Source organism: Chanodichthys erythropterus, chromosome 12 (genome assembly GCF_024489055.1).
Source record: "Chanodichthys erythropterus isolate Z2021 chromosome 12, ASM2448905v1, whole genome shotgun sequence".
Lineage (NCBI taxonomy): Eukaryota > Metazoa > Chordata > Actinopteri > Cypriniformes > Xenocyprididae > Chanodichthys > Chanodichthys erythropterus.
This window is the reverse complement of record NC_090232.1, coordinates 53,851,104-53,903,121: the sequence shown is the minus strand read 5'-3', so window position 1 is coordinate 53,903,121 and position 52,018 is coordinate 53,851,104. Positions and strand designations below refer to the sequence as shown.

General features: G+C 36.8%; 1 protein-coding gene and 1 long non-coding RNA gene across 2 annotated transcripts; both read left to right on the top strand.

Annotated features, from left to right (window-relative positions):
* Positions 1-11,286: 11,286 nt before the first annotated feature.
* Positions 11,287-35,064, top strand: LOC137032474 (deoxynucleoside triphosphate triphosphohydrolase SAMHD1-like). Its single transcript, XM_067404238.1, has 17 exons — positions 11,287-11,318; positions 15,750-15,916; positions 20,929-21,012; positions 27,185-27,279; positions 27,573-27,733; positions 29,865-29,980; positions 30,283-30,354; positions 30,555-30,586; positions 32,310-32,459; positions 32,551-32,651; positions 32,874-32,982; positions 33,179-33,270; positions 33,940-34,052; positions 34,147-34,283; positions 34,375-34,467; positions 34,598-34,702; positions 34,900-35,064. Exons 1-17 carry the CDS (start codon positions 11,287-11,289, stop codon positions 35,062-35,064), a joined length of 1,824 nt encoding a protein of 607 aa, XP_067260339.1.
* A 4,128-nt stretch (positions 35,065-39,192) lies between these two features.
* On the top strand, positions 39,193-40,212 carry LOC137031479 (uncharacterized). The gene is made up of 3 exons (XR_010896561.1): positions 39,193-39,293; positions 39,748-39,815; positions 40,149-40,212. It is a non-coding gene; the product is annotated as an uncharacterized lncRNA (long non-coding RNA).
* Positions 40,213-52,018: the final 11,806 nt, after the last annotated feature.

Genomic DNA, 52,018 nt, shown 5'->3' with positions numbered 1-52,018 from the left:
TGATGCACTCTAAAAAATAAACTTGTTCTGTTGATCAGCGTCATTTGCTGGTTTATTACGAGTTTAAGAGCACGAGCGCCCGGACTAGACACTTTGGATTTGCGTGTATGACATCATGTCGGGAGCTGAGTGTGCAAAATAGCTACTAAAAGCAAAGTCGTACACAAAGTCAAAAAAGAAAACACACTAGAGTTTTTTTTCTTTTTTATGTCCAAAAAAGTACCTCAGATGTATTTTTTAAATTTTGCTGCTGATTTGATTCCTGCTCTAACATAAAATTTCAGTTTAAATGAACTATAACTTATAATATAAAAATATTAAAGAGGGGAGAGGTGTTGTGAGGGGCCTCCAACAAATATTTTGCCTAGGGCCTCCAAATGTGTAGATCCAGCCCTGCATAAAATACAACTGGTACATATATAGTTATGTTTGTTTTGTATTTTATATATAAAGAGAGACACTGATCACCATAATGATGAGTTCAAACAAAAACATTTTAGGAAACTCAATTTATTTAAACATCAATTTATTAAAGGTGCCCTAGAATTGAAAATTTAAATTACCTCGGCATAGTTGAATAACAAGAGTTCAGTACATGGAAATGACATACAGTGAGTCTCAAACACCATTGTTTCCTCCTTCTTATATAAATTTAATTTGTGCAAAAGACCTCTGAAGAACAGGTGAATCTCAACATAACACCGACTGTGACGCAACAGTTGGGATCATTAATATGTACGCCCCCAATATTTGCATATGCCAGCCCATGTTCAAGCCATTAGACAAGCCAGTATTTACGTCTGGAGCAGCAAAGCCGAATCACCAGACTTTATGCAGGTAAGCAAGCAAGGACAACAGCGAAAAATGGCAGATGGAGCGATAATAACTGACATGATCCATGATATCATGATATTTTTAGTGATATTTGTAAACTGTCTTTCTAAATGTTTCGTTAGCATGCTGCTAATGTACTGTTAAATGAGGTTAAAGTTACCATCGTTTCTTACTGTATTCACGGAGACAAGAGCCGTCGTTATTTTCATTATTAAACACTTGCAGTCTGTATAATTCATAAACACAACTTCATTCTCTATAAATCTCTCCAACAGTGTGTAATGTTAGCTTTAGCCCCGTTAGCCGCAGCATAGACTACTGTCAAACTCATTCAGAATCAAATGTAAACATCCAAATAAATACTAATTATACTCACATGATCTGATATGCTGCGTGATGAACACTTTGTAAAGATCCATTTTGAGGGTTATATTAGCTGTGTGAACTTTGTTTATGCAATGTATTATAGAGTCACGAGCTTGGGGGCGGGGAGAGCGAGAATTAAAGGGGAAGCATGCTGAATCGCCGGATTTCTAATGATGCCCCAAAATAGGCATTTAAAAAATTAAATAATAAAAAATTGTAGGGAAAACACCCTAGGAAGTAAAATTAGCTCAAATGAATAAAGAGTTGTTTAGATTACGACCGAGCAACTGATTCGTCCAGCGTTCATTTGCTCGAGCCGTAATAAGCTCTTGTAACGGATATAAATATCCAACAATCGTGAAAACACTGATTAGAGCACGGTAACTTGAAATCGACAGTTTAAGACATTAAATCATAAAGCACATAATACAAGACACTTTCCTTTTAAAATCTACAAGAGATTTTATTTATTCTAACACAAACTAATCTAACACAAAGGCACGCACATACACACACACACATTCATACGCGTTGCAGTAAGAAGGAAATGAGAGAGAAAGAGTTTTGAAAGAGAGAGAGAGAGAGAGAGAGAGAGAGTGAGAGAGAGAGAGAGAGAGAGAGAATTAAGAATTGAAAAAAGCCCTTTATTACTTTAAATCACACTTCATTGTACACAGTTAACAAAAACACACAATTACCTTATGTAAGTACCAAAACAAAAACAAAAACCAAAGAAAAATACATAAAATTACACCAAAAGTGTAAAAAATAAATCCTCTTCAATAACAGTACATAATGCTCCATTACCACACCATTTCATTTCAAATGTTAAAAGATCCTTTGTAGACTTATAAAAACAAAAATCTATCAACACTCGTGATTTCACCAAATTTAAAAACAATATTACTACATCTTCACCAGAACATCTTTCAACCTTGTTTTTCCTGCTCAAATAAATAGCCAGTTTTGCCTGACCTAAAACAAAATTCAAAAGCTGACAAGTAAACCTTTTACGTCGGACAAACTTAAAACCAAAAATAAAATTCCTCATGGAAAACAATTCGCTAAAAGAAATAAAAACATTTTCCAACATTGAAAATAAAGGTTTTAGTCTGTCACATTCCATAAAAGCATGAAAAACTGTTGAAAAAGGAGTGTTAAACTCACCATGTCTATCCATCAGCAAATCTTTTTCTTCAATACTGACCAAAAGTTTCCAGTTCTTTAACATTTGCTTAACTGTCCGCAATGACCTGACCTTTAGACAAGAGGCCACATCTTCTATTCTTTCAAAATCCATTCCAGCTACACGAATCAAACGTCCAAACGTGAAGATCTGCGAATTCCGCAACAGTACATTAAGTCCATGAAAGGAGCAATTGTCATTTGTTAAATCAAAACGAGCTCCGTTTATTAGTGGCTCTTCCAAAAGCCAGTGAAGAGAAGGTGCTGTCTCATTTCTCTTTGATTCAAAGAGACTCCAAACCTTAAAAAGATTGCAATAAAACACAGGCAGTCCATTCATGTTCACTTTAAGGGGGTCCATTAGAAACAGGGATTTGTCCAACCCCAGTCCTTCAGTTCTCTGTAAAATGGAACATGTAACAGCCCGCCACCCATTCATTAAAGGTCCATACAGAAATCTCTGTAAAAATTGCAACCGAAAGGCTGCTATCCTACTTTTCAAATGCACCAAACCATGACCACCCTCCTCTTTAGGTAAATACAACACACTCTGTGGGACCCAGTGCAACTTATCCCAAAAAAAATCTACCAAAATCCCTTGAACTTTTACTAGAAGTTGCGCTGGAGGATCCAAACAAGCTAGCTTATGCCAAAGGCAAGAAGCTACTAAATTATTCACAATTAATGTCCTCCCTTTATATGACAATTTTGGTATTAACCATTTCCATCTATCAAGCCTGCCTTTTACCTTATCAGCTACCCCCTCCCAATTTTTCTGAATGAACATTTCATCTCCCAGATATACTCCTAAATACTTAAAACCCCCTGTTCTCCAGGTTAAACCATCAGGAAGAATTGGTTTCCCTTTTGACCAATTTCCAATTAAGAGTGCTTCACTCTTGTTCCAATTCACTTTTGCTGATGATAAATTTTTAAAATCTTCTAAAATTCTCATTAAAACCTGCACATCATTTTGTCCATTAATTAAAACCACCACATCATCAGCATAGGCCGATAAAGAAATGCTATTTTCACAAATAGGTAGATTCAAACCACAAATATTATCTCTTAATTTTTGCAACAAAGGTTCTATAGCAAGGGCATATAACATACCTGACAAAGAACAGCCCTGTCTAATACCCCTGCATACTTTAAAAGGAGCGCATAAGCCACCGTTTATCTTAAGTACACTCTCAACGTCACCATAGAGCACTTTCACTTTATCAATAAAATCCTGACAAAATCCAAATGCTTTTAAAGTTCTCCACAAATAAGAGTGTTCAACCCTATCAAAGGCCTTTTCTTGATCTAGTGAAATAAAACCAGTATCAATGTTAAGCAGCTTGGGGACATCAAAAATATCCCGTATAAGGGCAACATTGTCAAAAATTGATCTACCCAGGACACAATATGTCTGGTCTGGATGCACCACTTGATCTATTACGCTAGCTAACCTATTAGCTAAAACTTTTGAGAGCAATTTATAATCAGAGCAAAGGAGCGAAACGGGACGCCAATTTTTAATTTCTAAAAGATCTCCTTTTTTGGGGAGAAGAGTGATAACTGCTCTACGGCTACTCAAAGGCAACCGGCCTGAGCTCAAACTGTCATTAAGCACCTGCAAAAGGTCCTCCCCAACCTCTTTCCAAAAAAATTTGTAAAATTCAACTGGAAGGCCATCAATTCCTGGCACTTTCCCAGAATCCATGCCTTGAAGGGCCTTGTGCAACTCCCCTATGCTTAAAGCACCCGAGAGCTCTGCATTGGCCCCCTCCGACACTTGAGTCAAACTTTCAAAAAAAACACTCTCAGCATCCCATCCTAACCCCAACTCATTCTTGTATAAGTTTTCATAAAAAACACAAGCTCTTTTTCTTATTTTCGCATGACTAGATAAAATCACTCCTGCCTCAGAGCGCAAAGCGTGCAAAAAACGTTTTTGGCCATTCTTCTTTTCAAGGCTAAAAAAATATTTTGATGGTGCATCGAGAGCGAACCAAAGCTCCTTGTGTTTTTAACCCGAGTAGATCTGCTAACTGGGTTTTCTTGTACGAGATCATCTCTGTGTAATTTTGATTACTTGTTAAATCAGTTAAACCCTGTAATTGAATTATTTCTGCCTCCAAGGCCTTCATAGAACTATTTAAATCTTTGGTGACATTGAGGGTGTACTGTTGACAAAATTGTTTTATTTGGACCTTTCCAAAATCCCACCATTGCTGTAAATCTTGAAAAGAACCTTTCATTTTTTTAAACTCTTCCCAAAATACTTTAAATACATCCTTAAAATCATTACTACACAATAAGTTAGTATTGAAATGCCAGTATGCACTATGTGGTTTAATTTGATTTAAAAAGAAAAAACCCAATACCATATGATGATCAGAAAAACTGACCGGTGAAATGACACAACTTTTAAAAATACCCATCTGATGTTTAAAACCATAAAAACGATCTAATCTAGCAAGAGATAAAACATTGTCACGAACGTGAGCCCATGTATACTGTCTCTGTCCGTCATGAAAATGCCTCCAAACATCACATAAATCATTCACATTTATCATCTTAATGAGATGGTCACGTGATGCCATATGGGGCTCAATGTGATTTCTGTCAATAATATTTTCTGTACAATTAAAATCTCCTCCTAAAAATAAATATTCTTCAGAACTACATTTTTGTAACATGGTGCTAAGGGCATCTAAAAAACCCAATCTTTCCGCTGCTGCTGTTGGAGCATAGACACAAACAAAAACAAAAACATATTTTTCAAAAATAGCTCTTATTTTTAAAATTCTTCCTTTTATAACTTCATCAACTTGATAAGAGACTGGACAAAAACTCTTAGTAAATAAAATACCCACACCCCCACTAAGTGTGGTGTTGTGACTGAGGACAGAAATGCCATCCCACTCCTGCATCCAATCAGCAGTATTTTTAACATCACTGTGTGTTTCTTGGATAAAAATAATGTCTATTTTTTTCTGTTTAATAACTTCAAACAATTCAGCTCTTTTTTTACCATTTCTTGCACCATTCACATTTAATGATGCAATACACACTTCAGCCATACTCAAAAATAAAAATAAAATCAGACTATGATTCATATTCATTGATTTAAGCTTTTTCACTGCCATCATTTAACTCCAAATGGACTTTTCGCACTATTTTCTTTAACCTGTACACCTCTTTGTTTGAAAAACAGCCTTCAGCCATGAAATTCCTTGTTTTTTCCACAAACTGTCCAACATCTGGGAAGTACTCATTGACCAACACCCCTCTCTTGTTCTTCGTTGATTTGAGGAACAGTTTAATGTCATCTACATCATAATTACGGCTGGAACACTCACTTTGTGACAATGTAACACTTGAGTCAGATAACTCACTGTCACTCTCTGAATCAATCGGATCAACAACGTCCTCCAGATCTAATTTCTTTAATTGTCTAAAATCATTACCTTTATCTGACTTCTTCCTCTTTAAAGGCACTTTAAACAATCCTTGTTCTGAATCAATTTCATTAGGCCTACCGTCAACTTCCCGAACATCCCCCATAACCATTTCTGAATCTCTTTTACCGCTTGACTCACCTTTGTCTCCCTCGTTCTCAACATCATTAACACTTTCGATGTTTTCCCCCACTGAAACCAAAGCATCCTTCTCCGTCCCAGCGCTCTGAGCTCCATCATCGATCGCCTGCGCCACCGCACTCTCTGCCCCGGCTGAGTCTTCACCGGTCTCACCGGACTCCTCGGCCTCACCGGCCGGATGCACAATGCCGTTAGCTGCGCCTTCCGCGTCAGCCAAGCGATTGTCTTCTTCTTGTTTGCTGGGACAAGTTCGGACCAAATGGCCGACTTTACCACAGCCAAAGCATTTGATTTTGTCAGTGGTAATGAAAACCACATAATCAAAATCATCCACACGGAAAGTCAGGGAGAGATCTAAATCAGCGTCATTGTGTATAATCATATAAACGGATCGTCTGAAAGATACAACATGTTTCAGTAGGGGAGAAACACGGCCAATTGGAATTTTTTTAATCGAGGAGACTAGTTTTCCGTAACGAGACAAGGCTTGCGTTAAAACAACATCGCTAATAAATGGCGGGACGTTCGAGAGAGTAACTCTTTTAGACGGTAATGAAAGTGGAAGAACGGGGATAAGAACACCTTCTAAAATAATTCCCCTCTGAACTACTTCGTTTGCCTTTTCTACTGTACTCAAAAAAATTACAATAGCGCTATTCATCTTTGAGGCAGACAAAACATTCTCATGTCCCACAATTTCCCCTACAGCTAAACAGCAACTCTCCACACTCGCTGTCGCTGCCACTTTTACACCGTGACGACGCGTGAGTGAATCCAAACCATGAGCACCTGGAACCGCCATGTTCCCCCCACCCCCAAAAAACACTCACCCCCCTCCAAAAACAAAACAAAAAAACCCAAAAAACATGCCTAAAACACCAAAAACAACAACAACAAAAAAGATAGAAAAGTAAGAGAAAATACAACTCAAGCATGAGTCACCACTCACGCTCACACTCACACCGCACTCACTCCCAGCATTCACTCCGAAGAGAGAGAGAGAGAGAGAGAGATCTGATTAACCGAATTTCTATCAATGCATTTCAAAGACCAGAACGAACCATGAATCATTCATTTAAATGCACCAGTTCAGTTTTCATCTGGAGGTACTTGCTTGCGTTGACTTAAAGGTGAATTTCCCTCGTCGTGCAGAGGAGGGTTTCCCAAGTCGATGATTGGTCCAGATCAGGTCCGTGTGGAACAATGAAGGAAGTCTCTTTGTCGCTGGAGTTGAAGCTGCAAAAGACGTTGGTTGAACTTTGCGGCGAAACTTAGGGCACAAGACTTTCAGCGGTAAAGGAAAATTAAGTAAAGAAAAGAAAAGTGAGTAAAGGTTGGATGGCTTGAATGAGCGGCTTGTCTGTTCTTCTTGTCACTCCATTGTTCTTGGTACTTGTCTCGGCTTCTTTTCCAGAACAGAACCAACTCCTTTCTCGTTTACTAACCAACTTCTCCCGTTCACTATCTTGCAATATGATCATTTAAACTTAGTTGTTTGTCACCCCTCTGAGGAGTCCTGGCCAATCAGACATTGTCCTGTTTCAAGAGGGCCTTCCTCTGCCCCCCATAAAACATAAGTGTTACATCCTGTTTCTGCTTCAGCAGAGAGTGCCATTTTAACATAATTTCTATTAAATGGAATACAATACATTTTAAACAGATTTCATTCAAGTCAGGATATAGGAAAGGGGGAAAGAATCAAATTAAGTCCAAATAAGGCATACTTTCAGTCATTCAGTCAAGAGTTAACACATTTACATGAATTGTGAGTGTTCTAAAGCCTAACTGTTTACAGGTAGTACTTGTGGACACATAATGCAAAATGTATGTAGTTAAAAGATGTTTGATAAGTCCGTTAAAATTGTTGGAACAATTTTGAAGCAGTTTTATTTGTTCAACAGTCTCTTTGGCTTTCCTGTGAAGTAAGGAAACAAAAGGGTCTGGATTGTCTCTCTGTCTTCTTGGGTGACCTTTTGGTATGTCGCTTCTTCTACTATCAGGAAGCATGTGTCGTAAAAGTAATCAGCCTGGCTTTATCTGCAGACGGGCCGGAGCCGGAACCTCAATTCTGAATTAGAATTATGTTTTGAAAGAATCATCTGAATGATTCATTTGTCTGGTTCGTCCACAGTTCCTACATATCTCCCCTTGGTTCGGCGATGTGTTGAGATGAAGACATCGGCGGACACTGTAGAAAAATGGACAGAAGCAGACACACACAAAGCAACAACAAAACAACACCTCCATGATTGACCACTATACTGGTGCAGGGCATTAGATTATCTGAGTACTGATGGATTAAGTTCAATTTTGGGAGTGTTATTCTACATTGTCTCAGTATGTTAATGCTTGGATCAAATTGTGTGATTTAAATTGTTTGTTTCCTTCTCTTCTAAATTGTTCTAGGTTGTTCTGGTGACATCATTTGTGGTAAAAATGATGTGACCCATCATGCATTGAGCTCTCGGGCTCACATTCGAATTTTCAAATGGCTTTCAGACCTTAGGCGTGGTGCATCAATCCTAATGTCATGACCTTGACTCTTATGGGGCAGACAGGTATTTTACCTTATAAAGAAGAAGGGAAAGAGAGGAAGAGGAAAACAAAACAAAATAAAACAGTTAAGTGTTTCCTGGTATGGCTAACACTACTGCGTGCATCTAAGGTGTCATGTATCAGCTTAATGAAAGGTGTTCTACTTGTTGTGCAGATGGTTGTATGTTTCTTATGGTGAATGTAGCTAAGTCGATGTTGAGCTAGGTTCTGAAACTAATATCTGTCTGTAGGAAGAGCATGTTGGTGAGTATGTTAATGTAGTGTAGTGTAAAGTAATGTAGTGCAGTGTATGTATGGTCAGATCTGGTTCAGTCTGTCTTGCTCCCCCCTTTTCTTGAAGGGCTTAGATGAAGATTGGCTCTTTGCATCTTGGACTTGGGACGAGGGATCATCCCTAATTTGATGGGAGTCAGTCCAGTGAGGCAGGAAGTTCTTTGGCAGAAGGTGGGATGAAGTTTGACATGGCTATGTTGAGCTGTGGTGCAAAACTTTGTCTCCTACGTTGCATTCCTTTTGTTATGCCTTCTGGTTGTGACAGACTGTCTGACCTTCTGTGCTTACTGTTGTTACTGTTGCACAAGCATGGTTCTTGAGATGGGAACTCGTTGGGTTTATTGGTGGGTGATGAGTAACCAGAACTGTGTTCTCTGGTACTACTGAGTTTTCAGCGGTGTTTGGCTGCAAGAGACCGCTTCGTTCTGTGCTGTTGTAGAACAGGTGGCAGTCATCTCCATTTGGAAGGTGGATCAGATGATCACTGACCTTCCATTCCGTCTCTAGTCATAACAAGGGTGACTCATCCTTGTGATCGTCGCTGTTTATGTTGTTTGCAAAGAACGCTGTAATTTGTCTCATCAGTTGTTCCATGTCTTCTGAGGTGGAACTGTCTTGTTCTTGGACGTTCTTGTTCTCAGTGCTGTGTTTAACTGAGTGATGCAGAGGTGGGTTCCGCCGTCGCTTACCCACAGTGGATGCATTTGAATGTGTTGGTTGGTGGACTTTGGCTGTCCAGTTTGGATCCCAGATGTTTCTTTCTGGTGGGTTTCTTGAGAAGTGTGGCTGGTCCCATGACATTTTCCAGCTGTTGGTGTGGAAGCTGTCAGTGGCATGGGGGTCACGTTCTCTGTGTCCTTTATGACATGCTGTGGCGTTGTCATGCCACTGGGCGTCTCGCAGTGCACTGCTTGGATCTTGGCTGCCGGAGTTTGAAATTGTGGCTGTTTTCAAACCTTTCTTTGAGTTCATCTTCTGTTTGATGTAGGCCTTGTGTGTCAAGTCACGTAGCTGTTGGATTGACATTGTGCTTGGGCAGGCCATGACGCCAAGATGGTGACTTAGTCCAGGGTGCAGGTTTCTCAGGAAGAGGGTTTTGAAGTTCACATCCTCTTCAAGTTCAGGTTCGTGATGTGCACCTAAGTAGGCTTGTCGGAAACGGTTGTAGTAAGCTTGGGGAGTCTCTTGTCGACCTTGTTTGGTTTCCAAGGCGACTAGCAGTCCATGTTCAGACTCTGGGCCTGTAAATTCTTTGATCAGTGACTCACGCAATAGCTGGTAGTTGTGCTTAACGTGAAAAGGTTGTCGGTCTAAGAAGCTTCGTACCTCTGGGCTGGACGTGGACCTGAGGAGATACAACCTGTCTCTGTCAGTCACATTGGGTCTCACCTCTAGGTAGAAGTCAATATCTCGGAGGTAAGTCTGGATGTTGTGGTTCTCCATGGAGTTCGGGTTGAACTGTGTGATGTTCTTAGCCAGCTTGTTAAGGTCTTTAAGGGTCATCTCGTGTGCAACTTTGGGGTCTGCATGGATGAGCTCTCTTTGGTTGACAGGGAAGAATTCTGTAGTGAAGGCCGGTGATGTTGTGGGTTGTGGCCACTCACTTCTTCCGTTGCATGGCAGTTCTTGGATGGGGGACTCTGTTGTGCTCAGCAGTGGTGATGCTGAGGGAGGCCCCTCCCTTCTTGACTCTGGTTTCTGGGTGTGAACATGTTTAAGTTCATTTCTGACCATGTAGAGCTTGCCGTTGGCATCGTCTAATCGTTGGTTTAGATGGTCCATTTCAGTGCTGTACCATTTCAAATGGTCTTCCAGAGCATTGATTTTAAAGTTCTTATCTTTAATGTCAGAATTGGCATTTCCTAGTTGGTTTACCAGGTGACATTGGAAAGTCTTTAATTCTTGCTTGTCACGTTCCGCAACTGCAAGGGCTTCTTGGAGCTTGTCAACTTGTTCCTTTGTTTCTTGCTCCACAAGTTTGTCTTGAGCTTTCACCTTGTGCTGGTCTGTGCAGCGTTGGATGTGCATTAGCTCTCTCAGGAACTCAGTGGTCTGACGCTTGAAGTCATCCTGGACTTTCACTTCCAGCTGGTCTATGTGGCTCTGGGCACGTGTCAGCTCCTCCTGTAGGTGGGTGATGTGCTTGTCGCTTAGTTTCAGCTGGGCTGTGAAGGCAATGCTTAGAGAATTGGTTATCTTGCCTAGTTCAGTGTGGTCTTGGTTCTGGCTTGAATCATGTGTCGGGAATCTTCTCAGAATTAAGATTATTATTAAAAATAATAACAGTTCAATTGTCTTTGGAATGAGGCAGTTTGTAATGCCGCTGAGCCAGGCGTCCACATCTTGGGCAGTGGGGTTTTCCGTCTGCAACATGTTGGCACGCTGGGGAGAAGAGACTGACACAGATCTGTGTGGGGTGTAAGCCTATGTGGTGGAACAGCTAATTGTCGTTTCAGTGAATGTACACCAATCGTGAAGTGTGATGGCTACGTGTTGGTCTCAGAGTGTAGACAGGTAGGCTAGTGATGAGAAGGCTTTGTGACTCAACTGAGTAAGAGAGAGAAAGAGAAAAAGTTAAAACAAATTTCAATAGATGAAATATTTTCTATAAATATTTTCTATTAATGAAAAACTGTTTTCAACTCGTGATGTGAAGACTTTGTCACTCAACTGAGAAAGGGAAAAGAGAGAAAATGTTAAAACAAATTGTAAGGGTTTTTTTTTCAATTTAGAGAAATATTTATTTAAAATAAATATTTTCTATTAATGAAAAGCTGTTTCTAAAATAAAAGAAAAGAAAATATATATATTATTGTTTATGTTCGCAAGGACAATAAGACAATAATAATGCTGATACCTCTTTTCTTAGTTTGACAGGATTGACACCACACACCTTCAGTTGAACCGCTTACCAGGGATGCTGTGAAGGCAACGGTTGCTCAACACTTATCTCTGTTAAATGTTCTTGGAGGAAATGTCAAAATTTAAATTGCGTTTACAAATGCAGGGAGTATGGAGAACACAAAAGGGTTTGATTATAATCAAAAACCTAATGAATTGTTTCTTTGGAAAGATTGTGTTTCTCTTTCTTTAGAATTGATTGATGGTTCGTCCAAGCTTGATCCCTATAAATGTGAAGAATAGGATGGAAGAAAGCAGGAGAGAACAGGAAAGACGTGAGGAAAAGGAAAGGAGAAGGAAGGAGACCGGATCCACAAATGGCTCTGAAGCCTTTGTCTAATTACGAGTATAGAATTGGTAGTTGATGAACAACTAACACATGAGAATAAAATTTTAGTAAGAGAGTGTTGTCTCTGATTGGTTTGAAACTCGTAATAAGTTATCAATGTCTCCTAAAAAGGCTCAGGTGTGTCGTTCCTAAGCTAGAATACAAAGAGGAAAGGAAAAAGGTAAGAAAATGAAAGGATGAAATAAGGAAAAGGGAATTAAACAGAGGTGAATGAATAAATAAAATAGAGTGGCTAAGTGAATAACCAAGAAAGAAAAGAAAGATAACGCAATAAAACAATGAGCAAATGTGAGTCAAAATTAGGAAAAACTTTGGTGGAATAAGTTTGCTTAAACTTCTAAAGTTCAAGGCTTATTCATACCTAAAGTAATTCGATCTAAAATAGTATTTTAGATTTATGAAAATTATGAAATTAGAAATAATGGAAATTTGGAAATGTTGAGATCATTTAAAATTACTTTCTAGGAAAACGTAGGATTTCAATTTAAATTTAATTGGTTTTATTAAATTCAAATTTGACAATTAAAAATTGTAAACCAGTATTTCTTTTTCAAGTCAAATGCAGGTAAGGCAATTATTAATTGTAAACCAATATTTTCCCTTTCAAGTAAAATATAGGTAAAGTAATAAGTGAGAAAGTTAAAAGGGAAAGTATAAAGGAGAGACCAACAAGTGTACATAAAGTTAAAGTGTTTTAAGTGGTTAAATCACTTTATAGTTGCTAAAACAGACACTGCGTTCACACGATGTTAACTAGATTAGCTTTGAGGCTAAAGGCTTTAGCATACGAACTTCAATGTAAAAACTACAGAGGTTAACTTAGCAACACTGTGCGGTTTGTTTACAATGACGTTCTTCCGGAAGCGTTGGTTAAGACTTCCGTGCCACGACTGTAACTATGGCGACCAAACAAAATGATAGTGGCGAACATGTGAATTACATCAAATACATGTAACTGTACAAATGAAAGACACATGCACGTACAATCAAGCATTACGTGAAATGTCGGCGCATTTCAACTCTATAAATAAGAGACACCACTCGTAGCTGTTTTACGACGTGGGGCTTAAACTTAAAGTGATAGCTTCTGCTGTAATAGATGAAAAATCGCGACCTCGGCGGGTCTCTATGTGCACGCAAAATATAACAGGTTCAAAAGCTTCACTTGATCAGTTTCAAATCACTTCCCATTAAATTGTGCTCGTACACACGTAGTGTTACACGAGCTCAAACAAGCAAGCGTATAGCGTTTAGCAAGGGAGAATATAGCAGATTGAGTACAGTGGAACACGCACTATAATCAGTTTAGCTATAAATATAAAACAAGCAAGCGTATAGCGTTACTGGTTAACGAAGGGAAAATATAGCAGATTGAGTACAGTGGAACATGCACTATAATCAGTTTAGCTATATAAAACAAGCAAGCGTATAGCGTTACTGTTTAACAAAGGAGAAAATAGCAGATTGAGTACAGTGGAACACGCACTGACACTTTAGCTATAAATATATAGTTTTAGAAACAGATCGAGGAACACGCTCAATCTTGCCGTTCTGTGAGGAGAGTATTCGTCCTACACAGAGGTATCTTAACTATTGCAGTTTAGTTTCAATTCAGCTCTCTGATACACAATAACGTTATTATAGCTATTTGAATGACGCTGGAACACGCAGACATCAGGATAGCTATAAACAAGGCATTTTAGAATTTAAGGAACACGCTTAATTCTTACCTTATTGTGATATCATAGATCTGAAATTTACTGTGCAGACTGGAGTTTAGAGACAAGACAGCAGACTGGGGTTACAGCTCTCACTCATTCAGGCACTCGTTCAAACGGACCGCACCGCGCTGCATACGTCACACAAACACTGAGGGGTTTAATAATTTGCGTTGATAAAAAGAAAAATGACTTGATATGTGCTCCAAATTTAGATTAAACTGCCCGCATTCTCCACCATTACTGTAGGGAAAACACCCTAGGAAGTAAAATGAGCTCAAATGAATAAAGAGTTGTTTAGATTACGACCGAGCAACTGATTCGTCCAGCGTTCATTTGCTCGAGCCGTAATAAGCTCTTGTAACGGATATAAATATCCAACAATCGTGAAAACACTGATTAGAGCACGGTAACTTGAAATCGACAGTTTAAGACATTAAATCATAAAGCACATAATACAAGACACTTTCCTTTTAAAATCTACAAGAAATTTTATTTATTCTAACACAAACTAATCTAACACAAAGGCACGCACATACACACACACATTCATACGCGTTGCAGTAAGAAGGAAATGAGAGAGAAAGAGTTTTGAAAGAGAGAGAGAGAGAGAGAGATCTGATTAACCGAATTTCTATCAATGCATTTCAAAGACCAGAACGAACCATGAATCATTCATTTAAATGCACCAGTTCAGTTTTCATCTGGAGGTACTTGCTTGCGTTGACTTAAAGGTGAATTTCCCTCGTCGTGCAGAGAGGGGTTTCCCAAGTCGATGATTGGTCCAGATCAGGTCCGTGTGGAACAATGAAGGAAGTCTCTTTGTCGCTGGAGTTGAAGCGGCAAAAGTCGTTGGTTGAACTTTGTGGCGAAACTTAGGACACAAGACTTTCAGCGGTAAAGGAAAATTAAGTAAAGAAAAGAAAAGTGAGTAAAGGTTGGATGGCTTGAATGAGCGGCTTGTCTGTTCTTCTTGTCACTCCATTGTTTTTGGTACTTGTCTCGGCTTCTTTTCCAGAACAGAACCAACTCCTTTCTCGTTTACTAACCAACTTCTCCCGTTCACTATCTTGCAATATGATCATTTAAACTTAGTTGTTTGTCACCCCTCTGAGGAGTCCTGGCCAATCAGACATTGTCCTGTTTCAAGAGGGCCTTCCTCTGCCCCCCATAAAACATAAGTGTTACATCCTGTTTCTGCTTCAGCAGAGAGTGCCATTTTAACATAATTTCTATTAAATGGAATACAATACATTTTAAACAGATTTCATTCAAGTCAGGATATAGGAAAGGGGGAAAGAATCAAATTAAGTCCAAATAAGGGCATACTTTCAGTCATTCAGTCAAGAGTTAACACATTTACATGAATTGTGAGTGTTCTAAAGCCTAACTGTTTACAGGTAGTACTTGTGGACACATAATGCAAAATGTATGTAGTTAAAAGATGTTTGATAAGTCCGTTAAAATTGTTGGAACAATTTTGAAGCAGTTTTATTTGTTCAACAGTCTCTTTGGCTTTCCTGTGAAGTAAGGAAACAAAAGGGTCTGGATTGTCTCTCTGTCTTCTTGGGTGACCCTTTGGTATGTCGCTTCTTCTACTATCAGGAAGCATGTGTCGTAAAAGTAATCAGCCTGGCTTTATCTGCAGACGGGCCGGAGCCGGAACCTCAATTCTGAATTAGAATTATGTTTTGAAAGAATCATCTGAATGATTCATTTGTCTGGTTCGTCCACAGTTCCTACAAAATCTATGGGGTATTTTGAGCTGAAACTTCACAGACACGTTCAGGGGACACCTTAGACTTATATTACATCTTGTGAAAAAGGGTTCTAGGGCACCTTTAAGTGAGCTTATGAGATCTTCTCTCACATTTTTCAGTTGTATTGACAATTGTACATTTTGTCATGTGTTACATCTATTGAGAGTCCATTGGAAAAACGATCTATTGATATTTCTGACTGTTACTTCCACTTCAGTGACGTCTTCTGTCCGAAGAAGGCCTCCAAGCTGCCTCCCCATCGGCCATGGGACTGTGCCATAGATCTCATCCCCGGTGAGCCAGTTCCCAGAGGGACAATCTATTCCCTGTCCATCCCGGAGGAGAGGGCCATGGAAGAATACATCACTGAGGCTCTATCACAAGGTTACAACGCCTGTCTACTTCCCCTGCTGCGTCCAGCTTCTTCTTTGTTGCTAAGAAGGACAGAGGCTTGCAGCCTTGTATTGATTACAGATCACTCTACAAGATAACAGTCAAATTCAACTTCTGGTGTTTCCAAACAGCACAGCAGTAATGACTTTATGAACTTCTTTACTTGCAAGATTGATAATATTAGAGAAAAAATTATAACCATGCAACCGTCTACTACAGTATTGTGTCAGACAGTGCATTGTAGTGTCCCTGAAGAAAAAATCATTTCATTTACTGCTTTAGGAGAGGAAGAATTGTCTAAACTTGTTAAATCATCAAAATCAACAACATGTCTGTTAGACCCTATACCGACTAAGCTATTGAAAGAGATGCTTCCAGAGGTCATAGATCCTCTTCTTAATATTGTTAATTCATCTTTTCACTAGGATACATGCCAAAAACCTTTAAGCTGGCTGTTATTAAACCTCTTATTAAAAAACCACAACTTGATCCTAGAGAATTAGTCAATTACAGGCCGATTTCAAATTTAACTTTTCTGTCAAAAATACTAGAAAAGGCAGTTTCATCACAACTATGTTCCTTTTTAGAAAGAAATAGTATCTGTGAGGATTTCCAGTCAGGATTTAGACCGTACCATAGTACTGAGACTGCTCTCATTAGAGTTACTAATGATTTGCTCTTATCATCAGATCGTGGTTGTATATATATATATATATATACCCACTGAGCAAATTACATCCAGAAGACGTCTTTTTGAGGTCTTGTCTCAGGTTGAAAAGACGTCCACTGAGGGACCAGAATGAAAGTTTTTATGACGTCTTTTTTTGACGTCTTCTGGACACCTGTATAGACGAACACGCAGAATAACCAAAGGAGAAAAATCACAATTTTTAAGCCACCATCGTGGAGATGAGTGTTTGCTTTAGCTGGGCTCTTGACCCTTGCCTTATTAATATTAGAGTTTGTTTGGGCTGTTGTAACTGAGTCATAACAGCCAGTAAAGAGACATGATCAGGTGTTGATTATGGTCTCACATAATCATTATTTGATCTGAATCACTGAACTCCTTTAGAGCCCAATCTCTGAGTTAGATTTACATTATTGATTACAGCAGCACTGTGATTCTACAGCACAAGATCTGCTTTATCAATATAATATAAAGGATTTCACATGATAAAAAAATCTTTCTCTTAGGCACACACAGACATCAAGAATAAGCCTGTGAATCTCAATGACGGTGACAAGCAACATATTCTGATCAACAGATCAACTCTGAACATTAGAAAACAAGCTACTAAAAAGTCGCATAAACAGAACAAAATAAAATATGAGAATAAAGGAAATTACTAAGACAATTAAGCTCATAATTTATTCATACAGCAATGCATTATGGGAGCCATGGATGAATTTTGATTGGTGGCTCCCAGAATGCACTGCAACATGCTTTTTGATGGTCACCACTGTTGAGATTCACGGGCTGATTCTTGATGTCTGTGTGTGCCTAAAATGAATACTTCTTTTTTGTTCAACACACCTTTTCTGAAATCATTTGAATCATATTGTAAAAGTTGATCTTCTGCTGTAGAATCACAGTTCTGCTGTAATCAATAATGTAAATCTAACTCAGATATTGAGCTCTTCATGAGTTCAGTGATTCAGATCAAATAATGATTATGAGAAAACATAACCAACACCTGATCATTTGTCTTTACTTGTCTGGCTGTTATGACTGAGTCAACAGCCCAAACAAATTCTAATATTATAAGTCAAGGGACAAGAGCCCAACTAAAGCAAACACTCATCTCCACGATGGTGGCTTAAAAATTGTGATTTTTCTCCTTTGGTGATTCTGCGTGTTCGTCTATATCGGATGTCCAGAAGACGTCAAAAAAGACGTCATAAAAACTTTCATTCTGGCCCCTCAGTGGACGTCTTTTCAACCTGAGACAAGACCTCAAAAGACGTCTTCTGGACGTAATTTGCTCAGTGGGTAGGTTTGACACTATTGATCACAATATTCTATTAAATAGACTCGAAAACTATGTTGGCATTAGTGGAATTGCATTGGCATGGTTCAAATCATACTTATCTGACCGTTATCAGTTTGTAGTAGTAAATGATGAGAGGTCATATCAATCACAAGTTAAATATGGAGTACCGCAAGGCTCAGTACTAGGTCCGTTGCTTTTCACTCTGTACATGCTACCCTTGGGAGATATCATTAGGAAGCATGGCGTTAGTTTTCATTGTTACGCTGATGATACTCAGCTCTATATTTCTTCACGCCCTGATGAAACTTTCCAATTCGCTAAATTAACAGAATGTATAGCTGATATAAAAAATTGGATGACCAGTAATTTCCTAGCCTGGATGCCAGCCGAACTTAGCCCCGCCCACAACATTTTGAGGTCGGGGAGTTCGGTCTGGACTCGATCCGTAGAAGAGTAATTATGCCCTTTGCGAAAAGGTCAATTAGTTTACAACAATGATGGCTGTTGTTGAAGAACTGAGATGTGTAGATTCCGCCATCGCGTCCATTATAGAAGATATCGACAGCACATTAATTTTAAAAGAGGAACAGAGGACCGCGATCAAGGCATTTGTCGATGGGAAAGATGTCTTTGCCGTCCTTCCTACGGGATTCGGCAAAAGTTTGATTTATCAGCTGGCCCCGATGGTCGCTAAGAAGAGTTCTGTTGACAACTATGCGTCGCTCAACATACGTCACTTACTCTGTAGCTCTGATTGGTTGTAGGTCTATCCAATTGAGGTCTTTCCTGGATCGGTTGAAATACGCCCCCATAATAAAAGCCCAATGGAGCAGTATCAGACTCATATTCGAACTAGAATTGAGTATGACTACATCAGGCTAGTAATTTCCTACTACTATATTCAGAAAAAACAGAGATTCTACTTTTTGGACCGAAAACTACTTCATGTAATAACCTAGAATACTGTCTAACACTTGATGGCTGCTCTGTTAAGTCTTCGTCGTCAGCTAGAAACCTGGGTGTGCTCTTTGATACCAATCTTTCATTTGAAGGCCATGTTACTAGCATCTGCAAAACTGCATTCTTCCATCTTAAAAATATATCTAAACTACGACATATGTTCTCAATGAAAAATGCAGAACAGTTAGTTCATGCGTTCATGAACTCGAGGCTAGATTACTGTAACGCTCTACTGGGTAGTTGTTCCTCCCGCTTGATAAATAAACTACAGCTCGTACAAAATGCAGCAGCTAGAGTTCTTACTAGAACTAGGAAGTATGACCATATTAGCCCAGTTCTGTCAACACTGCACTGGCTTCCTGTTAAACATCGTATAGATTTTAAAATCTTGCTAATTACTTACAAAGCACTAAATGGTTTAGCTCCCCAGTACCTGAGCGAGCTCTTAAATCATTATAGTCCTTCACATTTATTGCGATCTCAGAATTCATGCCAGCTGATAATACCTAGAATATCAAAATCAACTGCAGGCGGTAGATCCTTCTCCTATTTGGCACCCAAACTCTGGAACAATCTTCCTAGCATTGTTCGGGATGCAGACACACTCTGTCAGTTTAAATCTAGACCAAAAACAGATCTCTTTAACCTGGCATACACATAACACATTATCAATTTATATTTTCAAATCCGTTAAAGGATTATTAGGCTGCATAAATTAGGTCAGCCGGAACCGGGAACACTTCCTATAACACCAGATGTACTCGTTACATCATAAAAAGAATGGCATCTATGCTAATATTAGTCTTTCTGTTTATCCCAAGGTTTACCGTAGTCAACCGGATCTGGGCCGTATCCAGCTGAGACCGAGGACCGGCACCTTGACACGACCACAACGCAGCCCTGAAGTATCAGCAGAGATCGAGTCGACTAGATCATCCATTGTGAAGACATCATCAACACGACAGCCAGTGCCACAGTTCCTCAACAGACCGTCCATACCGGCGTGATGAATACGATCCTCAACTGGATGGAACTTAAATAAATACTTTGATTGTTGCGATCCTATCAGACTTATGATAGCAACCTGATTCGTAACAAAGCACTGTTCGCCAGAGGAGAACTGGCCCCCCGACTAAGCCTGGTTTCTCCCAAGGTTTTTTTCTCCATTTTAACACCTGTTTGCCATCTGATGTCACCTGATGGAGTTTGGGTTCCTTGCCGCTGTTGCCTTTGGCTTGCTTAGTTGGGGACTTGACATTTGATATTCAACAGTGTTTTGATCTGCCTGCATTGACACTATTCTTGAAGAGCTGCTGACTTGACTTGCATTTCAGTTTGAACAACACAATACAAATTGTGTCAAAAAGGAGAACAAAAACTATGTGAGTGTAGAATGACTGCTTTTATTTTTTAAATTATATTGATTTAGTTAGGGCTAGGAATAACAATTCTGAATCAGACAGAAAGACCTGATGAATTGGATAGGTGTTGATGTTTTATTGGAAATGTTTAGTCACCATTATGGTGATCATTGTTTTATTTAGCTGGTCAGTTTGAGTTATTTTGTAACAGTGTTTGCAAGAACACATCATTTGTAGCAAAGATTATTGTAAAGAAAAAATGATAATCTCACACACTAGGGTTTCCAGAAAATAAGTCACATTGGTCAAAACTGCATTGTTGAACATGATGCATATTATTATTACATTCAGAAATAGTGTAAAATATCTGCAAATGAAATGTTTATAAGCATTGTTCTGTACTTCACTCATGTGTGAAAATCCATGTAAAACAGTATCTTCACATTTGAAAAAACACCGCGGTCATGCTGATCGACAGCCCTACAATTTAAAAGTGACCTGTGTTTAGTTGACTGTGTTTCAGTTTTATGATGAATAGGATGCAGGGTTGAGTTATCAATGCTAGAGTTGTCTGTGTTTGCCCAAGTTTTGCATGCTTGACGTTTAATCATAAAATCTTAATAAACGTGGGATTTAATGTGAGCATTGCATTATGTGAACTTTTACACAATGATGTTTGTATGTCTAACAGGAGGATGTCTAACAGCCAATGCAGCGGCAGCCGGAGAGCAGTTGGGGGTACGGTTCCTTGCTCAAGGGTCTCACCTCAGTCGTGGTATTGAGGGTGGAAAGAGCATTGGACATTCACTCCCCTCACCGACAATCCCTGCCAGACCTGAGACTCGAACCCATGACCTTTGGGTTACAAATCCGACTCTCTATCCATTAGGCCACACAACTGTTCTACTGTACAGTGTTAAATTAACACTTGTCATGTACAGTATAATTTATGTTGCAATATTAGTGTGAACATGCTTACTTTCCACTTCTGTAGTTTTATTACAAACCAAGTGAACGAGTAATTTGTCTTTTATAAATTGATTTTAACTTGTGCGCATATGTGTCATCTTCTCTGCATTACTGAAAACCCATGATTTTATTCCAGTGCTTACTTATGATTTAATAGAGTAAAAAAATGCAGCCAAAGTTAAAAAGAGTAAAAATACAACCTATTTGTCCTTGTTAAAGACAACTCAAATTTCACTGATGCCCGCACATATTGCTGTTTTAAAGTGTGTTTTTTAATGATTATTTTAAATATTATGATTGAACATTTTAAAATTAAATTTTCATGTATGTAAATGACATTCAAATACAGGTTGAGCTGTATATCCTGTAAATATGGCACAAAAGAGTAAATAAAATAATGTGTGATGTTTCTTGAAAATGAAGAAAGTGACACAGTCCACACACATGCATGACAAATACATTCAAATCTGGTTCTTCTGTGCAAAATTAGCCTCTACTGAAATTATGATTGATGTAACGATTTATCTCAGCAACATAAAGCGCTAGTTATCCATAAAGAGTTGAGCTGTGTGAAGCTGAGGTCTCTGTAGCACAAGTTCAAGAGGAAAAACCTGCATAATTCAGCTTCTTCAAAGATACTCACTTTCCACAAAGATAGTCATTTTATCTTCCACATTACAAATGTTTCTCAGCAGACACAAACAGCATATAAAATATTCACACATGCTCCTCTAAACCACAGGCACACACATTTGACACACACTTGACATTTGATATTCAACAGTGCTTTGATCTGCCTGCATTGACACTATTCTTTAAGAGCTGCTGTGCAGCAAAAATTATGTACCAGTTATCAATGTAAAGCTGCTTTGACACAATCTGCATTGTAAAAAGCGCTATAGAAATAAAGGTGACTTGACTTGACACATTTAGATGTCTTGTGGAATCTTTGGCTCCAGACAGCAGGAAACACACATAAAATGTGTTTGTTTAAAGAAGAAAGTGCACAATTTGTATGTGTATTGTATCACAAATTGAGCTTTAAAGCATATCTAATAATAGTAATAATTATTATTATTATTATTATTATTATTAATAATAATAATGTGAAACAACATGTAAGACATGTTTCTAAGGCCATCACTGGATTGTTTCAGAGCAGAGACTGGAGCAGATGCGTGACATGAGAGAATTCTGGAGGTCAGATGTGTCCAGCAGCTCATTTTTATATTTACATGTATAAACATGCATTTCCTTTAACACACAATTACAAACAGCAGTCATTCATCCTCAGGAGAATAAACATTTGATTAATAAATTAAATATTTGCATTGCATGCTCTCAGAAGTTTGACTGTCAAAGTTGTGGCTGCTCAGCAGGTCAATGTATGGAACTGTATTACTGTGTGAGGAAATCACATGCAAACACTGGACATTAGGTTTAGATCAGATACAAAGATCCTGTGAGGAAACTGCCCCAAGGACAAGATATATTTGAATTCATGCCCATTTGTCCTGATGTGTGGAAGATTATCTCTCCTCTTGATCTTTCTCTCACTTTCAGTTCTGAACACAAAGGCTTTGAAAAGCAATCAATGAACCATTCTTACACTGTGAAACATTTTAGTGTGGAATTACAGTATACTCCAGGTTAATAATTGCATTACATTCACAGTAATTTCACAGTAGGACTTATATTGTATCTATATCTGCACTCTTGGACATTTCTTGTAAAAACATTACAGTACTTTACTGCCAATTTCAGTTAAGTTTATAATATTGTACTGTAAAAGTGAGCTTACAGTATTGAAAAAAAATATTGTTTTCTACAGTGCATATGTACTATGAAGGTACCCAGCATGCAGTGCGGCATGAATAGATGATGCTGTGGAGTTTCTTGATTCTTCTTGGTTTTATCTGTGCTGCTCAACTTACTTTTGGTTCACTTTTAGCCGTTTGTGTAGTTTATTTTGTAATGTTCAGAACTGATCTGTTTTATTATTATCATTTATTAAGTGTCATCATTGTTGTGTTTTGTATGTCGAGGTGTTATTTGATGGTAGAAATAAATCTTGTGTTGTAGGATGATGTCAAACCTTTTTTAACATTAAATCTCAGCATCTGCTTAATATCATGAAATATCCATCTACAAACAATTATGAATTTGAAATAAGATATTGGTTAATCTTTATGCGGAAATAACACTGATAATAAACAATCTTCAAAAACAACTTCAAAACAATTACAGTAATAAAAAATATAATTTCTTGCATTCACAGTGAAACAAGAGCAGTAAAGTACTGTGATGTCAGCATCATTCTGATGTACATTAGCAGTAAATCATGAGAAAATGACCCAGCATGCCTTTATTTCACTGTACATTTTCTATAATTTGTTGTAAAATAGTTCTCTTTAATCCTGTAAATCCCTGGCATTTGTTTTACAGTGTACATCTGGATTAGAAATTAAATGCTTTCTTTGAAATATATTATATAAAGGCCTGTGATATTCCAGTGTTTAGATGTAATGCAGATATGTCCAAGTCAATGTAAGCAATAGCTTGTCTAATAAAACCCAAAGAGCAATCTACTATTCAAAAAAATAACAGATACAAAAACATTTACTTGTTTATAAAAGAAATGTCTTCATCTCTTTATAAAGTATTGTACATAGAGTGCTCAATGTTGTTTGTAGAGAGAGCTGAATAATATCTGCTTAGGGTGTTTGTGTCCAGTAACATTATGTCATTGTTTGATGACTGTTACGATGCTGTTGACAGAGTTTATAGAAGAGGTATGGCAGATACTTTAATTTCTTGTACAATATGTTCATAGAGCATTATAGTCTGATTAAAGTGAGTTAAAGTCTTTATTTGATGGAATACACTGTTCTCATTTGTTGACACTGTGTATATTAGGAAATTGTGTAATGTGGAAACAAAAGTAGGGAGTGTGAGTGTGTGATGGAAAAAAAAAAATATCATATGTGCCAGCAGAAAACACTGCCTCTGTGTGCAACACGGTATGAGGTTACAGAAGCTACCGTTCTGTTCAAAAGACTCATTAGATGCTTCACTTTTTATGCACTGTATTTTTTTTTATCTCAGTTTATTTAACTAATTAATAGTTTAGGTCCATTTTACTCTGACAAATGACAAAACAGAAAGTGTAAAGTAGCTGTGAAAGTGAATGTAAATATATAAGCACAGCTGATTATATGGTCCTTCATTAAACAGAAGAACAAGATCTACTCGATTCTGAGGTGTTTGTGTTTCTTGTTCTGAAGTGTGTGATCAATATCAATACACATCCAACTGAAGCTCAGTACCTCACATTAGAATATTAGAGAAAAAGACAAATGAACAAACAAGTGAAAGTGAAAGTGAAAGTGAAGTGACATGTGGCCAAGTATGGTGACCCATACTCGGAATTTGTGCTCTGCATTTAACCCATCCAAGTGCACACACACAGCAGTGAACACACACACACCGTGAACACACACCCGGAGCTGAAATTAATGAGATAATTAATTGAATACCAGATAAGTAATTTGGCAATATAAAGTTTTAAAAAAGATTAAGCTTCTGCACACAAACACTTTTAAATGCACAAAGCTATAGGCTAAACTCGTAAATGAACGCCATTAAAGGTCTTTGGTTTTCAGTAGGAAAGGTGTCATTTAAGCTAAGTTAATAAATATTTTTTACAACAGAAGTGATTCAATCAAAACCTACTTTAGCTTGATAATAATATTTTCTTAGAGCTGCTGTGAAGCCAAAACAATGTCTACCTTTTATCACTGTGAAGCTGCTTTGAAACAATCTGTATTGTGAAAAGCACTACAGATTGTATATATATATATATATATATATATATATATATATATATATATTTATTTATTTATTTTTTATTTTTTTTTTATTTATTTTTTTGTAAAGCATTTGTTATGGCAAGAGAAAATATGATCATAATAGTTATATTTTAATGATGAGATTTACAGCTTGAGATCCAGCAGTGCTTTTATATTCTTTTTATTTAAAAAAAAAGAAGAAAAACACAAACACAGACATCAAAACTCAGTGTATGAACTTCAACAATGGACAATGCTTCATGTTGCAGTGCCTGATGGGAGCCACCAAATCAAAACTCATCCATGGCTCCCATCATGCATTGCTGCATGAATAAATTATGCAGTTGAATTGTCTATTGTTGAGGTTTATATGCTGATTCTTGATGTCTGTGTGTGTTTTCTTTATTTTTTTATTTTTACAAAAGCACTGCTGAATCTCAAGCGGTAAAATCATAGATTTGCTGTTAATTTTACAGATTTTGCTGTGTTCATACAAACATTCATACAAAAGCCATAAATTTACATTGTTCTCTGATAATATAATCAGAATTGTGTTTATAAAACATGATGTCCATGTCAAAACATTTAACAGGAATGTTTTTTTTTTGTTTTGTTTTTTTCAGGATTACTGTAATGAAGGATGGAGTCTACTGGAGGTGAGCGTAGTGAAATGATGAACCCAAGTGCAGTTTATTGAAAATAATCCAAAATATGAACAGGAACAGAAACACAGACGTGACGTGACTTGACTTGACTTGACTTGACTTAACTAGTGCAGACATGAACATGAACAGACTTGACGAAAACACTCACCGACAGCAGGTTACATTTACAATACATGACACAAACAAGCAACATGAAACAAACTACAAAATAAAAGACATGAAATCAAAAACATGAACACAAAACCAAAACACCCGTGACAATTACATACACTCTTAGAAAGGATTGACTCAAACTGTGTTAAATTCTTACACATCAATGGGTGAGTTTAGGGACGACACTTGTTGTGTTAATTCTGACACATTCACTGAGTCAATGATTTTAACACAGTGAATGTGTCAGGAAGATTAACCAGAGGTGTAGTCAAGACCAGACCCTCCAAGACCAAGACCATTCAGGAGGGAAGTTAATGAGATAATGAAGTCATTAATCAAGCAGTAGTGATGAACACCTGCTGTTAACAAGCAGAATCATTGAAGGAAAGAGGAAAACAACAACAAAATAAAACACCTGTGCTGCTTCTGAACATGAAGATCAAATGATCAATGGTCTCTTTGTCAAGTCCAGTCAAAAAAAAAAAAAAGAAAAAAGAAAAGAAAAAAAGGCTTAAACATCAGAGCTTGTGTTTTGGGACAACACTTGTGTTCATTTTGACACATTCACTGTGTCAAACACAGACATTAAGAATGTGTCAAAAAGCATTTGTTAAAAAAAACAACTCAGATTGGCTAAATTCTTACACATCAGTGTGTGAGTTTAGGGACAACACTCATTGTGTTAATTTTGACATTCATTGTGTGATGATTTTAAAACTGTAAATGTGTCAGGAAGGTGATCTGATGATAACAAGCAGAATCAAAGGAGAAAATCACAATTTTAAGTCACCATCATGTGGATCGGTGTTTGCTGCATGAATAAATTATGAGCTGAATTGTCTTAGTAATTTCCTTTATTCTCTATATATATTATTTTTGAGAACAACTTTTAAGAAATCATTTGGATTATATTGATAAAGCTGATCTTCTGCTGTAGAATCACAGTGCTGCTGTAATCAATAATGTAAATCTAACTCAGAGATTGGGCTCTAAATGAGTTCAGTGATTCAGATCAAATAATGATTATGTGAAAACATAACCAACACCACCTGATTGACTTTTGATTTTTTTTTTTTTTTAGGCTGTCATAACTATATATATATATATATATATATATATATATATATATATATATATATATATATATATATATATATATATATATATATATATGTATGTATATATATATATATATATATATATATATATATGTATATATATATGTATACATATATATATATATATATATATATATATAATATATATAATATTAATATATTTTGTACTGAGGATATAAAATGTTTTATTCCAGAGCCTGAGAAACAACAGTTATGGGAGATCATTAATGATGAATTGCAAGACATCTTAAAGAAATACTCCTTATTCTTCTCAAAAAAACAAATGAAGGTATGCGAACTACTCGTGAACATTACATCATGAATGTTATTTAACTTTTCACTTACCTTTTCATTTTTCACAGCCAATATGTATTAAATGTGGATTGTAATTATTTACCATCAAACTTAAATGTAACACCTCACATGATGTATATGTTTAAAAGTTTCTTCCATTTCATGGACATAAGCATGAATGTACTTTATATTTCGTGGATAACAGAAAGCACCTTTCATGGAAAAAAAATGCTGAACTAAATCTCTTACATGTTAGAGTGATAATCTGGTGTGTTTTGCTAACTGTAGATTTTCAACGACCCCATTCATGGTCACATTGAGCTGCACCCCCTGCTGGTGAAGATCACAGATACGCCTCAGTTTCAGAGACTCCGTCACATTAAACAGCTCGGAGGAACATATCTGGTGTATCCGGGAGCTTCTCACAATCGCTTCGAACACTCTCTTGGGTGAGATATTCTTATATTCACAGCTGAAATTTTTGGTCATTTAAAGTAGTAAGTACATTCATGCTTATGTCCATGAAATGAAAGAAACTTTTAAACACATACATCATGTGAGGTGTTACATTTCAGTTTGATGGTAAAGAATTAAAATCCACATTTGATATTAATATGCAAAATCATTGAAGGAAAGAGAAACAAGAAGAACAGAATAAAAGAGAGACACAACATCATACTTTCTGTCATACTTTCTGACCCCTGGACTTTCCACCTCTGTTCCTGCTAAAACTTGATTGTTAGGGCATAACGGTCACATGACATGCAAGTAAACAAAAATCTTTGGTAACGCTTTAGATTACAGCCCGGAAAGTACTGCGTAATTATAACGAATTTACAGCATAACTTTCAATAATTATAGTGTAACTCTACAGTAAGTATGTGTAAGTATAGGGGAACAATATGTAAAGTATTGGGAATAAAGGGGTAACAACCAGGAAAATAACAAATTATTTATACTGTAAATATTTTATAACTAAGGGGTACGTATGACATATAACTAAGGGGTAAGTATGACATTACGGGCCGTAAATTAAAGTGGAGCTTGTTACCCTCTTATTTCATATAGTTACAGGGTAAGTAATTAATAAAATGCAAACAATCTGATATCACTGACTCCGAAACCTTTATTTGAAAAACAACTTTATTAAAAACAGGTCTACAACACTTATTATTATTTTTTTTTAAATCAACTTTTCATTTCAAACTCTAAAGAGTTACTTTCCTGACAGAAAGTTTTGTCCATTTTTTGGTTGTTGTTGTTTCTCGCTTGGCTTCCTCCTGCTCTTGTTTCTCAGCTGATGAATCTTAAGAAGGAATCCCGTTGCTGTTCTGTATTATAAGAAAATACAGTACACCCCAAAATTTTCTCATGGTTTAGGCTATTCATCTTTTCGTTTCTGACCAACTGTCACCAGCGCCTGCATGAGAGTCGACTTTGCGTTTGACGAAGCATATTGTAATGAGCAACATGAAGCAGATTCGTGTGAAACTCGCGTGAGAACTGCCGTCTCTGTTATTCTGTCTTGTTTGTTTCTCATTCTCAGTATCTGTTATTCTGTGTATTTTGTTGTGAGCATTACTAAAAAAATAATAATAAAAAAACTGACGGCATCCAACATCTGCGTGAGTTTCTCGGCACGCTTACGTCACGCTTCAAGTTACGTCAAGCATGAACTCTCAACCCTCGCATGCACGCGCAGGAGACAGTTGGTCGAAAGTTTTAAAAATATTAAAATATTTGGTATTTTTCTTACAAATATGTATCGTTTCACTTCAGAAGACATCGATTCATCAATTAGGGTCGTATGGATTATTGTAGTTATTGCTGTTTGATGCTTCGACTTTTAGGAACACGTGAGCTTGCATTATAAAGCGTTCCCAGATGATTTATTTTTTTCCTAAAATCCTTTTTGTGTTCATCTTAAGAAGGAAAGTCGTATACATCTCAGATGGCATGAGGGTAAAAGATGAGTAAACGGTGAGCACATTTCCGGGTGTACTGTATTTTCTTATAATACAGCATAGCAAATGGGATTCCCTCTTAAGATTCATCAGTGGAAAGAAAGAAAAAGAGGAACAAGAGGAGGAGGAAGCCAAGCAAGAGAAACAAATAAGAAGTGTTGTAACTTTAAATTTGTTTTGAAATAAGTTGTTTTTCAAATAAAGTTTTCCAAGTGATATGACTGTTTGCGTTTATTTATTTATTTTTTTATTTTTTATTAATTACTTACCCTGTAACTATATGAAATAAGAGCGTAACAAGCTCCACTTTAATTTACGGCCCGTAATGTCATACATACCCCTTAGTTATATGTCATACGTACCCCTTAGTTATAAAATATTTACAGTATAAATAATTTGTTATTTTCCTGGTTGTTACCCCTTTATTCCCGATACTTTACATATTGTTCCCCTATACTTACACATACTTACTGTATAGTTACACTATAATTATTGAAAGTTACGCTGTAAATTTGGTGTAATTACGCAGTACTTTCCGGGCTGTAATCTAAAGCGTTACCATCTTTTTGCTCGATTCAGTGTTTGTGGTCATGAAGTGGTGTTGTTTGTGTGTTAGTGTGGCGTATTTAGCAGGTTGTCTGGTCAAGATTCTTCATGATAATCAGCCAGAGCTCAAAATCACCAAACAGGATTTCCTGTGTGTTCAGATCGCTGGACTGTGTCACGACTTGGGTGAGTAACACTGATGCTTTATTAATTTATTATTGAAATCATCATCACATGTTTGTATTATTATTTTTTTCTTAAGTACTGCTCATTACTTTGTGTAATTATTTGTTTAAAAAATATATTTTAAAATAAATGTCTAAGTAGATAAAAACCATCAGTAACAGAAACACATATTTAAGCATTTAATATATTTAACTTTTTGTCTATCTATCTATCTATCTATCTATCTATCTATCTATCTATCTATCTATCTATCTATCTATCTATCTATCTATCTATCTATCTATCTATCTATCTATCTTTAGGTCATGGTCCATTTTCCCATATATTTGATGGTCTGGTTATTCCTAAAGCCAAAAAGATTAAACAAATAAAAGGTAAGTGTGTCAGTGTGAGATTAATTCTAATCAGAAGGATCTGTGGAAAAATTCTTAGTCATGTCATTATGTTTTAAATAAATAAATAAATAAATAAAACTCTGTTTTGTGTGTGCATGTCTGATAAGTGAACCTGAAAGTGTTCAGTAATGTGCAAAATATGACTTACAAATCATCTGAGTCCTGCTTCTTATTCTTAGGCTTGCCTGATGAAATCCCTGAGAAGTGGAAGGTGAGAATGAACACATTGCCCAGTTTTCTTGACATTAGAGGTTTTATAAAAAGTAAGTAATAAACTCAAACGATGTTTGAATCATTTGTGTTAGATCATCCAAAACTATTTGAAAGTTGAATAAGACACACTTAGACATCAGATCGTCATGCTAAACATGGCCAAAGTTTCAAAACATGAGCTGAACGTATGACAGAGTATTTCTGTGGCAAATATGCAACTTCCGCAAACTCATGCAAATTCACTTTTCAGGTATGGCCTTTATCACGTAATAAAGAGTAAAATTCCTTGTATAGGCACTTTTCTCTGATAAACATACACACACACATCACCCAGAACAAGAGCAAGAGTACACCCATCAACACGCTTCATTCAGAATATGGAAGAAGAGAGATTTTTCAACAATGGCTGTGTTCCAATTCAGGGGCTGCACCCTTTGAAGGCTGCATACATCATTGGTCTCGTTTAAGAATAATAGCCATTAGATTGCAAAGTAAGAAAGGAATTACAGTATTTTACACCTCAAAATGAATACCAGTCAGTTTTATTACAGTTACTTTTCTTAAATATGACATCCTTGATGAAGTATTCAGCCTTCAAATGTGATCTCCGGAGGACACAGCCTCTGAAATGAGACGCAGCTCCTGTCACCGAAGGAGTGTGTTTTTGGTTGTGAGGGAAAGATTAAAAGCTCGTGACTCTGCCCACGGCACGCCTCCAGGAGCTCGTCTTTTTTCTAGAAAGACTCGGTTTAGCGTATCTATATTTTATAAATATGATAAAACTAAAGACTTTTTGGAGATATGAAGGAAGCATTGTTACTCTATATGTACTCAAGATTAACATGAGATTGACAGAAACTGTGCGTGTTAAACCTCTGTTAATTCTCAATAAGAGCTTCTGTAGACGTGTGACAGAAATAAAGTCAGTCTGGTTAGTAATAAGTGAAGCTGGTAATGCTGTTTGTGGAGTTGTTGAATCAGATCTTCAGAGATTTAATGTCTTTTATCTTCAGTTCATCTAAGGCTGTGGCTGAAGAAAGTTGTAGTTTGTGTTCTTATTTCTCTTTCTTTCAGTGTTTGTTCACAGCAGGTGTTTGAATGATTGAAAGAATGTTTCAGGAACATCATACTAACCTTTAAATAACATTCTACTAACATTAAGGAAACTGGACATTTTCATGTTCTTGGAATGTTACAAATCAACGTTCCTACAATGTTGAATTTTAGATCAAAATTAAGTTGAAAGAACTTTTGAGGAACATTATACCTTATAAAAATGTTCCTGTAACGTCAAGAAAACTGAACATTTTTAATGTTCCCAGAACCAACACTGAAGCAGTGTCAGAGTTAATGAGATAATTAAGTGATTAATTGAGTGATGATTGACCATTATTGAAGATACTGATGTTAACAAGCAAAATCAAAGGAGAAAACCACAATTGAGTCACAATAATGGAGATCCGTGTTTGTTTTAGTTGAGCTCTTGACCCTTAAGTTTTTAAGTTGTTATCATCTGGTGTCTCCAATAATGGTCAATCATCACTCAATTAATCACTTAATTATCTCATTAATTTTAACACTACTTCAGTGTTCATTTAACACTCTTGAGTATGGTTTCAGATATACTCCCAGGGGAGTTCATTTAACACTGGAGTTTTTGCTGTGTGGACTCTGTATTTGATGTATTTAAGATCTCATGTGTCTTTGTGTCTTTACTGCAGCATGAGCAGATGTCAGTGCAGATGTTTGATGACATTGTGAAGAGTTTGAAGGCTGAGAATGAAGATGTGTTGAAAGAGCATGAACTGGATGATAGAGACGTCCTCTTCATTAAAGAGTTAATCGAAGGGGCAAAAGCTTCAGCTGCTGAGGTTCATACTGATACTCCAGATGTGTTGATAAATCTGAATGATACCTTTAGTGGAAAATGTTGAAGTGAAACAGACATGCTTTTCTTTCCAGTGGACATATGAGGGCAGAGATGAAGACAAATCGTTCCTGTATGAGATTGTGGCAAACAAACAGAACGGCATTGATGTGGACAAATGGGACTATTTTGCACGGTAATTATTATTAGACATTTTGATTGGCTGATGGCAACACAAGAACAGTAGCAAATATCAGACCATATTCACAGCTTGAATTCAGCCTTGTTTTAATCTCTTGTAGGTCACAGTAGGTCCAAATAAAGGCACCTATGAACTAATGCAAACAGAGACAAGCTGATATTTATATATTATTTATCTATCCATTGTATTTTATTGTATTTGATACTCATTTCTCAGAGACTGTCATCACCTCGGCATTCGTAACAGTTTTGACCATCAGCGTTTGTTGAAGTTTGCTCGAGTCTGTGAAGTGAACAGGACAAATCACATCTGCTTCAGGGACAAGGTACATGATACAACCCAAAAATTGACATTTCATTATTTATATAATTTTCATAATATCTTTTTTGATCAGCTGTGTGTTTAAAAATGTGGTGATTTGTTTCTTTGGAAAAATCTAAAGAAAAAAAAAAAGATAAAAAGCTGTTGAATTAGTAATTGTATCATGGGATCTGTGACACTGGTGTTTGTGTGTCTAACAGGAGGCAGATAATGTTTATGACATGTTTCGCACCCGATACACTCTCCATCGCCAGGCCTACCAGCACAAGATCTGCAACATCATTGAAGAAATGTGAGTCTCTCTGTTTGCAGTGAACGTCCCGCTGTACACACTTTAACATCCTTTGTTCATTTATTATTCTTTACATGACCTTACACAAATTCTGCATTAGACTATTGACTGCACTTGAGGCTCTATGAAATTGGTATGAAAATTCCATTTTTTCCCCCTGTTTTAATTTTTCTAGACTCAATTTTAATGGTTAACTTGAATTTGATTAATCAAAACTCATATCTAATCAATTGAAATCATAATTTTAAAAAAAATAAATTTTCTGTTGTGTATTTTATTCTGGTAATCAAGTGAAGGCATAAAACATGAATTCATCTTTTAATCAAATTCAAATTAAACAAACCCATTTTTTGGCAAACATAGTGCTGCACAACATAGATTTACTGATTAAATTAAAACATGGAAGAAAACATTTATTATTACATGGAGATGAAGTTCATGTGTTCATGTCATTATATAGTGAGACAGTGTTGAGGAAAAAAATAATCTCTTTCTTGCAAATGAAGTTCCAGAGTTCCAAAAGTCAAAATTAGACTTTATTGAACAAAACAACAAAGTCAAGACGCCTGCAGGACATCTGAATCTGTCTCTGACCATGGGCCACTTCACTTACGTTTCCACAGCATACATGGTACAACACACTAACTCATTTGTTTTTCTATGTGTCAGGTTTGCTGAAGCGCTCGTTCTAGCTGATCGTGACCTTCATGAAGGAAAACCTGAAGATATGCTGAAGATTTCTGAAGCCATAAAGACAGCAGAGGAATACAGCAAACTCACAGGTCAGCTGAAAGCATCATTTTCCATTTTTATCTGTAAGTAAAATAATGTAATGGTCTGAAGAAATTCATTTGTTAATACTTTTTATTCTCTCAGATGAGATCTTTGAGCAGATCTCGTCCTCCACTGCTGAAAACCTGAAGAAATCCAGAGACATTCTGGACAAGATCGTCAGAAGAAAACTGCCAAAGTTTGTGGGAGAAGCTCGCCTGACTGAGAAAAATATGTCAAAGGTCAGTATAGAAAAATATGTTGGTTTAGTGACTATCAAGACAGTATTTACTGTACAGTACTTAACTAACCCTTTCAAATCTAAAAATTCAGGAAGAGCTGTCGACAACATGGAAAGCCTCAGTACAGAAGTACAAGCTTGATAACCCAACTGTTTCTCTGAATGCTGAAGATTTACCAGTTTATGTAAGTTATGTAGTTATTCAGTGCTTAAACTAGATTGAAAGTGATTAAGAAGCAGGTTGTGCTCAGAAATAAAACATACAACTGTTTAGTGAATTAATTCCTTAAGCTGATCATTTCATCTCTTACTCAGGTGGTTGATCTGGATCATGGCATGAAGGACAAAAACCCCATTGAATCTGTCTATTTCTACAGCAAGAGGAACCCCAATGAAGCTTCTACCATTAAAGATTATCAGGTAATCATGTTTTAATTTAGACCATTGTAGCCATTGGAGCCATTCATTCCTTAACAATGGTGCTTTTAGTAAACTAATTGGACTGCAGCTTGAGCTTTGTCTTGTTGGGCTCAGTGAAGTTTATATTGTAGTTCATTTACTTCATGATCAAGTATCTTTAGAAAACACATGGTGTGATTGTTGTCTTGTATTTACAGCTGTCCAGTTTCCTGCCGAAGACATTCAATGAAGAGCTTGTCAGAGTTTATTACAGAAGAACTGATGATCAGACAGCTGAAGATAAGGAGCAGGAGAAGAAGAAGGTGGAAGAGGCGGAGAAGTGCTTTCAGATCTGGTGTTCAAACAATTTTGGACTTCCCTAGACAGCTGAACTACACTCTCAGAAAAAAAAGTACAAAATTGTACCTTTAGGGGTACAATGGTACAAAGGTACAAATTTGTACCCTTGTGATTTGTACCTTAAGAGACCAGTTTTGTACCTTTGGTGACAATTTTGTACTCTCTCAGAAAATAAAGTACAAAATTGTACCTTTAGGGGTACAATGGCTTGTCACTGGGGCTGTACCCTCAAAGGTACAAATTTGTACCCTTGTGATTTGTATCTTAAGAGATCAGTTTTGTACCTTAAGAGACCAGTTTTGTACCTTAAGAGAACAGTTTTGTACCTTTGGAGACAATTTTGTACTCTCTCAGAATATAAAGTACAAAATTGTACCTTTAGAGGTACAATGGCTTGTCACTGGGGCTGTACCCTCAAAGGTACACATTTGTACTCTTGTGATTTGTACCTTAAGGGATCAGTTTTGTACCTTTGGTGACAATTTTGTACCTTTATTTAACAGTACAAAAATTGACCCTTCAAAAGAGTACAAAATTGGCTTTTTGACAGCGTTCAATCGTTGACTATAATGAGATATATATATTTTACACACACACACTGAATTAAAATCAGAATTTATTAAATCCTTTTCATTTTCACATTTTACAACATTTCATTTTAAACGCATTTTTAAACATTCCATATGAGTCCATCTTGCCGGGTGTTAAAAAGTAACACTGAAGCAGTGTTAAAGTTAATGAGATAATTGATTGATGATTGAGTGATGATTGACAATTAGTGGAGACACCTGATGTTAATAAGCAGAATCATTGAAGAAACAACAAGAGAAAAAGAGAGAGACACAACAACTACAACTGACTTCCAGCCATTAAACATTATTACACTTATTATTAACCAGTTTGATTTGATTTCTGTCATACATCAACAAAAGTTAATATTGATCATTAACAGATGTTTAGATGTTAATGTTTTAATGAAAGTTTAGTTTGAAGTCACCATGATGGTGAAAAGCATTTCCTTTAGTTGGGCTCTTGACTCAATTTATTAACATTAACATTAATTTATTAACATTTACATTTATTAACATTTTATCTCTGGCTGCTTCAATTTTGTGTTTGTAGAGCACATTTGTTATGGCCAGAGAAACTATGATCTGAGCTGTGTTTCCCAAAAGTGCTGTGAGCCAAAGTTGATCAATTTAGGTTTACAATGCACTCTGAGGTCTGAAAACGCGCCGGCGCGTTTTGCAGGTTTTTTTTCACATTGCAACAAAACAGACTTAAAATACTCCGTCATTTTTTGTCATAGAGACATAAGTAATATATCAATTGAAACTATAGAATATCTTCTTTTATTTATATACACTCAAAGTAAAAACAAAATGTTGTGCTTTTTGTAAAATAAAGAAAACTAACATGATGCGTGATCTCTCCTCTCCCTCTGAACGAAGTCCAATCTGATAATTCTCAGAAAATGAACTGTAACTTAGTGAATACTAATCACAGAAAAATTAAACTTATGTCTAAAAAAACGTTAAGATGTCAGGTTTTAAATCATGTAAGTCAAATCGAAAACAAACCTTCTGTGTTTATGTAATCTGTATGAAAAGAGAGCCATGTCAGAAATCCGTGTTTCAGCTCATTATCCGCTAATGCGGCCACGCCCACGGAGCCAGCGCTATTCAGACGCAAATTCAGAGTCAATACATGCATTTATTATCTCAATCGTGTATTTATTGTCTTGAAAAGTGTTTATCTGGATGTAAAAGTCATGGTTAGCGATCTCTAGAAGACATGCAGTTAGTTCCTGTTTTCTTTTCTTCTATAGATGAATTTTAGATGAGTTTTTGTTTCTTTACCGCCCTCCGGCTGCAGTATGAATTGGAAACTCCATTCATGGAATAGCCTCTTCTTCTTTTAGATGAATTTGTGGACTAAAATGCACAGAGCGCCCTCCGACTTCAAGGATGAATTGAAAACACCAGCGCTCATAGTAATGACAGTGAATATTAAATAAATATTAAATAAATATAACTCCTCTGTATAGAAAATTGACATAAGCACATGAGAATCCAATATTTCTCCAAATGTGCATGCTTTTAAACTAAAAGCCTATATTCAGACTCTTTGCATCACAGAAATACATTATATTTTAAAGTATAATATAAAACCATTACTTTATATTGTAATAATATTTTTCTGTATGTTTCATATATCATAATGAGCTTGAGACATCACAGAAGGTTTTTTTCACAGCCTACCTGACTGAAATGCCTCATTAATATGCAAGTCATTTCAGCTCATTACTATCCAATTCTTTTGTCTTCTCAGGTGAGAATGGCCCATTTTCAGTGGTGATTCACGCCTCCTCGCATACCGTGTTTCTTGGCAAAAAGTGTCTTACAAAAACTAAATCAATATATTGTTTTATATGAAGAAGTAGGCAGCATAATTTGTACATAATTTTGAAGCAAAAACTCTAGTCTACAACCTCCAATACCCAAAAGTCTTGTGAACACAGATTTACTATACTTTTTTTGGCCTTATTTCAGTGACTTAAGTTTTTTGTTTTTTCAATAACCACGCATAAATGTTATTCCTTCAAAAACACAAACATGTACATACATGTTCCTCACATATTATTGTAGCCTAGTTTGTGCTGAATACAGTGTAATGACACTTTTGTCATTTATATGTTTATGAACAACTGAAAAAAACACAAATGTCAGGGCATGTCAAAACTTCTCCAAGCCCCAAATCAGCCTCAGACTCCAGAGGGTTAAGTTGTACTTAAAGAAAGTACACTTAAATGACAATATTTACTAACACGCTTGAGTGCACTTTTTAAAAATTCACTTTGTAATAATGTCTAATTAAGTTGTACTTAAATAAAGTACACTTTAATGACAATATTTATTATCATGCTTAAGTGCACTTTTTAAAAATGCACTTTGTAATAATGTCAAATTAAGTTTTACTTAAAGAAAGTACACTTTAATGACAATATTTATTAATATGCTCGAGTGCACTTTTTAAAAATGCCCTTTGTAATAATGTCAAATTAAGCTGTACTTAAAGAAAGTACACTTAAATGACAATATTTACTAACACACTTGAGTGCACTTTTTAAAAATACACTTTGTAATAATGACTTATTAATTGTACTTACAGAAAGTAAACTTTAATGACAATGTTTATTAACACACTTGAGTGCACTTTTTAAAAATGCACTTTGTAATAATGACTTATTAAGTTGTACTTAAAAAAAGTACACTTTAATAGCAATATTTATTAACATGCTTAAGTGCAGTTTTTAAAAATGCACTTTGTAATAATGACTTATTAAGTTGTACTTGAAGAAAGTACACTTTCATGACAATATTTCTAAACATGCTTAAGAGCACTTTTTAAAAATGCACTTAATTTTTACCTAATTATGACTTTATAGTGTTTTAAATAAGTAAACTTATTCTGATGTATTGACTTATATATTAAAGCACATGAAAAATAATTTATTTTAATTTCAACTTAAGTGTGTTGTCCAAGATGACATTTGTTAATGTATTTTAAATGTGTTTAGTCTTTAATAAATACTGTGTGCATTCATACACTTGAAATTTATTTTTCTGAATTTCAAAACACTTGCTTATACAGTGTATAATCCTGTACAACTTATTGTTGAAATTTTTATCACCAGCTCCTGCTCTAAACTCGACTAGTGTCAGTTTTCTACATAATATTTGACATAAAATGTTTTTTTTTTTTTTTTACGGAGTGTTGTATTTGTGATACTTAATGCAACAGTGCTGTACTTTACATATCTGTATAATACTTATAATATCATTGTTGTTCTAAGTTGATTAAACCTATTTAATTGCAAGCAAAAGTTTAACAGATCTAAAAAAAATAATTTGAATTCATATTCAGTTAAAATACATTTAATTTTTATCAGACTAAACTATAAAATAATTGAATTTCAGTTAGGTGAATGAGTCAAGTTCTGTAAACTTACAGTCTAACTACAACAATGAATTAGAAAAACTTCCAACTTGAACAAATTTAATCATGCGCATGCGCCACAATACTACGTCATGACGGCGCATTACTTCACCAGAGTTTGAAAAATGCACCTTCAGCCATCTTTCTGTGATCGCGATGCGCGAGGCAACTTTGCTGATCAAAGAAGAAAACAAAGGAGCGCACGTTTGGATGACTACAGATGAGACGTTATGTATTACAAATAAAGAAGCAAGTAAGTATCTTGATATATGCTCTCTTTATTTTTATTTTTTCACCGGAACATAGCAGTTCTTATGAGTGTAACTTATTTAGTTTAATCGCAATATGGAGGTGAATTAATCATGTTTCCTGTAATTTATTTATGATTGCATTATAATAATTTCTTATACAATATGAATGTGTGGGCGTGTTCAAAGAATGTGTGGGCGTGTTCAAAGAACACTGAACTCTGACTTTTTAAATCATTTTAAATGACTTTAAGTTAAATTTGCAGAACTAAATTCAAAGATCTGATCTTGTAACATTTAAAGACAATTATATACATTTAATCGCTATTATAACCACCAGTAATGCTTATAATCTATTTTTCTTTTTGCATTTGAAAAGTTAGTTGTTCAATTACTGTTTGTGTTTGTAATATGTAATATTTTTGTGCTTATCTGTTGTTTTATATATTCATTTTGTAGGATCAGTACAGATTTGTTATTGGAGATACAGTGCAAGCTGTGTGGAATCAAAGACCTGTATTGATGAGGTGATGTTCCATGTTTTTCCATTAATTCAGCCACCCTGATCACACACTACAAGCTAAAACACTGCCATCAACTGTCCTTATAGCTTTTAAATGCTTTGAATCTTTTCTGTTTGCAAGTAATAAATTCTCACCTGTGCACTTACAAATCCCCATCTAATCATTATATATTTATATTTATATATAATGATATTATTATATAATTATTTTCAAAGCAAAACCCCTCAATTTGCTTGGGCCTTGGGTTATTTATCTATATTTGTGTAATTGATAAAGTTATGTTTAATTCCTTGTAAAGTATAAAAATGTTTATAAAAATGTTCTCTATTTTGAAAGGCCAGTGTCAGTGAAGATGGTGTGGTCACTGGAATCCTGGTGTTTGTGGGAAATGTGAAGGAGCTTCTCCCAGGATTCTACAACAGTGTTGTCCTGATGACTGAGGTAATTCATCTTGGGTGATGCAGTTGCGGTCAAAAGTTTACTTACACCTTGCAGAATAAACTGCTTCATCAGGGTACTAAATAAAGAAACAAATACAATGCTAATTTGTATGATTTGTTTGTTTTATAATAAAGTTATGATTATGTAAACTTTAGAATTACATAATCATATTTCTACTCTAAATTGTTTTTTGAAAAATAAACATTTAAATTGTAGCTGTCATAAATTATGTATTCAAACATTAAATACATAAATTAATTATAAAAAAAATATTTAAAATAAAATTATAATGAATATGTAACGTGGTGCATATAATTAGCAGAATGCTCCTCTCTATAGCTGACTAATGAGTTTATGCTGAATATGATTTTTCTGAAGTAAATGTGATGTTACATGACATTGTTTACAAGCTGTTTCATTGACGTCTTTCCACGCGCTGAAACACTGATTGAGCGATTAAATGTGACATGTTATGGATCAGTTGTACTGTATCTTGTAACATACCTTCAGATGTTCATTCATATTTATTTCACACTGTAACTGGTATTAAAGTGGAGGAAATTATCAGTACACAGTAAACATCTTGGCCACAGGCTTCAATCACTATCAGCAACTCTTTGCCTTTAGGGAATACCAAATGGGTTTTTATTATTTTCAAACCTACAAAGGTGGATATAAACTTTGGAGTTCTGTATATATATATCTATATCTATTGATTTCATTCGATTGAACCAATTATAATAATGGACTGACTATTACTTCTTTTTTGTTTTTTTTTCCTCCAGGTATTTATTTTTTTACTTTCTTGCCTCTTTGGAACATGTTCATTTATGCATACTGTGCAGAGGTGGTTCGCAAGCTTCATGGACATTTAAGGTTTTCTGCCGATGAAGAGCTTCTGGGACATTGACATAAACAGCACTTTTTCATACAACTTAAAAAAAGGTGGTGACAGACAATTTTGGTTTTCTTGTTTTTGTGCCTTTGGAATTCATTGTTTTTTTTTTTGTTTGTTTTGTTTTTTCTTTTCAAAATTACATTCACTGTAATGCTGGAGTAAGATTTTAGAAGAAACCTTTTTGTCCTGTTTAATGTTTGTGCTAGTAAGGGTTGCAGAGCTTATAAGTAACAAGGTTTACAAAAGGTAACACTTTACAAAAGGTCTCGCTTGTTAACATCAATTAATATATTAGATAACATTATCTAACTATGTGCATTGACTTTTTTTTACAGTATTTATCAATATTTGTTAACATTAGGCAATAAAATTTTTTTTTCCTCAAGTTAATAAAATGTATAGTTATTGTTCATGTTAGTTTACAGTGCATTATCTATTAACATATGCAACTTTTGATTTTAATAATGCATACGTAATATTAACTAGGATTTATAAATGCTTAAAGTATTTTTCATTCATAGTTCATGTTAACTAAAGTAGTTAACTAATAGAAAATTATTGTACAGTGTTACCCAAAGTTTTGAATCTTTTCTTTACATTTTGTTTGTATTAATTCATGGGTGTTATCTTATTTATCATCTTATACAGAATGATTTTATCTGAAAATGTAAAAATGCAGAAAGATTGTGATGGGTAGGTTTAGGTACCTTTGTATGTGATGGAGAAAATGATAGTGCATATAAGCCTCACTGTCCTCCAGACTCTTTCTAAATGAGAGTTAAAGTGTTGTAATTGTTTGTGATTGTGTATAGTGTTTCTTGGGTTTTTCTTGTGCATCAACAAAAAGGTTTTTGTGTATTTGTTTTAGAGATTATTTTGTCAGTAAATGTAGAGGGTTTCAATTTGCATTTGTGTTGATTGTAATATTTTGAAATATACTAAATTGTAACTTCATTATTATATGTACAAAAAATGTAATTACAAATGTATTAAATTATATAATAGTGTACATGTAAATTACATTAAAGTATATTTAAGTTCGCATTAATTGCTTGTCAGTACATTCGGAAGTATACTTTTACCATATTTTGAAGTACCTAAAAAATTGTATTAAAGTCCTACTTAAGTGCTTTAAAAAAATCACTCAGAAATTCAACTTATTGCATTTAATATGAACTTAATCTGTGATATATTTGAAATTAATTACAAATAGAATGCACTTAAGCGGCTGAAAACATTACATTTAATTCACACTTAAGTGTATTGATATCTGATATTAAAATATATTTTAGTTCACATTAATTGCTTGTTAGTACATTGGGCAGTGCACTTCAACTATATTTTAAAGGTACTAGAAGCAATTACGAAGGTTGTCATAAAGTTGTATTAAAGTACCACTTAAGTTGTTCAAAAAAATCACTCAAAAGTTCAACTTATTGCATTTAATATGAACTTAATCTGTGATATATTTGAAATTGATTACAAATAGATTGCACTTAAGCGGATGAAACTTTACATTTAATTCACACTTAAGTGTATTGATATCTGATATTAAAATATATTTTAGTTCACATTAATTGCTTGTTAGTGCATTGGGCAGTGCACTTCAACTATATTTTAAAGGTACTAGAAGCAATTACGAAGGTTGTCATAAAGTTGTATTAAAGTACCACTTAAGTTGTTCAAAAAAATCACTCTTAAGTTCAACTTATTGCATTTAATATGAACTTAATATGTGATATATTTGAAATTAAGTACAGATATAATGCACTTAAGCGATGAAAACATTACATTTAATTCACACTTAAGTGTGTTCTTTTAAAGTATATTATTTCTGCAATAAGTATACTAAAGTGCACTTTTTTTTCACAAGGGTAAAATATATATATCTCATTATAGTCAACGATTGTACGCTGTCAAAGGCAATTTTGTACCCTTTTTGAAGGGTCAATTTTTGTACTGTTAAATAAAGGTACAAAATTGTCACCAAAGGTACAAAACTGGTCTCTTAAGGTACAAATCACAAGGGTACAAATTTGTACCTTTGTACCATTGTACCCCTAAAGGTACAATTTTGTACTTTTTTTTCTGAGAGTGAAGGGTACAAATGTGTACCTTTGAGGGTACAGCCCCAGTGACAAGCCATTGTACCCCTAAAGGTACAATTATGTACTTTATTTTCTGAGAGAGTACAAAATTGTCACCAAAGGTACAAAACTGTTCTCTTAAGGTACAAAACACAAGGGTACAAATTTGTACCTTTGTACCATTGTACCCCTAAAGGTACAATTTTGTACTTTTTTTTCTGAGAGTGTACTGACATATATTTCCTCTCTGTGACTTATACAAAACGTTTTACTTAACAACAACAACAAAAACAACAACAACAGGGCATAGGTCCACATATGTCACAAAAGCCAAGCAGCAAAATATAAAAAAAAAATTAATAATAATTCAGTTAAAGGTATATGGTTATGGAATAATTTACTAACTGAATTAAAGACAATTGACCCTTCACCGGGAGTTTGATTGACAAGCGATCTAACCAATCATAACACCGAATCTGTATTTTGTCCGACAAAGAAGATTAGCAGATTAACCTCGGTGGAGTTAAACTTGAAAAATGGTGTGTATTGACATCTTTCCGCGTTTGAAACAGCATTCCTTCTGATGTTCATTCATGTTTATTTGATGCTATAAATGAACTAGTAGGAAGGGATGATCGTTCATGAGCCGCTTGAGCTGAGGCACTACAGCGATCTCTCACGACACATTAAAGAGCCACAAAACGGTTTTTATTGTTTGAATTTCTTTAAAAATTACACAATTTGAAAGCTAGGACTTTGTTTAATATCATAAGTAACCTGCTCTGTCTTGTCTGTCAATGTGTTGTCAGTGTCCTGTTTGCACCGCAATGTATTTTTCACTGTGTGGTGTGACAGCGCCACGGCTTGTCGGACAAAGTAACAGTAACTAAAGGGGGCGGGTCTTTGCAAAGGGTCAATTAAACAAAATAATATTTGTGACACTTTTTTCTCTTTCTTTCTTTCTTTCTTTCTCTGTATTTCTTTCTTCCTTCCCTTTTTCTTTCTTTCTTTCTTTCTTTCTTTTTTTCAAACATACCTTTAGAAGTTATTTCTCATTTTATTTGAATAAATGCATTTTTAGATCAAATATTAATCTGACAAAAATCATTAAATAGGCTTCCAACCAGAAAGTCAGAAGTAGCCACGAAATGTAAGTGAAAGTGAATGGAAATATAAGCACTGATAATTAAACAGAAGAACCTGTGCCACTAGATTCATTTACACTGAATGTTTTTCATTATTCTTGTGAAAGCTTAAAGAAAAGAAATGAAGTTATGTGTGTTTAATGTTCCTCGGCTAGTTACATGTAAAATATGATCTTAAAATGTATTTTTAAAATAAGGCATGTACATTAATTTGAATTTGATTTATTATGATTTGTCATGAAAAGTTAATGATCACATTCAAAAGTGCAATTTGTGGGGGAATGTGGGTGATATCGTTGAATCTGGTGTGAAGATCAAGTTCAGTAATCCTGTCTTGATATATCCTCTGTCTGGTAACCTCCTCTGTTCCACGTCTCTCTGCCTTCATCGAACCTGGTGTGAAGATCAAGTCAAGTATTACCGTCTTGATATTTACTCTGTCTGGAAACTTCATCTGAAATACTCACCTGTTCACTGCTCTGGTTGTCTCAATAAACATCGTAAACTTTACCTGTGTCTCCGACCTCCTGTGTAATGTAACAGATAGCCTAATAATAATAAATAATATAAAATATGAATAAAAAAATTTACAATCAGTGAATGGATTTAAAAGACTGTTGGATGTGATAAAAATATAGGCTACACAGCATATTCTAATATTTATTGATAAACTTCATTCGAATGCTGCTGTAGGCATCGCACACAACACAATCTTACACAATTCTTAATTAAAAATAAATATTATTATAATCTTATCCATTTCTGATAGTTCCAGGTTGCTATGGTAGCGTGCGTTGTTTACACATGTAACTCGTGGCCATGAGAAATAGATGTTCTCTCAACATAATGAAGTCGTGGCCACGAGAAAAATATATTGTTCTCTCACCATATGATCTCGAGGCCATGACTTTACATCGCGTGGCCATAACATACGGATGTCGTGACCATGACTTATTATCACATCCGGTCGACTTATTATCACATTCCCAAGAATTATCTCGTGGCCACGACATTATCACGTTCCCACGAGTTTATATGTCGTGACCACTACAAAACTAAGTGAACCGAACATGTCCCCTCCCGGTCAACATAGATCATAGCTGGTTTTTATATCTCATCTCCATAAATATATCTACTTTTGCAAGGGCTAGAAATCAAGTTATCCTTTGCTGAAACTTCCTACTCCTCATGGAGAGCGCAGTTCATGGATGCATAGCAACGACAGACGCCACGGGAGTGCTACCCAGCTAACAGAATTGTGTTATAAGAACGTTCTCTAAATATTCAGTGTTGGTTCTGGGAACATTAAAAACGTCCAGTTTTCTTGACGTTCCAGGAACGTTTTTATAAGGTATAATGTTCCTCAAACATTCTTTCAACTTAATTTTGATCTAAAATTCAACATTGTAGGAACGTTGATTTGTAACATTCCAAGAACATGAAAATGTCCAGTTTCCTTAATGTTAGTAGAATGTTATTTAAAGGTTAGTGTGATGTTCCTGAAACATTCTTTCAATCATTCAAACACCTGCTGTGAACAAACACTGAAAGAAAGAGAAATAAGAACACAAACTACAACTTTCTTCAGCCACAGCCTTAGATGAACTGAAGATAAAAGACATTAAATGATGTTTTATTAACAAAATTCGGGAGGAGCAACGTTCAAATAATCTGACTAATCATCACGTCATCTCGGCCAGCTGTCAGCAATCAGTAATCAACATATCTACCCAATCAGCATGAGTGAAAGCATATATATTAGACACGGTCGACTCACCCATATTCCTCGACAGTTTGACAGCATCTGACCCGCCCTAAGTTCCCACCATGTCCGAAATTAATCTCTTTGTGTCCGATGAAGTCTTTCGTCCTCTAGGAATCTTTGCCACAATCCTCTGGCCTTACTAGGAGCAATTACACCGCCGCCGATTCATCTCGGGGGGGCGTCAGCCCAAACAAACGGGTCCCCGCATGCCAAGACGCCGAGGCCGACTCTCGTCACTGCGGTCGAAACATCCGCGATCTCCTTCCGTGTATTTCCTATTCCTGCCCATTCTATCATTCCTGCTATAAAGAAATGGACAACAAGGCAGTCGAGCACCAAGATCGAGTCTCGGGAAATACCGTCTTTCCGTGAAGGAACGGGCCTTGTTCCAGCATCAGGCCGCCGCAGCAGGCCTTCAGCAAGCCAGAGCCGCGCCGCAGCGCAGATTCAATCCCAGCCAGCTCGGACTTTCCTCCCCATCGGCTCAACCCCGTAAAAGCACAGTTAAAATCCTTCTCGTTTTCCGTCCCTGAATTAATTTCCACATTATGACATCTGTATCAAAGCTGATCGGGGGAATTCACGTTTTAAACTGTTTCTGTAAAGTTTGCCGTTCTAATTAACGTGCCGCTTGTGGTTTAAACACTCAATCAGCTGTATATGCTCGTAGCCTATGACGTTAAGATTGCACGCACGGTCGTATAGATTCATTGAAACTCAGAACATATTGTCATCGCTGTCCTGCGATTCATCAACAAATCGCTTAGAAACTTAGTCATAATATGTATTTCTGTTTTGAAGTATAACCACAGCTTCACTATTGGAGACGCAGAGACTGGTAGGACAAATTCTTTTCAAATCGTTATTTTGATGCTTTTAAATAAATCTTACCGTTCCCTTTTCGTCTGTATCTGTTTTATAACGAGCAGAAATCTGTAAGTAACTTAACAAACCATAGACAGATAACCAATGAATAAACTAATTACATTACAGTTTGGAAAGTATGGAATTGAGTAATTTCCAGGTCTGGATGGAAAATATAATAAATATAAATAAACAATATTAAACAAGCAGCATGTCCATGGTTAAATGTTAGTGATTGTTGAAAACAATTAAATAAATTCAAGGTGCACATTTTTATTATGCAAAGCTCTGTCTTTTACAAATGAGTCTCTTTTGAGCTTCACTAAATGAAGGCGCTTGTGACTCAAACCAGTACAGTTAAAGAACAAGGATCATCCAAATCATACTGTACTTCGTTTGATGTTGAATGATCATCAAACAGCAATGATAGTATAAACAGTACTGTCATTTACAGTATCAAACCATTGTGTCAGAGGTGAATATATGCAGGTTTAAAGGATTTCAGGCTGCTTCTGAGAAAATAATATGTAAAAAAGTTTAATAATCTATCTCTTTCGCTGAGCTCAGGTTTCCAATCGCCGCGGATAAACGATGGGTCCAGCCACGTCCATTGAATTTCTGGGATTTAACTCGAATACAGTTAATTTCCAGGCATAAGGAATCAATAGGACATCTATGTTCGCTTCCACCTTCCTAAACAGTCCAAACTGTTCTAAACAGGAATTACTATCTTCGCTCAGCTACTTAAACTTCATGATGCGAGTAATTCCACAAGGCCAGTCTTTCATCTTACATCCTCACTCTTGTATCTTCAATTCATGTGCTAGAAACAAGCGTCAGGCCACAGCAGCAGCAAGCCTGGGTCGTGCCCCAGATTCCCCACTTTCCTCCTCCATCCGCTTGGCCACATACCGCGGCTTTCACAGGCGCCGCACACCATCCAACAATGCCTGCCCCTCTTGGTGAATGCCTTCCCTCCTAACGTGAGGATGCCTCTACTAGCGGAGCAAGCTCAGCCGTCTCAGCCATTTCATGCCACCATCTCTCACCCTACCTCTCTTTTGTCTTTGGTCTACAGTGTCAGCTACGGACCTTAGCGTGAGGCTGCCTTCGCTATCGCCGCAGGCCTAGACGTCCTATTTTCCCCAGCTTCCCTCTTTTTCTAACCACCCTGTTCCTTCCCAGGCTCCAGCGGCCAACCCGAGCAAGAGGCTGCCTCTGCTAACGGTGCAGGCCCGGACACCCCAATTTCCCTTTCTCAGTTTCCCTCTTTTCTAACCTCCTCATCCCTCCCCTGGCTCCAGGGGCCGACCCGAGCGTGAGGCTGCCTCCGCTAACGGCACAGGCCTAGACGTCCTACTTTCCATTCCTTCCTTTTCTAACCACCCTGTTCCTTCCCAGGCTCTAGGGGCAAACCCGAGCGTGAAGCTGCCTCCGCTAACGGTGTAGGCCCAGATGCCGCAATTTCCCTTTCTCAGTTTCCCTCTTTTCTAACCTCCTCATCCCTCCCCTGGCTCCAGGGGCCGACCGAGCGTGAGGCTGCCTCCGCTAACGGCCTCGGTCCCGGCCTTTCTTCCTCCTTGCCCTGTCCCACAAGCAAACGCAGTTCACCCTGTCTACTACACTGATGCCCATCCCACCAAATGCTACAGCCCTGGAACCAAACCATGTTGCCAACAACATCAGATCCTCTTAGAAATTCAAGCTGTTGTCACCAGAGGTGGACCCATTCTCAACCCCGGTACCTTATTCTGAGCTGATATTTCCATAAACCACCCGCAAAAAACTCTCCTTGACACCTCTCTCAACTTCATTCTTCAAGCTGCCTCCCCTAGAACCCTACAATCCATTCTGCATAGGAGCAGCAACTACAGCCACCCAAAAAGGCCACTCCCAGCATCAGATTCAAACATTTGGTCACTGGAAGCTTAAGAACTACATCCGATCTAATCGCTTCCATATTAAAGAAGCCCAACGAACACCTATCGGTTAGTTTCAGCTCCAGCTCGTTCTCTCACACATACCTGCAAGCCACCATATCCAACTCAACCAATACCATCATTCCAATATAACGAAAATTTTCTATCATTGCCGCAGCAGTGATGTCACCTTGGCCCCCTGCAGGAGCTCAGTTATTCTGGCTTTTCTCTCCACTGCAGCAGCAGTGATGTCGCCTCGGCTCCCGCAGGAGCTCAGTTATTCTGGCTTTTCTCTCCACTGCAACAGCAGTGATGTCGCCTCGGCTCCCGCAGGAGCTCAGTTCCTCTGGCTGTTCTCTCCACTGCCGCAGCAGTGATGTCGCCTCGGCTCCCGCAGGAGCTCCGTTCCTCTGGCTGTTCTCTCCACTGCCGCAGCAGTGATGTCGCCTCGGCTCCCGCAGGAGCTCCGTTCCTCTGGCTGTTCTCTCCACTGCCGCAGCAGTGTCGTCACCTCGGCTCCCGCAGGAGCTCAGTTCTTCAGGCCAATTTCTCCACTGCCGCAGCAGTGATGTCGCCTCGGCTCCCGCAGGAGCTCAGTTCTTCTGGCTATTTCCTCCACTGCCGCAGCAGTGATGTCGCCTCGGCTCCCACAGGAGCTCAGTTATTCTGGCTTTTCTCTCCACTGCCGCAGCAGTGATGTCGCCTCGGCTCCCGCAGGAGCTCAGTTCTTCAAGCCAATTCCTCCACTGCCGCAGCAGTGTTGTCGCCTCGGCTCCCGCAGGAGCTCAGGTCTTCTGGCTATTTCTCCACTGCCGCAGCAGTGATGTCGCCTCGGCTCCCGCAGGAGCTCAGTTCTGGCTAATTCCTCCACTGCCGCAGCAGTGATGTCGCCTCGGCTCCCACAGGAGCTCAGTTCTTCAAGCCAATTTCTCCACTGCCGCAGCAGTGTCATCATCTCAGCTCCCGCAGGAGCTCAGTTCTTCTGGCTATTTCCTCCACTGCCACAGCAGTGATGTCGCCTCGGCTCCCGCAGGAGCTCAACGCTGTCCAATGTCTTCATCCATATGACGATAACTCTACCGGTCCTTTACTAACCCTCCTAGCAGCACATTCAGCCTAAGCAAGGCAATTTTGGGGGTCATCAGTAATGTTCCGGCTGCTGTCCTGCATTGGTTTGCAATTTTTGGGGGGAGTAATCTGGGTTCGGGTCAAAATACCGAGCTCGGAGCCCTCTCCTCAGACAGCACGCCAAATACGCATACTACTACGCATACTATTTTCTATCTGATTATTTGTAAGTGTGAACTCGTGAAATGATGTTTTATTAACAAAATTCGGGAGGAGCAACGTTCAAATAATCTGACTAATCATCACGTCATCTCGGCCAGCTGTCAGCAATCAGTAATCAACATATCTACCCAATCAGCATGAGTGAAAGCATATATATTAGACACGGTCGACTCACCCATATTCCTCGACAGTTTGACAGCATCCCTCCACCACCCCGTCTCCTCACACCTGCACTGGTTACTTTCCAGAATACTAACCAGAATGGGGGGAGTAATCTGGGTTCGGGCCAAAATACCGAGCTCGGAGCCCTCTCCTCGGACAGCACGCCAAATACGCATACTACTACGCATACTATTTTCTATCTGATTATTTGTAAGTGTGAACTCGTGAAATCTCTGAAGATCTGATTCAACAACTCCACAAACAGCATTACCAGCTTCACTTATTACTAACCAGACTGACTTTATTTCTGTCACACGTCTACAGAAGCTCTTACTGAGAATTAACAGAGGTTTAGATGTTCTTGTGTTTCTGCTTGTCTCTTTTTCTGTTCTCTTCTTTATTTCAATGATTCTGCTTGTTAACAGCTTATTACGGCTGAGATCACTCTATACTTACAGTTTTTTACAATCGTTAGGACACATTTCTCAATACTTAGGCCACTTTTTCAAAACTCTTCACACAGTTCTCCAAACCAACTTTCATCTTGGCACAGCAGTTAATTTCACATTCAAAATGCACTAAATCTACCAAAACACTTCATTTATGTCTCAAATCAACTCATTCTTCCAGAACACTAGCAAAGGTTTTCACCAGCAAACACACCTTGTCAGTCATAAAATACTGACCTAAAAACACTAACATCAGGTATCATTGTACAATGTTTTCTTTTGTAAAATTTCTTAACAAAACAAGAATAACACTACAGTTTGTTACATGAACCTTGTTTACATAACAGTACAAAATGATTCTGAAGTTTTCCTCTTTGAATGGATGATAATGAAATTGAAAAACGAATGCTTGTGTAGGTGTTCAGTTTCATCTAATTGCTTTGATAGTATTTGATTTTTTAGATTCAGCATATTTCATTACAATATTACTGTAGAAATGTAGCAAATTGCTGTCTTATTCAGTTTTGTATTATTTTATTGTTTTGAACATAAGTTTAACAGTTTTGAAAACAGTATGTAAGCATGTGCAAATTGGCCTGTACGTACAAAGAGTTTGGGCAGTTGTTGTGTCTGAGTGAGAAAAGAATTGATGAAATTTGAGAGATGTAGTCATTGAATGCATTTTGTGCCAAAGCAATGATAATTGATCCTCAGTTTAGCCCACATAGACTTCTGTTGTGCTCACTGTGTGAAGAGTTTTCCAAAAGTGACCTAAGTATTGAGAAATGTGTCCTAGCGTCTGTAAAAAACTGTAATATACAAAGATTTTGTGGCTCAGATAAGGTCCAGTTTAGGTTTATTTCTTTGCTCTTGGCTGACATATGGCATTGCTGTGGCCTGCTTATGGCTCAGATCTGGCAAACAGAAGCGGCCAACACAAGGACCGTAATTCATTGCAGCATGTGGGCCAGAGGATCATGCCACATGTGCCAGATCTGGGCCGGATCTGTGCTGACACAATGTTTCTATCTGGGTAATGATTGCAGTAATACATTTGACAATAGGTATATATTGTAGTTTGCAGATGACACTGTCATTGTGAGCCTACTAGCAAATGAGGAGACATCTCATGCACCTGTGGTGGACGATTTTGTTTCTTGGTGTGTGAATTGTGGTCTAAATTTAA

Bases quoted from the DNA above. Each gene is read 5' to 3' on its own strand.
- LOC137032474 (XM_067404238.1), top strand. From the start codon at position 11,287: ATGGCTACGTGTTGGTCTCAGAGTGTAGACAG. The intron at 34,468-34,597 runs GTAAGTTATGTA...TCTCTTACTCAG, and splicing joins CTGAAGATTTACCAGTTTAT to GTGGTTGATCTGGATCATGG. The intron at 34,703-34,899 runs GTAATCATGTTT...TTGTATTTACAG, and splicing joins CTACCATTAAAGATTATCAG to CTGTCCAGTTTCCTGCCGAA.